Source organism: Hemibagrus wyckioides, linkage group LG03 (assembly GCF_019097595.1).
Source record: "Hemibagrus wyckioides isolate EC202008001 linkage group LG03, SWU_Hwy_1.0, whole genome shotgun sequence".
Classification (NCBI taxonomy): Eukaryota; Metazoa; Chordata; class Actinopteri; order Siluriformes; family Bagridae; genus Hemibagrus; species Hemibagrus wyckioides.
Genome location: NC_080712.1, coordinates 5,708,546 through 5,780,255, shown reverse-complemented (window position 1 = coordinate 5,780,255; position 71,710 = coordinate 5,708,546). Strand labels below are relative to the sequence as shown.

Genomic DNA, 71,710 nt, shown 5'->3' with positions numbered 1-71,710 from the left:
CTCCCTGACTCCTGCCACAATTCCCAATGTGTACTCATCAAACTCACTAGAGATGACGATGTTGAGGCCTACCTCTATATATGTTTGAGAGCGTGGATATATGAGATAGGTGGGACAAAAATGAATGAGCCTGTATACTAGCCCATTTTTTCCCTACGACAGCCTATCTGGCATACTATGCCAAGCGTATGGTCATTGGGCTACAAAGAAGCACCAACTCCTGCAAGATGATGGAGAGCCATGAGCGCGCTCTCGCAACACTGGAGATCGACAATGGGTGAGCAACGAGACACATGACATGAGCCAGACCCATGGTCTCCACATTCACTATGAAGCCCTGTCTGTCCAGCTTTGCCCCACATGTGTACAGTCCCCCAAAAGCACCAACGGTGACCATCAAATTGAATGGACAGATCGATGCCAATGACCGTGAGGTCCCTGCCACACATGTCCAGATCCAGTGTTGGGCCGGGGTGTTGCCGTAACAGGTGGGGATCTTACCAGAGAGAGAGTCCGAGAGACTCCACAAGTCTTGACCAGAGCAACCATCGCTGTTTAGTTCAGTTATTTAGTATATACAAGAAATTTTAGAACATATAGCATAAGAGTAACACATGTTGTTTGTTATTAGAAGTTTTTAATTAATTATATGAAAATTATGAAATGCGGTATGGCCAGCTATAGACAGGCTCTACAGTTTGCTAGGGCTGACTACCTGAGCAAACTGATAGAAAATAAACAAAACAATCCCAGGTTCATATTTAGTACAGTGGCTATACTAACAAAAAATCAGATACCTGAAAAGAGTACTCCATCACAGTTTAGTAGTATGAAATTCTTCACTGAAACAATGTATAGTATCAGGAACAAAATTGTGGATGTTCAACCTTTGACAGCATCTTGTGATTCAGTCCTGCCTAAAACTCCAGTTAGAGCTCCATTGCTTTACAAGTATAGGACAGGAAGAGCTATATAAACTGTAACGTATTTAGCTCAAAATTTAAATATTTAAGTGTAATTATAACTGGTTATAATTAATTATAAATATTCAAATGGGAGTTTTAGAGCTAACTGTTAGAGAATCAATAACACAATTATTTGATTTATTCGTCCACCGAACAGACAGTATAATTATGTATTAATTCCAGGGAAAATTATCTTCCTGGCCATGAAAGAATAACTACTTTATAAAGTACTAGCTGTAATTTAGCATGTAGCAAGAGCAATGTTCAGGGACCCCGAAATTGTGAGCAAAGCACAGAGACAATCACTCATGAATAAAATGCATTTAATGACACAAAAACACACAACACATACTAACTACGACACACATACATAAAAGACAGAATAAGGCCTATAGAGAGGGGATAAGGAGGCAAAGAAAGATAGAGAGTAACAAAGGGAATACGGAGGAAATCAGAACGAGAGAGAGAGAGATAAGGAAAGAGAGAAGAGATCAAATATGGCAAGTTTCAAATAAAGTTTTGATTACAACCGTGTGAGAATCGTCAGGGTAATTAGCAAGAAAAAGCAAGAGATTCCGCTGGAACGAAAAGGGTTTCGGTGGTGCAAACAAAGTTCTTCGACTGAAGCTGCCGACAAAATCTCAGAAGAAAGTGAAAGTCTTGTCCCGAAGAAGGATCGGCGTCAAGTCGGGCGACGATAGAAGAGATCGTGCCAGGGTTGGCACGAGCCGAGCCGAGCCGAACCGAGCTGAGCAGAGCAAAAAGCTGAGCAACGATAGATGGGTGCTTAGGGTTTTTATTGATCCCTTGGTCGCGCCCAGTTTTTAGAGTGACCAATCCAACACCTGAAACTTTTGGAGGGAAAGAGTTTCTTTGTCTCCGCTCGGTCACTCATTTGCATACTTTATGGTGAAGTCGGGGAATGGATAAAGTTTCAGTTAAAGTATAGTAGGCTCATGTCATGTCCTTGAATGACCATATGGCATACACTATGGCTTATAAAAGTAAAAGAGGATCATTTTGATAGTAGACATGAAAAGACAGTATGAGAGGAAAGGAAACTGGGTATAGGCAATTAAAACATATAATCTTATCTTATAAAACATGTTCTGTTTCATGAAAACACAGAACACCAGGTCATGAGTGATAATACAACCATAAAAATATAAAGGCAAAAGGGGAATACATATATACAGGTGTGTTAGGCATGGGTCAGGTAGGGTTTTACTATTGTTTTATTGAAACTTGAATAAAGGAACTCTCCTAATGTGTGTGTGTGTGGGGGTCAGGATGAGCGTTTCCAGACGCTTTGGGTGTGTGTGTGTGTGCGCGTGTGGGTGTGTGTGTATGTGTGTGTCTGTGTGTGTGTGTGTGTGTCTTCAGTCAGAACTTTGGTCATCCCCTGGTCAAGGCATTGATTCGGTTTAGATTAGGGAATTCTTGTTGACTTTTAACGGCAGTAAAACTGCTAGGCGCAGGGTGATTTTCATGTTAGGGTCACAAGTTGATATGGAGTTCCAGGGGTGTGAGGCTGGGCTATCAGTACTGATGGTCTGCAAAACTCCAACATTCATGGAGGCAGGATTCCTCCTTTGTCTCCAGTCTCGTTGGGGTGGGGGGTGGGGGTGGGGTCATTGGTTATCCAGAGCCATCAGAGATCCTGGAGCCTGGCTCCCATGAGTTACAGCATGTCAGTTGAGTCAAAATGAAATAACTATAAGCTAAATAGGTCAGTTGTGAACTGTGTAATGGTTAATTGAGTTTTTGAGAAGGATGCAACTGACCCCATGAGCAAGTGAGCCAACCTGGAGACGCTACAAAACTTTTCATCACGCCTAAATCAACATGAATGATCAATTCAAGTGAATTGAATTGAATTGTTTTCAAGATTCAGATTCAAGATTCAAGAAGCTTTATAGTCATTTCAACCACATATAGCTGATGCATTACATAGTGAAATGAAACAATATTTCTCCAGGACCTGGTGCTACATAAACATACAACAACAACACAGAGCTAGGACAGACGTTTGTCCTAGGTGCAAACAGAGCAACAAGAAGACAAGTACAAGTAAGACAACACAAAAACACAGGACACTTAGCGCCAAAAAAAAAAAAGTGCAGTGAAATGTAAATGAAATGAAATGAAATGAAATGATGTACAACTTTGAGAAACTGTAGAAAAAACCATATAACTAATAACATATATGACTGTAACATATATATAGAGGCCTGATAACATGTATTGTGCAAAAATACAGTAGCAGCGGTTGAGGTAGTGCAAAATAGAAATTAACATAAATATAAATATAGCAGCAGATGAAATAAAGGGTTGAGGCAGTGCAATAAGTAATGAACAATATAAATTATGTGTGTGTCCACACAGGTGAGAGAGAGAGAGAGAGAGTGTGTGTGTGTGTGTGTGTGTGTGTATGTGTGTGAGAGAGACAGAGAGTTTTGTACAGTTTAGTCCTGAGTGTGTGTGTGTGTGTGTGTGAGAGAGAGAGTTTTGTACAGTTTAGTCCTGGGTGTTGAGGAGCCTGATGGCTTGAGGAAAGAAACTGTTACACAGTTTGGTTGTGAGGGCCCAAATGCTCCGGTGCCTCTTTACAGATGGCAGGAGGGTGAAGAGTGTGTGGGAAGGGTGTGTGGGGTCATCCACAATGCTGTTTGCTTTGAGGATGCAGTGTGTAGTATAAATGGCTGTGATAGAGGAGAGAGAGACTCAGATGATCTTATTAGCTGTCCTCACTATCCGCTTAAGGGTCTTGCGATCCAAGACGGTGCAGTTCCCAAACCAGGCAGTGATGCAGCTGCTCAAGATTCTCTGAATGGTCCCTCCATGGTCAGGATTAGGGAGGGAGATTGGCTTTCTTCAGCCTTCATAGAAAGCAGAGATGCTGCAGTGCTTTTTTGCTAATGAAGCATTGAGTGACCAGGTGAAGTTCTCTGCCAGATTAACACCAAGGAATTTGGTACTCTTGACAATCTCCATGGAGGATCCATCAATGTTCAGTGGAAAATGAACTCTGTGCTCTCCTGAAGTCAACAACCAACCCTTTAGTTTTGCCAATGTTCAGAGACAGGTTGTTGGCTCTACACCAGGCTGTTAGATATTGCACCTCCTCTCTGTATGCTGACTCATTGTACTTGCTGATGAGACCCACCATGGTTGTGTCATATTCAAACTTGATGATGTGCAGTGCTAAAAATGTTAGTCAGCAGAGTGAACAACAGTGGGCTGAGCACACAGCACTGAGGGGCTCCAGTGCTCAGTCTGTTGGTGCTGGAGACGCTGTATCCAGACTAATTGCTAAGTCCAGGATCAAATTGCAGAGGGAGGTGTTCGGGCACAAAACAAGGTACCCCAGCACGGCCACCTGCTTGCTTGCTGTGCTTCCGCTTCCTCACACAATGCTTCTGATGTCCCCTCTCCATGCCACCAGCATTAAGTGATGCCAAGGACTGAAGGCCTGGTCTTCACAGCAAGTCGAGGTCACAAACGTCTCCAGCACATTTGTCATGCACAGTACTTCGGAACCCCAACTTCAACCTCCCCTTCATCATCCACACTGATGCTTCAGAAACGGGACTGTACATCAGATGCAAACTAAACCCTGCAGAAAGGAAGTACTCTGTGGTGGAGCGAGAAGCCCTTGCAATCATGTGCAGGTCTGCATGTCACCCTTTTTAACTGACCATGCTCCTTTGTACTTGATGGACAGAGCAAAGAACACCAACGCCCAGGCAACTTGGTGGTTCCTTGCTCTGCAGGACTTCTCGTTCTGGGTGGAATACTGAGCTGGAGCCCTGCACAGAAATGCGGATGCATTGCATCAAGCTGAAAAGTTTGCACTCAGTTTGAAATCAGTTTCCACTGATCCTTAATTTTTGCACTTGGGCACTCAATAAAGTGACCTTAGCACTCCAGAGTACCTAGATTTTATTGTAGTCACGTAACTGACTTTAATGCCAGGGTAGACCAAAAAGAAGAATGGCTGCTGAAATCAGGTGGCCTTGATACTGATGCTGAAAATAGAGTGTATTTTGTTTCACCTTTTGCTTCATTTATGTTCATAGGTTCCACAAATTGACTAGATTGGAATGATTCAATTTAATGTTTCATGTTCCAACAAATGGAAGTTTCGTTTATGGTAAATGTTTATCTCAAAGAACACATTTTCTGATTGTTAGTAAGCACATATTTAGTATGTAGGATGACTAAAAATAACCAAGTACATATCCAGGAGGTTAAATGCAGTTTATGTAACATGAATGGGTGTGGAAGCCCAGTCTTATGGACATACAGGAATCTCACATACAATTCACTGAAGCAGAAAAATTAATTGAGGTTATCATAGTTCCTTTTCCCACACCCAAAACTGTCTCCTTTTGAAAAAATAGTTACATATGCTGCTTTTAACTTAAATGTGTGTAAAGTAATTGTTGTAACGGTTCCTAGGGACATATCCAATGGAAAGTTTTGACTGTGTTATTGATGGAATCTACTCAGAGGAAAATATAAAGCAGAAATATATATTAATTTTGTATGTTTCTACACATCTTGACCCGGCAGCTGAATGCTTCATACTCGGTATCATGAGTCAATTTCCAGGTTTGATTGAATTATTTCATAATTAGACATCTAAAGGGTTCGGATTTTGTTTGTCGCTTTGCTCTTTTTAAGGATTTCATTTTGCAGGACATTTTAGTAGACTTTCAGAGTTCTCTCACTTCATTACTAACACATGTCACCGGCACACACACCGCAGCTGCACCCCAATCCCCGCTCCCAATCACCGGACTTTTAATCGCGCCACCTGCACCCAATCACACGAACATCGAGAGCCCCCCTACTGGCCGTGAGGTGGACCTCCCAGGAGAGTATCGGGATTACGCGGAGGTGTTTAGCAAAGTCGCCGCTACAAAGCTCCCACCACATCGATCCTGGGATTGTGCTGTGGACCTTCTGCCCAACGCTAAGATGCCCAAAGGGCGTATCTATCCCCTGTCTGTCCCGGAGCACAAGGCCATGGAAGAATACATCAAGGAGGCACTCCGCCAGGGGTTCATACACCCTTTGACCTCCCCGGCGGCTTCCAGCTTCTTCTTTGTGGCGAAAAAGGATGGCGGGCTTTGACTGTGTATCGATTACCGGAATCTTAATACCCAAACGGTGAAATTCGCCTACCCCTTGCCACTAGTACCAGCTGCTCTCGAGGAGTTACGTGGAGCTCGCACCAAGCTGGACCTGAGAAGTGCATATAACCTCATCCGCATTCGTCAGGGAGATGAGTGGAAGACGGCGTTCATCACACCTTCTGGGCACTACGAGTACCGGATCATGCCATATGGGCTCGCAAATGCCCCAGCGGTATTCCAAAACTTCATGAACGAAATCTTCCGTGATATGCTCCACTGGTTCGTCATCGTATACATTGATGACATCTTAATCTACTCTTCCAACCGTTCGAAGCACATACACCATGTCCGTCAGGTACTCGACCGCCTCCGCCGTCATCACCTTTTCCTCAAACTTGAAAAGTGCGAGTTCCACCAAACCGTCGTGCAGTTTCTGGGTTACATCATCTCCACTGTGGGTATTAAGATGGACCAGGCTAAAGTAGACGCAGTAATGAACTGGCCGCAGCCAGAGACAGTCAAGGAGCTGCAACGGTTTCTGGGGTTTGCGAATTTCTACCGCCGCTTCATCCACAACTACAGCCAAATCACTGCTCCCCTCACTTCATTATTAGGTGGACAGCCTAAGACACTCACCTGGTCAAAATTAGCGGTCGAAGCCTTCCAACCTAAGCTACATTACGACATCCTGATCCTAGCCAGCCCTTTGTAGTCGAGGTAGATGCCTCTGCGCTAGGAGTAGGAGCGGTGCTATCACAACGAGGAGGTGAGCCCCTGGCACTCCACCCATGCGCCTTCTATTCAAAGAAACTAACCCCGGCGGAGCGTAACTATGACATTGGAAACCATGAGCTGTTAGCAATCAAGTTGGCACTGGAGGAATGGCGGCACTGGCTGGAGGGGGCTGTCCATCCCTTTGAAGTCATCACTGATCACAAAAATCTACAATACCTCAAAGAAGCCAAACGCCTAAACCCACGACAAGCGCGCTGGGCGCTGTTCTTCACGAGGTTCCGATTCACAGTCTCCTACCGTCCCGGTTTTAAAAACACAAAAGCAGATGCCCTATCCAGAATGTATTCACCAGACCCTCAATCCGATGAATCTGAACCGGTACTACCTCCAGATCTGTTCGTCTGCCCCATCCTCTGGGCCGTCAATGAGGAAATCCGTGCCGCCTCCGCGAATGAACCCGCTCCGCCGGGGAGCCCCGTAGGCAAAATCTACGTTCCCGCGCCCCTCCGTCTTAACCTCCTGGACTCTGTACACTCTTCTCTAGGCTCCGGCCATCTGGGCAGACAACACACCCTCTCACTCCTCCAGAACAGGTATTGGTGGCCAAAAATGAGTAAGGATGTAAACCAGTTTGTGAAAGGTTGTTCCGTTTGTGCCATGATTTCCACACCCCGCCGCTTACCGGAAGGGAAACTCATGCCACTCCCTATTCCCCACCGACCATGGTCCCATCTGGGAGTGGACTTCATCACCGACCTGCCCGCATCGGAAGGCTTCACCACCATCCTCATCGTGGTAGACCGATTTTCGAAAGCTTGTAAACTCATACCCCTCAAGGGCCTACCCACTGCCCTGGAAACAGCTAAAGCCCTCTTCCACCAAGTGTTCAGACACTTCGGCATTCCCGAAGATATTGTGTCAGATAGAGGGCCCCAGTTTATCTCCAGGGTATGGAGAGGTTTCTTAGGACAACTGGGTACATCTGTAAGCTTATCCTCTGGTTACCACCCACAATCTAACGGCCAAACAGAACGGAAAATCCAGAAAATTGGGTGCTACCTCCGAGCATACTGCCATGTACGCCAGCATGACTGGAGCCAATACCTGCCCTGGGCTGAGTATGCACAAAACTCACTCCGCCAAGAAACCACCGGACTCACCCCTTTTCAGTGCATACTCGGCTATCAGCCGCCTCTGTTCCTGTGGTCTGGCGAACCCGCTGAAATACCTTCGGTCGACCACTGGTTCCGAGAGAGTGAGAGGGTTTGGGAATCGGCACATGTCCGCCGCGCTATTCGCCAGCAGAAGCACCAAGCAGATGCACGGTGCAAAGAAGCACCGTGCTACCATCCAGGTGACCGAGTATGGCTTTCCACCCGGGACATCTGCCTCAAACTGCCCTGTAGAAAGCTCAGCCCCCGCTATATTGGTCCCTTCAACATCCGTAGGCGCATAAATGATGTGTCCTACGAACTCGTCCTACCTGCGCACTACTGCATCTCACCCACCTTCCATGTGTCTCTTCTGAAACCATACACTAACCCTGTTCTCCCTCCTCCTACAGAGTCCGAGATCTCGTCGCCACCCCAGATCGACGCAGACAACACGGTCTACCAGGTCCGAGAGATAATGGACTCCAGACGACCGTCTACAATATCTGGTCGACTGGGAGGGGTATGGTCCCGAGGAAAGATCATGGGTGGACCGGGATGACATCCTCGATCCGGCACTGCTCGCCGACTTCCATCAGCACCACCCAGACCGACCCGATCCCAGAGGCCGCGGCCACCCTCGGACGTCTGGAGACGCCCGTGGGGGGGGTACTGTCACCGGCACACACACCTCAGCCGCACCCCCGCGCTCCCAATCACTGGACTTTTAATCGCGCCACCTGCACCCAATCACACGGTGCCTACTTAAAGCCCTCACCTGCAGAGCACAGCGGCTAGTATTGAGACTGTTCAAGTGAGAGTACCGAGTTACTGCTCTAGTATTTCAAGTTGGATATTTCCGTTCGTCATATTGCCTTTTTTTCCCCTGCCTTGGTTATTAAAAGCCGTGTTGGATCTGCTCTCTGTCTCCGTGTGTGTTGTAACAACACAAAGGGTGTTTCTGTAGAATTTTCAAAATCTTCTGACTGCCTAATAGTGACAAATAGGTGAGTTCCTCAGATACAAGACTGCCGTGAAAGAAAGAAAGAAAGAAAGAAAGAAAGAAAGAAAGAAAGAAAGAAAGAAAGAAAGAATTTCAACTTGGTAAGAATTCATATTTATTTCAAAAATATGAAACATATTCACAGAGGAGAAAAGCCCTATTGCTGTTCAAACTGTGGAAAATGCTTTAGAGACACGAAAGATTTAAAGGTTCATGAGTGCATTCACACAGGAGTAAAGCCATATCAATGCTCACACTGTGGGAAGAGTTTTACAAATTCAAGTGCTTTAAAAACGCACCAACGCATTCACACAGGAGAAAAACCGTATCAGTGCTCACACTGTGGAAAGTGTTTTAAACAGTTAAATGCTTTAAATATTCACCAGGGCACTCACACAGGAGAGAGGCCATATCAGTGCTCACACTGTAAGAAGAGTTTTACAAATTCAAGTGCTTTAAAAACTCACCAGCGCATTCACACAGGAGAGAAGCCATATCAGTGCTCATACTGTGGAAAGAATTTTACACATTCAAGTGCTTTAAAAACTCACCATCGTGTTCACACAGGCGAGAAGCCGTATCAGTGCTCCCACTGTGGGAAGAGTTTTAGCTTTACAAGTGGTTTGAAAAAGCACCAGCATATTCACAATAGTAAGAAATGTATTGCTGATCACGATGTTGGAAGTGTAAAGACTTCAAATAAGTACTGAATAGAGAATGCTTTAAAATGCATCAGCATATTTATACAAACACATAGTATATACCCATAAAATATGTACATATTTCATTATTCATGTGCTGAATTTTATGTATACTTTTGTGTTCAGTCTGTGAAGGTTGGTTCATTCCAGACTCCAGTCTCTGCCTTCCTGCTCTGCTTCAGCTACTTCTGTCAAATCACCGGCTAGCTCCCAAGGCACAATATGACAGGGCCTTCACAGTTTACCATTGTGTAAGTGATTTCTTCTGGTTGTAAGTATGATTCAACTAAGCTGTGTTTCTTAATTATTTGGCTTGGTTTCATATTTTTCATTTAATGAAAAAAAAAAAAAAACTGACATTGCTGCACACAAGCAAGGGTAAATCTACAGATACATTAATCGTTTGTCAAAATATAGAGGAGTTTGAGTCCCAGCTGTGATGTCACACTCTACAGTAATGGTTAATGGCCCATATGTAATTAGATATTCAGGGTTGATACATTACAGTATTTTTTAAAGCCGTCTAGGCTGAAATTTTTACTTAAGCCCGAAAGGCAGGGATAACTAACATAGGAAGATCTTTTTTTTCCCCCATCAAGTTCCCCATGCAAAACATATAATGGCGGAGAATGCAGGCATTGTCAAGGAAGCTCTCAGAAATGTAATACCAAAAATAGACTTTATTGAGAATCAGCTGAGCCAGCTGGTCCATGGAGCAACTTCTGAACTCGGTCTCAGCAGACGCTTTTGTACTGTTTCAAGATGGTTATGTCATCTTTGCAGAATCATTCACTCCCATTCAAATGTCCCCCACTCATATGTCCTGGGCTGCTCTATAGAACAGTTACACACAGACCATCATGATCAGTGTTGACCTGCTTACAGGGATACATATACATAAGTGGGGGACGTTTGAATGGGAGTGAATGATTCTGCAAAGATGACATAACCATCTTGAAACTGTGTGTAATATTTAGTAGTGAGGAAATGGACTTATTGCAATGGTGGCAACCTATAACGGTATCACACTTGAATTTACTGAGCTCCTGAGAGCAACCCATTCATTCATAAATGTCTGTAAAAGCAGTCTGCATGCCTAGGTGCTTGAGTTTATACACCTGTGGCTATGGAAGTAATTGGAACAGCTGAATCAATTATTCGGAGGGGTATCCCAAAACTATAAATATAGTGTGTATATATATATACTTTTCACAATATACAATAATATATACTAACATTTGTGGCAATCCTCTAGTGTGTCTGTCTTTCCTTACCCCATTACAAATATATCAATTCACTAAATCCTCAGCTATTCACTCTGTGCGGCTTAATCCTAGACTGCATTGTAACATTATAAATAAAATCAAATTAAACAACAGCAAATGTACACACAGGAACCATACCCTGACCAGTCTTATTACAGACAACAGAATAATTAATTTATTTATATCGATTGTTGATATTGAAGGTATTTGAAAACAGAGACATGACATTGTATTGGACTTTATATGATTAAATGATAGTATTTTTATGGTATTCATATGCCATTGCAAAAGGGAAATATTAAACAGTACTTTACTATGAAATACCACCTGAACTAATGAGAAATATCTACAGCTCACTGGTCCTAAATTTTCGTACAGCAGGATAGATTCATTCACCGGTTTTGCTTTGGCAGTTTGGTAGCTTTATTTCTAATGCTTTGGAATCCCCATCGGCTTCCAAGTTGAATGAATTTGTTATGTCTTTTCTTTATCCTTTATCCAAATTATGTCAATTTGTGCTTATAGATTTAAGTTTATATCAAGCCTCCATGTAAAGTTCTATCTGTATGTAAACTCGATTGATGAATGGCTGGATTAAAATGTGTGATGTGAGTGCATACATGGAGGAGTATAATTTGTCCATTGAGTCAGATTTTGGAACAACACAGGAAAGGGGCAGGAAATCTGTGAGTTTGATTGGGATGAATTTCAAACGGGTTTATTGAGTTAATTTGATTTTATCAATTTCGTACATATTCTGTGAACCAGGTGAGCTACTCAGAAGTGGGTTGCAAGTTACTGGCAGCTCGTTAGAAATGTGTTGGGGACCCAACACAAGTAAATTGTAAAATTACAATAATGTTTAATTATGTATTTAAGTCATTAATAAATGCATGAATTCATTTAATTAAGAAATTAAAGAAATTTTACCAAGTTGAAATTATCTTTTTTCTTTTTCAGAATCCCAGCAATTTCACGGCAGACTTGAGTGTGAGCGTTACTTACAAGGTGGGTGCCCATTGCCACCTCATTTAGGTAAGTAATGTACCTTTTTTGTTACAGTGAATCTGTAAAACAAATTTGATTTGAATTTCATTTTTGATCATGCTTGGTAAATAACCCATAATTACTGTTCCTATGGTGGATGAGAATGTTCTATGCAGAATTCCGTTTCCTTATGAGGGAACATGACACTGTGCTATGCGAACACTTCTTTGTGGAAGTTGTGGATGAAGCTCAGTGTAAAATCATACTGATTTATTGGCTTGGGTAGGTCATGTCATGAAGCAAAGCATGCCAGCAAGACCATAAAGGGACCTCTACATCACATTACTCCAGTGTGTTTGTCTTCAGAAAGCTCTCTTTGTAATTATTATTACAATGAGCAATTATTATTATCTTCATTGGATTCTGAGGAGCTCGATGTGGGCTGGCGTTCCAGGCTGGCTCGTCTGTGGTGAGGGAATCACTAATGAGGTCTGAACTCTGCCATGCTACAAATTTAGCCCTCTGTGCCACAAAGCAGATGTCAATGCCATCGGTCATTCCATGGCCATGGAGAGGCATTTTGACTGAGGTAAAAAAAAGGACAAAACCTTTCTTTTAGCCACTCCAATTTCTCCCGTTCTTCCCTTGCTGCAGCAAGAAGCTATCAATCTGTAGCCACAGGCCCCAGTCTCACTTGCTGAGGCAGGAAAGAAGACTAGCGGTGCAGCATGAGCCCACCTTTGTAAAATCTGTTCAGCCAGTTAGTGCTTAGGAACAGCTCCACCAGGTGGGTCAGAAAAGAATCCTAATGCCTGAGGGCTAGGGTTTCTAGGGATTCCCATGTTCACTACTGCCTACCCTTCCACCTCAGGTGGTTCAAGGGTCAGCTATGCCCACCCATGCTCCTGCACCTACATGTCACTGCCTCCTGGGTTAGTCCCTGCCAGTTCACTGTTTCAGGGCACCAGGTAAGGTGAGAACAGCGATAGGCTAACACCAGTCTCTCAGACCACCTTGCTTCTGCCAGGTGTGAATGGCATGGAATGGTGAATTCCAGCTCCATCTGTAGGCGGTGGAATGCATATGGCAATTCTTGGCCAGGAGGAAGTGGCTTTGTTTGCCCACTGTCGACCCATTGTCCCCTGTGGCTTTCTCTTTCACTAGCCCCTTTGGAGGCTGGATGCCACTGTGCAAACGTAGGCAAGGCTCCATTTGTATGCTTTCCCCGATAGCTCTGCACACAGCAACTTAGCCAGGATATGTCATGACAGTCTACCTGTTACTGGTAGCTCCTCATGGGCCCACCTGAGTCTGAGTGTGGACCTAATTTCCCTTCTGGACGGTGCTCCTTGGGAATTCTTCGGAACCTCTTGATCTGGCCCCTGAGAGGGATCAGCTCCTAGACTCCAGTCTCCCTTCTGAGGTTGTGGAGACTCTCAAACTTTTGCTTCTGGTGTAATTGGCATCATCAGGAACTAGTTCATTGCCCTGTTAGCACAGTGCTGTTCCTGCAGACACAACTCTTTGAGGGCATATTATCCCCTACATTGAGCTATATGTTGCAGCTATTGCTGCAAGTCACATGGCAGTTCTCTAATCTCTCACTTTTTTTGTGTGGTGTCAGGTAGCTAAGGCTTTCCTGCAGACTTTGGCTTCTTTAAGCCCTCTTTAAGCCAATGGAGTCAGCCTCTGAGGAACTTCTGTCTCTGGAAATGGCTCTGCTATTAGTTGGTCGTCCAGTCTTTCTGCAATCCTTCTGCCCTCTGCCCCATAAGTCATCAGAGCAGGACAGACTGCACCTGTTGTGCTCAGTTCAGGGCCTTAGCACTTATGCCCATTGCTTGAGAGAATGGTGTGAGTCCTCTCCCTTTTTGTCTCCTTTGGCATCTGCAGCAAAAGCAAATCTTTTCTCCAAACTGCAAGATGGACGTCGGAAGCAGTGCTTGAGGAAGCGGAAGTGCAGAAAGTGGGTGGGTGTCCATGCTAGGCTAAAAACAAACCTTAGACAGCTGGCTCTCGTATCCTGTATTCTGTTTAACATTTGCTTAATGGACAATAAACTGGACTACATCCAACTCCAGCGAACCACATGCTGAGAGATTAGAGACTGCTGCTTTTTTGTTTTCACAGCGACAGAGTGACTCAGCAACAGAATTCCAGATGCCACCATTCAGCTAGCTGGGCTCACCTTGTTTCATGCCTGCAGAAATGCAGCTCTGTGTGGAAAGTGTGTCTGCAGCTCACGGTGGCAGTGTGTCTGTTTACACCAAAACAAAATGGTGCAAGAAGTGCTTTTTTCTAGTTACTGTTCATTGTTAATGGAGTTTCTATTAGATGCTAATAGACTATTAGATGCAGGCCATTATATTTAACTCAGGAATTCACCACTGTTGTCATATTTGAAAATATACATTCCCCCCAGTTCTAATGCCAAGAAAACACTATGTAAACTCTGTGGGGATATTAGCGATCTGCAGAATGCTCAACCTTACTGATTATTATTGCCAGACATTTCAACCATTAAAATCTCAAATCAGTGCTCCCTAAATTCCATCAACAACATGGATTTTGCAATGAGAGTGGCAAAAATGCTGGATCTTGTTTCAGCCTTGGCGCATACTGGGCGGAGCCCCGTCCCACGTTGGTTACTTTTTTTTTTTTTTTTATTCATTCATTCTTCACTGAAATACAGCACAATCAAATACAAACAGTACAACCATTGTACAGTTTCTCCATATATACTCAACCATTTAGCAGTCTTCAAGTATTCCTATACCCTTATCCTTTAAAATCTCTTCCACTTCTCTTGTAAACATTGGCGGTTACTCAGATCACATGTCTGTTGGATCTCTGTAGAATTCTTGCCTGCCATGCGGGAGACCTGGGTTAGATTCCTGGCCAATACACGGCCAAGTTTTGAGGAACAAACTCAACGCAAGTTGACAAATTGGCAAAGAAGAAGTGCAGCACATGAAGATGAACACTGATCACATGGCTGAACAGTCATCGTAGCTCAACCAGACCAAAAAAAGGACAAAAGAGGTCATGTTGAGGGTAGGAGAAACAGTTGCATAAATGGCGGACAGGCGCGTCTGCTTTCTGAGCTATTAGACATGAGTAACCTTAGGTTGGGCAAATTTCTGGCTCTCCAGGAAAAGGTAAACAGGTGACGACAGAAGTAGCTCGAGAAGGAGCGGTAAAAATGCCGGCCACCGCAGCCGGGGGTGCTCCTTAGCCAGATATGTAAGCATTGGTGGTTCAGTGGTACAATTCTCACCTACCACGTGGGCGGCCCCGGTTCGATTCCCGGCCAATGCACAGAAGGTTTTTGAGGAATTGGTTTAGGCAATCAAGCATAGGCTCTGGAGCGTCAACAATTCCGCTCGGACAAGGCTTGGGGATGGGTTCCATGCTGCTGCAGACTGACTGCAAAAATGTTGATTTCCAAAGGGAAAGGGCAGAACACAAGAGCGTACAAACCATGGCAGGAGTCGACGGGATCCTCGACTGCACAAAGGATTTAGGCTTAAGGTTATAACTTTCAAATCTGATGAACAGACTCACCGCAAGTTGATGAATTTGCAAAGAAAAGCACAGCACACAAAGGTGAACTCTGTCTGAATGGCTGAACGGTAATCACAGCTCAACCAAAACAGAAAAAAGTACAAAGGGCTCACGTGGAAGACAGGAAAAACAAATGTAAAAACACGTGGCCTACTTGTGTGGCAACAGTCTTCATCCAAAGAGCATCTAAAGAGCATCACCCTTTCCGCTCAGACAGGGCTTCTGGAGCAGTTCCATGCTGCTCCAAGGAATCTGAGGAGCTCTTTTTCAAAGCTGAGTAACAGACTGGCTGGAAGACCATTCTGTTCCAAAGAGAAAGTGCAGAGCACAAAGGTGTACACACTGTGGTGGGACTCAGTGCCGCTTGACTATGCAAGGGACTTGCGCTTAATGTGCTTTCTTTCAAATTTGATGAACAGACTCACTGCAAGTTGACAAATTTACAAAGAAAAGTGCAGCGAGGAGTCACATGGGTACCTCAAGCAAGATGGAGGCTCGCTAGATAGGCTCCTGCCCACTTGTTAATAATTATATAATTAATGAGGATGTAGTTGACATTTTGAAATATTCCAACATCCAAATTCCAACATCCAAATATTTCAAGGAAGCAAACTGCATGGCAACCAGACAGACCCCACCACTAACGGCAGCTTTGAGATCACCCGAAAAACAGATTGACGATAAAGTGAGCCTGGAAAAAGTTTATGCTGAAGTTACTAAAATGAGCAAGGAATTGAATGGGAGGATGCGAGATTATCTGTATTTCCCGATATGATGAGGGAGCTGGCTGAAAAGAGAAAGATGTTTCTGCCTGCCAAGAAATCGCTCCAACAGCTAAATGTGAGATACACTCTTGCTTTTCCTGCTACCCTGAGATTTACGTGGAGAGGTAGAAACAGTAGTTTTACCAGCAATGAGGAAGCAGAGCGTTTTATTAGCACATTGCGCAACGATGAGACTTGAACAGGTATGCTCTTATAAGACAGTAATGCTTATGGACAGTGAGGAATATATAAAAGTCAACCTTGGGTAGAAATTAAACGCGAGTGGGTTTTGGGCTTTAGATGGTGAGTTGCCCGAGCAGCGTGCAGCTGGACAGTGACATAATCAGCTGCATGAGGGGTGCACCACGGACCAAGAGAAGTTATTTTTTGCTGTTGCTTGTTTTGTTTGCAACTTTTTCTTTTTTTTTGTTTCCATGCTATGGCTTAAAGACCAGAGATTGGTCTGAGTTCCCAGTTTGTGTTTTGAGGGAGCATTTTTTGTTACCTTATTGTGTTTGTTTTGTTTCTTATAAATCTTTCATAAAAAAAGGGTCGGTCATGACAAGGTTTACTATTAAGAGTTCGTTATTATACAGGTCAGATTACTATGTTTATACAGGTCTATATACACAACAATTGCTTTCGTATCCCCCATTTTTTCTTTCTTTCTTGGTATTACATAATGCACTATGGTGGGGAATTATATAACATGCATGTCCTGGAATATAAATGGCTGCAGGAATGCTATTAAAAGAGGCAAAGTTATGACGTACTTAAAACATAATAAAGTAGATCTTGCATTCATCCAGGAAACACACTTTAAAGGGGAAGAGGCGCTAAAATTGAAGTACGGGTGGGTTGGACATGTATTTCACAGCTCCTTTTCTAGTAAGCGGAATGGCATCACTATACTAGTTAACAAGAATCTAAACTTTGTGGTGACTGGAGAGGTCAAAGACGATGAAGGAAGAATGGTGTGTCTACAGACCATGATAAATGGTACCGTAATGGTGCTATGTAACATTTACGCTCCAAATACAGGGGATCCTCATTTTTTCTATGATTTAAATAAGATTTTAGGGGAAACGGATGGCCATATAATACTAGCTGGAGATTTTAACCAAGTGTGGGATGCTTTTATAGATAAAAGTAAATTTAGTGGCCAAACATATCCCAAAGACAGAGCAGCAATTCATATGATGAGTGAAGATAATGGATTAGCAGATATTTGGCGTCTGGTGAATCCACGTGAGAGGGAATACACCTTCTACTCACACTGTCATAAATCCCACTCAAGAATTGATATGTTTCTGATCTCCAAAACTTTGGCAAAACATGTTACCCACTGCAAAATAAATGCTATCGCTTTGTCAGATCATGCAGCCATGATGTTAGGCATTGACATTAATTGTGATGAAGAGAGAAAAGGCAGATGGAGATTAAACACCTCACTGTTGTCCCATGAGGCCTTCAGTTTGTCATAGAAAAAGACTTAAAGTCCTTCTTCAAAATTAATACTGGCAGTACTGAAAAAAGATCAAGTGAATGGGAAGCATCTAAGGCATATGTCAGAGGGAAGATAATAGGTTATGCATCTAAAAGGAAAAGGGAAGATCGGGACAGAATACAGGAATTAGATAACAAAATAAAGAATCTTGAAAAAGAATTATCCCAGTGTTTCTCAAATCAATTACATCAAAAGATTTGTAAACTCAAATTTGAACTGCAGGAAATTTATAACAAAAAGGTGGAATATGCCCTATTTAGATTGGGAACTACTTTCTATGAGGAAGGGGAGAAGACTGGCAAACTGCTGGCGAGACAGCTGAAGCAAAAGCATACATGTAATTTAATAACAGCTATCAAGAAAGGAAACACAATAGTAACATCAACAAAGGAGATAAATAACATAGTACAGAAATTTTACAAAGACTTGTACACTGTTGGTGTTAGCTTTAAGCAGGAAGAACTGCTCAGTTTTTTCTCCAAGTTTAAAATGCCTAAATTATCCCTAGAGAAAATGAATATGTTAGAAGGTCCAATAACAGAACTTGAAGTTAGAAAAGCTGTATCTATTATGTGGAATGAAAAGTCAGCAGGGTTGGATGGGCTCCCAGTTGAGTATTATAAACAGTATATAGATTTACTTGCACCCAAATTAATAGAAGTATATAACTCGGCATATGCTAGTGGATCTCTCCCCTCCTCTTTTGATGACGCTCTAATATTGGTGATCCCTAAGAAAGATAGGGATCCCACCGAACCCTCAAATTATCGACCAATAAGTCTGATTAATGTGGACTGCAAGATCCTTAGTAAAATTCTTGCGTTACAGTTAGAGAAGGTTTTACCCAGTATTATAAACCCTGATCAAGTTGGATTCATGATGAACAGGTCATCAACAGATAACATGAGAAGGTTACTCCATCTAATTTGGCTAAACAGAGATAAAACTGATCCAATCGTTGCCCTTTCACTTGACGCAGAGAAGGCGTTTGATCGGGTTCACTGGGAATTTTTGTTCTCAACTTTGGCTGGTTTTGGGTTTGGGCCTTGTTTCATCAAGTGAATTCGAACATTATACAAGACACCTAGGGCATGTGTGATCACCAACAGCAAAGTTTCTCCATCTTTTGACCTCACCAGGGGGACACGACAGGGGTGCCCCCTGTCACCATTATTGTTCAATATCACACTAGAACCATTGGCCATTGCTATTAGGGCTAACAAAAACATTCCAGGTGCATGGGGAGGTGACAAAGAGCATAAATTGTTTTTATATCCAGATAAGTCCTTACTTCACTTAATGGAATTAGTTCAATCCTATTCTAATGTGTCTGGATATAAAATTAACTGGATGAAGTTGGAAGCTATGCCCATATCCGGAATATGTAATGCAAATATGGTAGCTAGATTTGGCTTTAGGTGGAGCTGAAGAGGGATAAAATATTTGGGTATCACGATAAGCAGGGAATTAGAAGAGACCCCTATGCTAAATCTGGGACCGCTTCTACAAAACATAAGAAATAACTTGGAGAAATGGGGGAAAATTCAGTTAACTTTATGGGGGAAGGTGAATATAATTAAGATGGTGGTTTCACCTCAGCTTAATTACGTGCTTATGATGCTACCACTCTCAATACCACAGTTGATCTTTAATCAATATGACATGATGGATAAACGTTTCCTATGGAGTGGGAAAAGACCCAGGATAAAGTTTAACACACTACGTGTATCTCGGGATAAGGGAGGGTTGGGATTATCAGATCTTCGGCTCTATCAGATATCCTTTGAAATGGCCAAATTGGCCAAGCACTGGAACAATGATACTCAATTTGACTGGGTTACCATTGAGAAAACCTTGTCATGGCCATATAGCTCTATTGAGTATTTGTCTCAATGTCTAGATACAACCACAAACCTTGATGAAGCACTCAAGAGAGGTATGGGCGAAGATTCACAGGATGCATAAATTATCACAATGTAAACAAACATACTCTTCCCTATGGTATAATCCCGCTATTTGTATTGGGAAGTCACCCATATATTGGAAGAAATGGCATATGAATGGCTTGTGTACTGTGTCAGATTTGTTTGAAAAGTGTATTTATGTCTTATAATAATCTTGTACATGAGTATAATTTAAATGGAAAAGATCATTTCTGGAAATATCTTCAAATTAGAAACTGTGTTTCCACAAAAATTCAGCAAACGGACGGAACTCATGTCTTGGACTTCCTAAAACTGCCTCCCCCACAACAAAAAGCCTCCGTATTCTACAGGATGACCAACCAGGTGCTCAGTAGTGACTGCATTAACTTAAAGAAAATATGGGAAAATGATATGGGGATTGTAATAGGGGGTGAAGAGTGGAAAAGTATTTTGTCAAACACAGGTAAATTTGTAAGAGAAGCTAGAGGACAATTTACGCAGTATAAAATCACACAGGTTTTATCTGACACCTCTTAGACTCAACAGAATGGGTTTGACACACAATGATGTCTGTTGGAAATGTCAAAAGGACAGCGGTACTTTTATTCATTGTATCTGGGAGTGTCCACTTATTCAGCCTTTATGGTGCCAAACCTTAAGCATTTTGAGTACATGGCTTGGAACAACAATACCATTGTCACCAAGGTTGTGTTTGTTGGGAGATAAGGAGCAGATGCCAAATATTACAAGGGGAATGTTTGGAGTGATCATGGTGGGGATCTCTGCGATCCCCAGTCATCTTGAGACACTGGAAAACCCCCAAAACCCCAGAGTTTAAAGAATGGCTCAACATAATGACAAAGACAGCTTCGTATGAACGTCTGCTTAACAAACTACATAATAAGAACAGTGCAGGGGTTCCTGTGGACATTCCGATCTGGGAAGACTTTTGGAACTTTGTGACGCTGGCTTTTCACATGACACAATAATTGTGACTTTTCACTTTCTCTGTCCTTAGTTAGTATTTGTCTATTTCCATTAACCGCAGCCACTGTGTATATTCTGACCTAACATACAGTATTTGTATAGAGTTGTGATCTGTGTTTTGTATGATATTGTCATGTACCGAATGAAAACAATAAAAACTTGAATTATAAAAAAAAGAAAAAGTGCAACACACGAAGGTGAACTCTGATCCAATGGCTGAACAGTAATCACAGCTCAAGCGAAACTAAAAAAGGACAAAAGGCTCAGTAGAAGACAGGCCGAACAGGTGTAAAAATGGCGGACAGGCTCGGTTGCATTCTTAAATCTTAGACATGAGCACCGTTTCATTGGGCAAATTTCTGGTGCAGCAGGAAAAGGTAAACAGGTGACGACAGAAGAAGCTTGAGATGGAGCGCTAAAAATGTCGGCCACCGCAGCCGGGGGCGCTCCTGAGCTAGGCATGTAAGCATTGGTGTTTCAGTGGTAGAATTCTCGCCTGCCACGCGGGAGGCCCGGGTTTGATTCCCGGCCAATGCACAGCCAGGTTTTGAGGAATTGGTTTAGGCATTCGCGCATAGGCTCTAGAGCATCAACAATTCCGCTTGGGGATGGGTTCCATGCTGCTCCAAGGAATCTGAGGTGCTCCTTTTCAAAGCTGATTAACAGACTGACTGCAAGACCATTTATTTCCACAGAGAAAGTGCAGAATCTGAAAGCGTACAAACTGCGGCGGGAGCCGGCGGGATGCTCGACTGCGCAAGGGATTCAGGCTTAAGGTGCTCTCTTTCAATATTGATGAACAGACTCAATGCAAGTTGACAAATTGGCAAAGAAGAAGTGCAGCACATGAAGGTGAACTCTGATCACATTGCTGAACAGTCATTGTAGCTCAACCAGACCAAAAAAAGGACAAAAGGGGTCATGTTGAGGGTAGGAGTTGCATAGATGGCAGACAGGCGTGGCTGCTTTCTGAGCTATTAGACATGAGTAATGTTAGGTTGGGCAAATTTCTGGCGCCGCAGGAAAAGGTAAACAGGTGACGACAGAAGTAGCTCGAGAGGGACCAGTAAAAATGCCAGCCACCGCAGCTGCAGGTGCTCCTGAGCCTGGTGGGTAAGCATTGGTGGTTCAGTGGTAGAATTCTCGCCTGCCACGCGGGAGGCCCGGGTTCGATTCCCGGCCAATGCACGCCCAGCCTTTTGAGGCATTGGTCTAGCTATACGAGCAGAGGAGCGTCACCAATCCCTCTTGGGGATAGGTTCCATGCTGCTGCAGACTGACTGCAAAAATGTTGATTTCCATAGGGAAAGCGCAGAACACAAGAGCATACAAACCACGGCGGGAGTCGACAGGATCCTCGACTGCACAAAGGATTCAGGCTTAAGGTTATATCTTTCAAATCTGATGAACAGACTCACCACAAGTTGATGAATTTGCAAAGAAAAAGCACAGCACACAAAGGTGAACTCTGTCTGAACGTCTGAACAGTAATCACAGCTCAACCAAAACAGAAAAAAGTACAAAGGGTTCACGTGGAAGACAGGAAAAACAAACATAAAACACGCGGCCTACTTTTGTGGCAACAGGCTTCACCCGAAGAGCATCTTAAGAGCGTCACCATTTCCGCTCAGACAGGGCTTCTGGAGCAGTTCCACGCTGCTCCAAGGAATCTGAGGAGCTCTTTTTCAAAGCTGAGTAACAGACTGGTTGGAAGACCATACTGTTCCAAAGAGAAAGTGCAGAGCACAAAGGCGTACACACTGTGGTGGGACTCAGTGCCGCTCGACTATGCAAGGGACTTGCGCTTAATGTGCTTTCTTTCAAATTTGATGAACAGACTCACTGCAAGTTGACAAATTTACAAAGAAAAAGTGCAACACACGAAGCTGAACTCTGATCCAATGGCTGAACAGTAATCACAGCTCAAGCGAAACTAAAAAAGGACAAAGGGCTCAGTAGAAGACAGGCCGAACAGGTGTAAAAATGGCGGACAGGCTCGGTTGCATTCTTAAATCTTAGACATGAGCACCGTTTCATTGGGCAAATTTCTGGCGCAGCAGGAAAAGGTAAACAGGTGACGACAGAAGAAGCTTGAGATGGAGCGCTAAAAATGTCGGCCACCGCAGCCGGGGGCGCTCCTGAGCTAGGCATGTAAGCATTGGTGTTTCAGTGGTAGAATTCTCGCCTGCCACGCGGGAGGCCCGGCTTCGATTCCCGGCCAATGCACAGCCAGGTTTTGCGGAATTGGTTTAGGCATTCGAGCATAGGCTCTGGAGCATCAACAATTCCGCTTGGGGATGGGTTCCATGCTGCTCCAAGGAATCTGAGGTGCTCCTTTTCAAAGCTGATTAACAGACTGACTGCAAGACCATTTATTTCCACAGAGAAAGTGCAGAATCTGAAAGCGTACAAACTGCGGCGGGAGCCGGCGGGATGCTCGACTGCGCAAGGGATTCAGGCTTGAGGTTATATCTTTCAAATCTGATGAACAGACTCACCACAAGTTGATGAATTTGCAAAGAAAAAGCACAGCACACAAAGGTGAACTCTGTCTGAACGTCTGAACAGTAATCACAGCTCAACCAAAACAGAAAAAAGTACAAAGGGCTCACGTGGAAGACAGGAAAAACAAACATAAAACACGCAGCCTACTTTTGTGGCAACAGGCTTCACCCGAAGAGCATCTTAAGAGCGTCACCATTTCAGCTCAGACAGGGCTTCTGGAGCAGTTCCATGCTGCTCCAAGGAATCTGAGGAGCTCTTTTTCAAAGCTGAGTAACAGACTGGTTGGAAGACCATACTGTTCCAAAGAGAAAGTGCAGAGCACAAAGGCGTACACACTGTGGTGGGACTCAGTGCCGCTTGACTATGCAAGGGACTTGCGCTTAATGTGCTTTCTTTCAAATTTGATGAACAGACTCACTGCATGTTGACAAATTTACAAAGAAAAAGTGCAACACACGAAGGTGAACTCTGATCCAATGGCTGAACAGTAATCACAGCTCAAGCGAAACTAAAAAAGGACAAAGGGCTCAGTAGAAGACAGGCCGAACAGGTGTAAAAATGGCGGACAGGCTCGGTTGCATTCTTAAATCTTAGACATGAGCACCGTTTCATTGGGCAAATTTCTGGCGCAGCAGGAAAAGGTAAACAGGTGACGACAGAAGAAGCTTGAGATGGAGCGCTAAAAATGTCGGCCACCGCAGCCGGGGGCGCTCCTGAGCTAGGCATGTAAGCATTGGTGTTTCAGTGGTAGAATTCTCGCCTGCCACGCGGGAGGCCCGGGTTCGATTCCCGGCCAATGCACAGCCAGGTTTTGCGGAATTGGTTTAGGCATTCGAGCATAGGCTCTGGAGCATCAACAATTCCGCTTGGGGATGGGTTCCATGCTGCTCCAAGGAATCTGAGGTGCTCCTTTTCAAAGCTGATTAACAGACTGACTGCAAGACCATTTATTTCCACAGAGAAAGTGCAGAATCTGAAAGCGTACAAACTGCGGCGGGAGCCGGCGGGATGCTCGACTGCGCAAGGGATTCAGGCTTAAGGTGCTCTCTTTCAATATTGATGAACAGACTCAATGCAAGTTGACAAATTGGCAAAGAAGAAGCGCAGCACATGAAGGTGAACTCTGATCACATTGCTGAACAGTCATTGTAGCTCAACCAGACCAAAAAAAGGACAAAAGGGGTCATGTTGAGGGTAGGAGTTGCATAGATGGCAGACAGGCGTGGCTGCTTTCTGAGCTATTAGACATGAGTAATGTTAGGTTGGGCAAATTTCTGGCGCCGCAGGAAAAGGTAAACAGGTGACGACAGAAGTAGCTCGAGAGGGACCAGTAAAAATGCCAGCCACCGCAGCTGCAGGTGCTCCTGAGCCTGGTGGGTAAGCATTGGTGGTTCAGTGGTAGAATTCTCGCCTGCCACGCGGGAGGCCCGGGTTCGATTCCCGGCCAATGCACGCCCAGCCTTTTGAGGCATTGGTCTAGCTATACGAGCAGAGGAGCGTCACCAATCCCTCTTGGGGATAGGTTCCATGCTGCTGCAGACTGACTGCAAAAATGTTGATTTCCATAGGGAAAGCGCAGAACACAAGAGCATACAAACCACGGCGGGAGTCGACAGGATCCTCGACTGCACAAAGGATTCAGGCTTAAGGTTATATCTTTCAAATCTGATGAACAGACTCACCACAAGTTGATGAATTTGCAAAGAAAAAGCACAGCACACAAAGGTGAACTCTGTCTGAACGTCTGAACAGTAATCACAGCTCAACCAAAACAGAAAAAAGTACAAAGGGTTCACGTGGAAGACAGGAAAAACAAACATAAAACACGCGGCCTACTTTTGTGGCAACAGGCTTCACCCGAAGAGCATCTTAAGAGCGTCACCATTTCCGCTCAGACAGGGCTTCTGGAGCAGTTCCACGCTGCTCCAAGGAATCTGAGGAGCTCTTTTTCAAAGCTGAGTAACAGACTGGTTGGAAGACCATACTGTTCCAAAGAGAAAGTGCAGAGCACAAAGGCGTACACACTGTGGTGGGACTCAGTGCCACTCGACTATGCAAGGGACTTGCGCTTAATGTGCTTTCTTTCAAATTTGATGAACAGACTCACTGCAAGTTGACAAATTTACAAAGAAAAAGTGCAACACACGAAGCTGAACTCTGATCCAATGGCTGAACAGTAATCACAGCTCAAGCGAAACTAAAAAAGGACAAAGGGCTCAGTAGAAGACAGGCCGAACAGGTGTAAAAATGGCGGACAGGCTCGGTTGCATTCTTAAATCTTAGACATGAGCACCGTTTCATTGGGCAAATTTCTGGCGCAGCAGGAAAAGGTAAACAGGTGACGACAGAAGAAGCTTGAGATGGAGCGCTAAAAATGTCGGCCACCGCAGCCGGGGGCGCTCCTGAGCTAGGCATGTAAGCATTGGTGTTTCAGTGGTAGAATTCTCGCCTGCCACGCGGGAGGCCCGGGTTCGATTCCCGGCCAATGCACAGCCAGGTTTTGTGGAATTGGTTTAGGCATTCGAGCATAGGCTCTGGAGCATCAACAATTCCGCTTGGGGATGGGTTCCATGCTGCTCCAAGGAATCTGAGGTGCTCCTTTTCAAAGCTGATTAACAGACTGACTGCAAGACCATTTATTTCCACAGAGAAAGTGCAGAATCTGAAAGTGTACAAACTGCGGCGGGAGCCGGCGGGATGCTCGACTGCGCAAGGGATTCAGGCTTAAGGTGCTCTCTTTCAATATTGATGAACAGACTCAATGCAAGTTGACAAATTGGCAAAGAAGAAGCGCAGCACATGAAGTTGAACTCTGATCACATGGCTGAACAGTCATTGTAGCTCAACCAGACCAAAAAAAGGACAAAAGGGGTCAAGTTGAGGGTAGGAGTTGCATAGATGGCAGACAGGCGTGGCTGCTTTCTGAGCTATTAGACATGAGTAACATTAGGTAGGGCAAATTTAGGGATAGGGAAAAGGTAAACAGGCGACGACAGAAGTAATTCGAGAGGGAGCAGTAAATATGCCGGCCACCGCAGCCGCAGGTGCTCCTGAGCTTGGTAGTTAAGCATTGGTGGTTCAGTGGTAGAATTCTCGCCTGCCACGCGGGAGGCCCGGGTTCGATTCCCGGCCAATGCACTACCAGCTTTTGAGGCATTGGTCTAGCTATACTAGCAGAGGCGCGTCACCAATCCCGCTTGGGGATAGGTTCCATGCTGCTGCAGACTGACTGCAAAAATGTTGATTTCCAAGGGGAAAGTGCAGAACACAAGAGCATACAAACCATGACATGAGTAACGTTAGGTTGGGCAAATATCTAGCGCCACAGGAAAAGGTAAACAGGTGATGACAGAAGTAGCTTGAGAGGGAGCGGTAAAAATGCCAGACACCGCAGCCGGGGCGCTCCTGAGCCCGGCATGTAATCATTGGTTGGGCAAACGGTGACAGGCGCAGCTGCTTTCTGAGCTATTAGACATGAGTAACATTAGATTGGGCAAATTTCTGGTGCCGCAGGAAAAGGTAAACAGGTGACGACAGTAGTAGCTCGAGAGCGAGCGGTAAAAATGCCGGCCACCACAGCCGGGGGTGCTCCTGTGCCAAGCATGTAAGCATTGTTGGTTCAGTGGTAGAATTCGCTTTCCCGGGTTCGCTTCCCGGCCAATGCACAGTCCGGTTTTGAGGAATTGGTTTAGGCATACGAGCATAGGCTCTGGAGCATCAACAATTCTGCTCGGACAAGGCTTGGGGATGGGTTCCATGCTGCTCCAAGGAATCCGAGGTGCTCATTTTCAAAGCTGATTAACAGACTGACTGCAAGACCATTTACTTCCACAGAGAAAGTGCAGAACCTAAAAGTGTACAACTGCGGCGGGAGTCGGCGGGATGCTCGACTGGGCAAGGGATTCAGGCTTAAGGTGCTCTCTTTCAATATTGATGAACAGACTCACTGCAAGTTGATGAATTTGCAAAGAAAAAGTGCAGCACACAAATCATAGGCTCTGGAGTGTCAAAAATTCCTCTCTGACAATTGTTTCCATGCTGCTCCATGGAATCCGAGGTGCTCATTTTCAAAGCTGATTAACAGACTGACTGCAAGACCATTTACTTCCACAGAGAAAGTGCAGAACCTAAAAGTGTACAACTGCGGCGGGAGTCGGCGGGATGCTCGACTGGGCAAGGGATTCAGGCTTAAGGTGCTCTCTTTCAATATTGATGAACAGACTCACTGCAAGTTGATGAATTTGCAAAGAAAAAGTGCAGCACACAAATCATAGGCTCTGGAGTGGTAAAAAATTCCTCTCTGACAATTGTTTCCATGCTGCTCCATGGAATCCGATGTACTCTTTTTCAAAGCTGCTGAACGGACTCACCGCAAGTTGAGAGGTAAAGAGTTTACAATGCCAGCCACCGCAGCCAGTCTCCCATTCAGCCTGCAGACCGCTCGTCAGACACTTTAAACTAGTTCTGCAACAGGTAAAAACCTGGCCAGCTGGAGCCACCTCTGCTCTTCAGGACTGTTTTGCACATGTAACCAATGGTTACTCTATCAATTCAGAGTAGTACATGGCATCAGTGACCAGCTACATTGGTGAATGCATTGATGATGTGACCAGCCCCAAGACCCTCACCACACACTCCAACCAGAAGCCACTGTGGTGCATGCGCTGCTGAAGACCAGAGACTCTTCCTGTCAGGCCAGAGGATAAGACGGCCTTAAAAATAGCAAGGACCAAACTGTCCAGAGGCATCAGAGATGTGAAGCACGCACACACAAAGAGAATCCACTGCCACTTTCAGGACAGTGGTGCATGTGCCAGACCATATAGGCAATCATGAACTACAAGACAACATCACCTGCCTGTGACAGTGATGCCTCTCTCCCAGATGCACTGAACAACTTCTACGCTCGGTTTGAGGTACAAAACAACATAGCGGCAAGGTAGACCATCCCTACTCCCAACGATCAGGTGGTCTGTCTTTCCACAGCTGACATGAGTTAACCCACGGAAGTCTGCTGGACCAGACAACATTCCTGGCAGAGTGCTCAGGGAATGTGCAGAACAGCTAGTGGATGTCCTCAATGATATCTTCAACATTTCCATGAGCACCACCGTTGTTCCTATGCCAAAGAAGTCTGTGGTTTCCTGCCTCAATACCTACCATCCCATTGCACTTACACACATTGTGATGAAATGCGTCGAGAGGCTTGTCATGAGGAACATTAAGATCCAGCTACCACCCTCACTGGACCTCATGCAGTTTACGTATCATCCAAACCACTCCATGGATGATGCCATCACCACAACCCTTCACATGCCCCTCACCCACCTGGACAATAAGGACATATACATATGAATGTTAAATAAAGACTTCATTTCAGCATTCAATACAATCATCTCTCAGCATGTAATACATAGATAGATAGATAGATAGATAGATAGATAGATAGATAGATAGATAGATAGATAGATAGATAGATAGATAGATAGATAGATCGATCATCTGCTTCTGGGTTTCTACGTAAATTTAAGCCACATGCACGCCAACTTACCAACGTCTTTGTGGTTTTCAGATTTGTTTGTCTTAGTGTTTTGTCTATTTGGTTTGGTTTTTGCTACATTCTTTGACTTGACTTTCGGATTACGATTTGGATTGTTTACTTTCTTTAATAAAACATGCCATGAAAGGAGACCCAGACACAGGATACAGCGAAGCGCTGCTTTTATTACATAAACACAGGACAGAAGACAACTAATGTAACACTAGACATTGTGTGGTATAAAACAAAACAAGAAACAAAACCTAAACCATAACCTGGACATGCCAAAAAAAACCTGACACAAAACCACAGCATACTTAACAATCACAGATAAAGACATGAACACAAGGATCTCCATTCATAGGGATAGACATTAGTGCTAATGGGATACAGGTGACACAACAGGAATGAGAACAATGGACAGGGCATGACAACACACACGAAGAAGCAGGCTTCAGAATTTCACCTGCCATCGCCCTCTCCGGGCCTGGCAGGGATCTGTCCAGCTGTTCCTGACATAACCCCCCCTCTAAGACGAGGCTCCTGAAGCACCTCCAGCAAGCTACCACAGCGCTCCAGGGATCAGCAAAAGATGTAGTTCATATAGAGGGGAGGTACAAGGCATGATGAAGTTCATAAACGCAGTCCACGGCGGTGCCCCAGGTCCTGGGGATATTGCAACATCCGACACGTAAATGAGAAAGGGGGGAAGCGCCCTCCACAGAGCAATGTCCTCGACCAGGATGGAGGCACCACACTGGGGAAACAGGAAGGGGGACCACCTGCTCAAGCTTTTCCAGGGCAGGTGGTCTGTCGGACGTCATCCACCTGGGATCCGGGGTCATGGACTGCAATACCTCATTGTAGGCAGGAACAAGCTGGAAATCCCACTAGGTCTCGAAGAATGTCGGTGATTCTGTCACAGTTTGCGCACCGTGCGGGGCACGAACCCAGACCTCCTGACACAACAGGAATGAGACACACACACACACGAAGAAGCAGGCTTCAGAATTTCACCCTCTCTAGGCCTGGCTGTTCCTGACACTATAGCGGAGAAATTCGTGGAGCTCTGCCAAGGTTCCTGTGTCAGTGCAATATATTTCCCAACAACTGGATATGTACCATGATGAGAACACTAAATGTGCATTTCTCTGTCCCTTCTCACAGGAAAAGCACTGGACTGGGCATCTGCTGTATGGGACAGCGATCCTCAGGTTTGGTTTTTATTTTCATATTTTGTCAGTCTCATAACGAAAGTGTTTCAATATCCAACGGGTGGTAGGGATGTGTCTGTGCAGCTGCTGCAACTATGCCAGGGGAACAATATGGTGGCTGATTATGCAGTAAGATTTCGTACACTAGCTGCTCAATGTGGTTGGAATGACACTTCCTTTCAGGTGATTTTTTATGAGGGTCTACCATGACACAGAGACATTGCTAGCCCAATACATTACCATGGCCATTCGTTTGGACAACCTCATGTATCAGCAACTGATTAGCAGAGCTTCCCAGCCAGTCAGCCACTATGGACTAGATTTCCACCCACCACGGGAAGACAACGGAGGGAGACAAATGGAAATGGCCTTTTACACCACCCTGGGGCACTAAGAGTATTTAATGATGTCAAACGGATTAACCAATGTTTCAGCTGTCTTCCAATCTTTCATCAATAAGATCGTCAAAGACATGCTTAACCACAACCTACATGCTAAATCTACATTGACGATATCCTGATTTACTCTGCTACCATGTAAGAACACATTCTCCATGTACCCTTGGTCCGCTCATGCCTCGCTCATCATCAACTGTATGTCAAAGCAGAAAAGTGTGAGTTCCACAGGGATATCATCACATTTCTCAGCTATGTAATTTCACAAGGTGGAATAGAGATGGATCAAAGCAAGGTCAAGGCAGTGAGGAGTGGCCTCTACTCAAGAACGTTAAGGAACTTCAGCACTTCCTGGGGTTTGCTAATTTCTACGCCATTTCATTGGGAACTACAGTCTGGTAGCTATACCCATCACCTCCCTCCTGCAGGGAAGCCCAAAGAAAATCCATTGTACTGAAGCTTCTAAAGCAGCATTCAACAAACTGAAGGCAAACCTGCTTCACCACAGCACCTATTCTGTAACATCCTGGCCCCAAATTACCCTTCATAGTAGAAGGTAAACAACTACCAGTTGTGGGATCGGGGTGGTGATTTCTCAACGCCACGTTGAACCTGGAAAGTTTCACCCCAGTGCATTCTATTCCAGGACGTTAATGCCCACAGAGCCAAACTATGACATCAGCACCAGAGAATCTTTATCCATAAAGGAATCACTGGAGGAATGGCAACATTAACTGGAGCAGGCCTGGCACCCATTTCATCACAGACCACAAAAATCTTGATTACATAAAGCACGCCAAATGACTCAACCCATGCCAAGCTAGGTGGGTGCTGTTCTTCACTCGATTCATTTTCACGGTGACTTATCTACCGTCGTGATCTGATATACCAACCCACAGGTCCAGAAACCATCTTACTGCCGCCAATTGTGCTTGCTGAGTGGGTGTTATAGATGCCCTTTAATGGTCTTGCAGGCGTGCTTTGCTTTGTTACATGACCAACCCGTTAGAAAGTTAGATAAGGACCTGTTGAGCCACTAAATGGCCAGACACTAAATAAACATTTTTTTCATTTTTTTTTACCAAGGGCTCTAGTTATAGTCAATACAAGCTGAAATGTCTTCTCTATCACTTAATGAGACAACAATTTGGGAAATTGAACTAAGTAAAATAAAAAAATAAACCTTAAAAACGTACAATCTCTGCTTAAGTAACATTCTAATCATATGTACTGAGGTCAACTCAATTACATCTGTATGAGTGTAAAAGTTGTTTCTTTTTGGGAGCTCTGTTTTTGAGGGAGCTGTATGTTTACCTGAAACTGAATCAAAAGCTCTTTGAAAACATGTCTACAGGGACTTGCGCTTAATGTGCTTTCTTTCAAATTTGATGAACAGACTCACTGCAAGTTGACAAATTTACAAAGAAAATGTGCATCACACGAAGGGGAACTCTGATCCAATGGCTGAACAGTAATCACAGCTCAAGCGAAACTAAAAAAGGACAAAGGGCTCAGTAGAAGACAGGCCGAACAGGTGTAAAAATGGCGGACAGGCTCGGTTGCATTCTTAAATCTTAGACATGAGCACCGTTTCATTGGGCAAATTTCTGGCGCAGCAGGAAAAGGTAAACAGGTGACGACAGAAGAAGCTTGAGATGGAGCGCTAAAAATGTCGGCCACCGCAGCCGGGGGCGCTCCTGAGCTAGGCATGTAAGCATTGGTGTTTCAGTGGTAGAATTCTCGCCTGCCACGCGGGAGGCCCGGGTTCGATTCCCGGCCAATGCACAGCCAGGTTTTGCGGAATTGGTTTAGGCATTCGCGCATAGGCTCTGGAGCGCAGCACATGAAGTTGAACTCTGATCACATGGCTGAACAGTCATTGTAGCTCAACCAGACCAAAAAAAGGACAAAAGGGGTCAAGTTGAGGGTAGGAGTTGCATAGATGGCAGACAGGCGTGGCTGCTTTCTGAGCTATTAGACATGAGTAACATTAGGTAGGGCAAATTTCTGGCGCCGCAGGAAAAGGTAAACAGGCGACGACAGAAGTAATTCGAGAGGGAGCAGTAAATATGCCGGCCACCGCAGCCGCAGGTGCTCCGGAGCCTGGTAGTTAAGCATTGGTGGTTCAGTGGTAGAATTCTTGCCTACCACGCGGGAGGCCTGCGTTCGATTCCTGGCCAATGCACAGCCAGGTTTTGCGGAATTGGTTTAGGCATTCGCGCATAGGCTCTGGAGCATCAACAATTCCGCCTGGGGATGGGTTCCATGCTGCTCCAAGGAATCTGAGGTGCTCCTTTTCAAAGCTGATTAACAGACTGACTGCAAGACCATTTATTTCCACAGAGAAAGTGCAGAATCTGAAAGCGTACAAACTGTGGCGGGAGCCGGCGGGATGCTCGACTGCGCAAGGGATTCAGGCTTAAGGTGCTCTCTTTCAATATTGATGAACAGACTCAATGCAAGTTGACAAATTGGCAAAGAAGAAGCGCAGCACATGAAGTTGAACTCTGATCACATTGCTGAACAGTCATTGTAGCTCAACCAGACCAAAAAAAGGACAAAAGGGGTCATGTTGAGGGTAGGAGTTGCATAGATGGCAGACAGGCGTGGCTGCTTTCTGAGCTATTAGACATGAGTAATGTTAGGTTGGGCAAATTTCTGGCGCAGCAGGAAAAGGTAAACAGGTGACGACAGAAGTAGCTCGAGAGGGACCAGTAAAAATGCCAGCCACCGCAGCTGCAGGTGCTCCTGAGCCTGGTGGGTAAGCATTGGTGGTTCAGTGGTAGAATTCTCGCCTGCCACGCGGGAGGCCCGGGTTCGATTCCCGGCCAATGCACGACCAGCCTTTTGAGGCATTGGTCTAGCTATACGAGCAGAGGAGCGTCACCAATCCCGCTTGGGGATAGGTTCCATGCTGCTGCAGACTGACTGCAAAAATGTTGATTTCCATAGGGAAAGCGCAGAACACAAGAGCATACAAACCACGGCGGGAGTCAACAGGATCCTCGACTGCACAAAGGATTCAGGCTTAAGGTTATATCTTTCAAATCTGATGAACAGACTCACCACAAGTTGATGAATTTGCAAAGAAAAAGCACAGCACACAAAGGTGAACTCTGTCTGAACGTCTGAACAGTAATCACAGCTCAACCAAAACAGAAAAAAGTACAAAGGGTTCACGTGGAAGACAGGAAAAACAAACATAAAACACGCGGCCTACTTTTGTGGCAACAGGCTTCACCCGAAGAGCATCTTAAGAGCGTCACCATTTCCGCTCAGACAGGGCTTCTGGAGCAGTTCCACACTGCTCCAAGGAATCTGAGGAGCTCTTTTTCAAAGCTGAGTGACAGACTGGTTGGAAGACCATACTGTTCCAAAGAGAAAGTGCAGAGCACAAAGGCGTACACACTGTGGTGGGACTCAGTGCCGCTCGACTATGCAAGGGACTTGCGCTTAATGTGCTTTCTTTCAAATTTGATGAACAGACTCACTGCAAGTTGACAAATTTACAAAGAAAAAGTGCAACACACGAAGCTGAACTCTGATCCAATGGCTGAACAGTAATCACAGCTCAAGCGAAACTAAAAAAGGACAAAGGGCTCAGTAGAAGACAGGCCGAACAGGTGTAAAAATGGCGGACAGGCTCGGTTGCATTCTTAAATCTTAGACATGAGCACCGTTTCATTGGGCAAATTTCTGGCGCAGCAGGAAAAGGTAAACAGGTGACGACAGAAGAAGCTTGAGATGGAGCGCTAAAAATGTCGGCCACCGCAGCCGGGGGCGCTCCTGAGCTAGGCATGTAAGCATTGGTGTTTCAGTGGTAGAATTCTCGCCTGCCACGCGGGAGGCCCGGGTTCGATTCCCGGCCAATGCACAGCCGGGTTTTGCGGAATTGGTTTAGGCATTCGAGCATAGGCTCTGGAGCATCAACAATTCCACTTGGGGATGGGTTCCATGCTGCTCCAAGGAATCTGAGGTGCTCCTTTTCAAAGCTGATTAACAGACTGACTGCAAGACCATTTATTTCCACAGAGAAAGTGCAGAATCTGAAAGCGTACAAACTGCGGCGGGAGCCGGCGGGATGCTCGACTGCGCAAGGGATTCAGGCTTAAGGTGCTCTCTTTCAATATTGATGAACAGACTCAATGCAAGTTGACAAATTGGCAAAGAAGAAGCGCAGCACATGAAGTTGAACTCTGATCACATGGCTGAACAGTCATTGTAGCTCAACCAGACCAAAAAAAGGACAAAAGGGGTCAAGTTGAGGGTAGGAGTTGCATAGATGGCAGACAGGCGTGGCTGCTTTCTGAGCTATTAGACATGAGTAACATTAGGTAGGGCAAATTTCTGGCGCCGCAGGAAAAGGTAAACAGGCGACGACAGAAGTAATTCGAGAGGGAGCAGTAAATATGCCGGCCACCGCAGCCGCAGGTGCTCCTGAGCCTGGTAGTTAAGCATTGGTGGTTCAGTGGTAGAATTCTCGCCTGCCACGCGGGAGGCTCGGGTTCGATTCCCGGCCAATGCACGACCAGCTTTTGAGGCATTGGTCTAGCTATACTAGCAGAGGCGCGTCACCAATCCCGCTTGGGGATAGGTTCCATGCTGCTGCAGACTGACTGCAAAAATGTTGATTTCCAAGGGGAAAGTGCAGAACACAAGAGCATACAAACCATGACATGAGTAACGTTAGGTTGGGCAAATATCTAGCGCCACAGGAAAAGGTAAACAGGTGATGACAGAAGTAGCTTGAGAGGGAGCGGTAAAAATGCCAGACACCGCAGCCGGGGCGCTCCTGAGCCCGGCATGTAATCATTGGTTGGGCAAACGGTGACAGGCGCAGCTGCTTTCTGAGCTATTAGACATGAGTAACATTAGATTGGGCAAATTTCTGGTGCCGCAGGAAAAGGTAAACAGGTGACGACAGTAGTAGCTCGAGAGCGAGCGGTAAAAATGCCGGCCACCACAGCCGGGGGTGCTCCTGTGCCAAGCATGTAAGCATTGGTGGTTCAGTGGTAGAATTCGCTTTCCCGGGTTCGCTTCCCGGCCAATGCACAGTCCGGTTTTGAGGAATTGGTTTAGGCATACGAGCATAGGCTCTGGAGCATCAACAATTCTGCTCGGACAAGGCTTGGGGATGGGTTCCATGCTGCTCCAAGGAATCCGAGGTGCTCATTTTCAAAGCTGATTAACAGACTGACTGCAAGACCATTTACTTCCACAGAGAAAGTGCAGAACCTAAAAGTGTACAACTGCGGCGGGAGTCGGCGGGATGCTCGACTGGGCAAGGGATTCAGGCTTAAGGTGCTCTCTTTCAATATTGATGAACAGACTCACTGCAAGTTGATGAATTTGCAAAGAAAAAGTGCAGCACACAAATCATAGGCTCTGGAGTGTCAAAAATTCCTCTCTGACAATTGTTTCCATGCTGCTCCATGGAATCCGATGTACTCTTTTTCAAAGCTGCTGAACGGACTCACCGCAAGTTGAGAGGTAAAGAGTTTACAATGCCAGCCACCGCAGCCAGTCTCCCATTCAGCCTGCAGACCGCTCGTCAGACACTTTAAACTAGTTCTGCAACAGGTAAAAACCTGGCCAGCTGGAGCCACCTCTGCTCTTCAGGACTGTTTTGCACATGTAACCAATGGTTACTCTATCAATTCAGAGTAGTACATGGCATCAGTGACCAGCTACATTGGTGAATGCATTGATGATGTGACCAGCCCCAAGACCCTCACCACACACTCCAACCAGAAGCCACTGTGGTGCATGCGCTGCTGAAGACCAGAGACTCTTCCTGTCAGGCCAGAGGATAAGACGGCCTTAAAAATAGCAAGGACCAAACTGTCCAGAGGCATCAGAGATGTGAAGCACGCACACACAAAGAGAATCCACTGCCACTTTCAGGACAGTGGTGCATGTGCCAGACCATATAGGCAATCATGAACTACAAGACAACATCACCTGCCTGTGACAGTGATGCCTCTCTCCCAGATGCACTGAACAACTTCTACGCTCGGTTTGAGGTACAAAACAACATAGCGGCAAGGTAGACCATCCCTACTCCCAACGATCAGGTGGTCTGTCTTTCCACAGCTGACATGAGTTAACCCACGGAAGTCTGCTGGACCAGACAACATTCCTGGCAGAGTGCTCAGGGAATGTGCAGAACAGCTAGTGGATGTCCTCAATGATATCTTCAACATTTCCATGAGCACCACCGTTGTTCCTATGCCAAAGAAGTCTGTGGTTTCCTGCCTCAATACCTACCATCCCATTGCACTTACACACATTGTGATGAAATGCGTCGAGAGGCTTGTCATGAGGAACATTAAGATCCAGCTACCACCCTCACTGGACCTCATGCAGTTTACGTATCATCCAAACCACTCCATGGATGATGCCATCACCACAACCCTTCACATGCCCCTCACCCACCTGGACAATAAGGACATATACATATGAATGTTAAATAAAGACTTCATTTCAGCATTCAATACAATCATCTCTCAGCATGTAATACATAGATAGATAGATAGATAGATAGATAGATAGATAGATAGATAGATAGATAGATAGATAGATAGATAGATAGATAGATAGATAGATAGATAGATAGATAGATAGATAGATAGATCATCTGCTTCCGGGTTTCTACGTAAATTTAAGCCACATGCACGCCAACTTACCAACGTCTTTGTGGTTTTCAGATTTGTTTGTCTTAGTGTTTTGTCTATTTGGTTTGGTTTTTGCTACATTCTTTGACTTGACTTTCGGATTACGATTTGGATTGTTTACTTTCTTTAATAAAACATGCCATGAAAGGAGACCCAGACACAGGATACAGCGAAGCGCTGCTTTTATTACATAAACACAGGACAGAAGACAACTAATGTAACACTAGACATTGTGTGGTATAAAACAAAACAAGAAACAAAACCTAAACCATAACCTGGACATGCCAAAAAAAAACCTGACACAAAACCACAGCATACTTAACAATCACAGATAAAGACATGAACACAAGGATCTCCATTCATAGGGATAGACATTAGTGCTAATGGGATACAGGTGACACAACAGGAATGAGAACAACGGACAGGGCATGACAACACACACGAAGAAGCAGGCTTCAGAATTTCACCTGCCATCGCCCTCTCCGGGCCTGGCAGGGATCTGTCCAGCTGTTCCTGACATAACCCCCCCTCTAAGACGAGGCTCCTGAAGCACCTCCAGCAAGCTACCACAGCGCTCCAGGGATCAGCAAAAGATGTAGTTCATATAGAGGGGAGGTACAAGGCATGATGAAGTTCATAAACGCAGTCCACGGCGGTGCCCCAGGTCCTGGGGATATTGCAACATCCGACACGTAAATGAGAAAGGGGGGAAGCGCCCTCCACAGAGCAATGTCCTCGACCAGGATGGAGGCACCACACTGGGGAAACAGGAAGGGGGACCACCTGCTCAAGCTTTTCCAGGGCAGGTGGTCTGTCGGACGTCATCCACCTGGGATCCGGGGTCATGGACTGCAATACCTCATTGTAGGCAGGAACAAGCTGGAAATCCCACTAGGTCTCGAAGAATGTCGGTGATTCTGTCACAGTTTGCGCACCGTGCGGGGCACGAACCCAGACCTCCTGACACAACAGGAATGAGACACACACACACACGAAGAAGCAGGCTTCAGAATTTCACCCTCTCTAGGCCTGGCTGTTCCTGACACTATAGCGGAGAAATTCGTGGAGCTCTGCCAAGGTTCCTGTGTCAGTGCAATATATTTCCCAACAACTGGATATGTACCATGAAGAGAACACTAATTGTGCATTTCTCTGTCCCTTCTCACAGGAAAAGCACTGGACTGGGCATCTGCTGTATGGGACAGCGATCCTCAGGTTTGGTTTTTATTTTCATATTTTGTCAGTCTCATAACGAAAGTGTTTCAATATCCAACGGGTGGTAGGGATGTGTCTGTGCAGCTGCTGCAACTATGCCAGGGGAACAATATGGTGGCTGATTATGCAGTAAGATTTCGTACACTAGCTGCTCAATGTGGTTGGAATGACACTTCCTTTCAGGTGATTTTTTATGAGGGTCTACCATGACACAGAGACATTGCTAGCCCAATACATTACCATGGCCATTCGTTTGGACAACCTCATGTATCAGCAACTGATTAGCAGAGCTTCCCAGCCAGTCAGCCACTATGGACTAGATTTCCACCCACCACGGGAAGACAACGGAGGGAGACAAATGGAAATGGCCTTTTACACCACCCTGGGGCACTAAGAGTATTTAATGATGTCAAACGGATTAACCAATGTTTCAGCTGTCTTCCAATCTTTCATCAATAAGATCGTCAAAGACATGCTTAACCACAACCTACATGCTAAATCTACATTGACGATATCCTGATTTACTCTGCTACCATGTAAGAACACATTCTCCATGTACCCTTGGTCCGCTCATGCCTCGCTCATCATCAACTGTATGTCAAAGCAGAAAGTGTGAGTTCCACAGGGATATCATCACATTTCTCAGCTATGTAATTTCACAAGGTGGAATAGAGATGGATCAAAGCAAGGTCAAGGCAGTGAGGAGTGGCCTCTACTCAAGAACGTTAAGGAACTTCAGCACTTCCTGGGGTTTGCTAATTTCTACGCCATTTCATTGGGAACTACAGTCTGGTAGCCATACCCATCACCTCCCTCCTGCAGGGAAGCCCAAAGAAAATCCATTGTACTGAAGGTTCTAAAGCAGCATTCAACAAACTGAAGGCAAACCTGCTTCACCACAGCACCTATTCTGTAACATCCTGGCCCCAAATTACCCTTCATAGTAGAAGGTAAACAACTACCAGTTGTGGGATCGGGGTGGTGATTTCTCAACGCCACGTTGAACCTGGAAAGTTTCACCCCAGTGCATTCTATTCCAGGACGTTAATGCCCACAGAGCCAAACTATGACATCAGCACCAGAGAATCTTTATCCATAAAGGAATCACTGGAGGAATGGCAACATTAACTGGAGCAGGCCTGGCACCCATTTCATCACAGACCACAAAAATCTTGATTACATAAAGCACGCCAAATGACTCAACCCATGCCAAGCTAGGTGGGTGCTGTTCTTCACTCGATTCATTTTCACGGTGACTTATCTACCGTCGTGATCTGATATACCAACCCACAGGTCCAGAAACCATCTTACTGCCGCCTATTGTGCTTTCTGAGTGGGTGTTATAGATGCCCTTTAATGGTCTTGCAGGCGTGCTTTGCTTTGTTACATGACCAACCCGTTAGAAAGTTAGATAAGGACCTGTTGAGCCACTAAATGGCCAGACACTAAATAAACTTTTTTTTTTTTTTAACCAAGGGCTCTAGTTATAGTCAATACAAGCTGAAATGTCTTCTCTATCACTTAATGAGACAACAATTTGGGAAATTGAACTAAGTAAATTAAAAAAATAAACCTTAAAAACATACAATCTCTGCTTAAGTAACATTCTAATCATATGTACTGAGGTCAACTCAATTACATCTGTATGAGTGTAAAAGTTGTTTCTTTTTGGGAGCTCTGTTTTTGAGGGAGCTGTATGTTTACCTGAACAATGACATGTTTACCTGAAACTGAATCAAAAGCTCTTTGAAAACATGTCTACAGTGTTTTACTTTAGGGCAAATTTGGTTTATATGTTTGACATCCTAACAGCCTGACATAATTTCCAGAATTTCCTAATCAAGATAATCTGACTTTGGTCACCTTGCAGAGCAACTTTTTATTTAAGATTTAAAAACACTTCCAGGCTATTTAACTGCCCTAGGTTTTTGTGGTATTGAGTATTGCAATGTATTGTTGGGTTATATTGATGATTAGGTCAGGCAAGAGTGCCTCTGTACATTTCTTTCTGATGTAAATGTGATTAAAATAAACATAAAATAAACTTAAAATAAACATGACACTACATAGCAGGTTTGCAGCATGTAGTTTCACTTATTCAAGCCCTCTGGTTCATCCCTGATCTAGGGATTTTGTGAGTGTTCTTAAATATCTTTAGGTTTCCTTTGGGTTCTCCAGTTACCTACAAGGTGTGTGTGTGTTAGCGTGTGTTCTCAGCTTTAAAAAAACCAAGAATATGACTTTAAAAAAAAGAGAGAGAGAAAAGAAAAATCTAACACTTGATTATTTAACATAAAAAACACAGACACAAATGTTTTTGATTGGGACTGCATCTGTAAAACAAAAAGCATTACTTTTTAAAATCTTAATGACACTTAGTAAAAAGTGATGAAAGCTTCAAAGAAATTAATTTACAAGTGATGAATTTAGAAGTACATTTTAGATAGTCACATATAATGTTCTAGTTATGCTAGTTTTGGTTTCAGTTTGTTATCAATGTGGAAGATCAGTTGTATTCTCAGTTGTATTTGGTTGTACTTTAGTCTTACTTTATTTAGACTGTATTTAGGCTTACTTTAGGGTTGTCCTTTTATAATCCTACTTAATTTCATAAAATATGAGATATGAGGAAGCAAATTTTTTAAAATTAATCTTATACATTTAGATATAATAGAATTATTTTGCTCTTTATACCCTGATATGGGAACAATACATCCGGTCACTTTGCATATCTTTAATTGACCCAGTGGTTCTAGATGTTCACCTGCCACACCCCAGACACAGATGATGAGATGCTAATAGCTGGCTAACGACTATGAAATGGCCTCATATGTACTTAAAGGAGACACTGTCATTTTGGTTGAGCTCCTCACTGAGAAGACTGCTGTAATATTACTGGGATTTAAAAAAGATCATTTCAACTTGGTAAGTTTCCTTTCTTTAAATAAATAAGTAATGCATTAGAATTTAAATGAATACAGTATTTGAATTGACAATTCTTTCAATTGTTCAAATATGTGAACAAATTGATGAAATTTGTATTGTGTTTCATTTTAAAACATTACATATTACGTTAAGTTTTAAACATTACATATGTTGGTCATGTGACGAAGCAGAGCATGCCAGCAAGACCATAAAAGGATATCTTTGCCTTCAGTAAGCTAGTGATGGGAACTTCGGATCATTTTAGTGACTTGGATTTTTGAATCTCATTCAGCAAAATAAACTAATCTTTTTTCGAGTCATTTCAGCAGAATTTAAATGTTACGTGACATCTGCTTACGCAAAAGTTGATCACATTTAGAATAAGACGAAATTATAAATCAACCAAGGCCAAATTGTAGGAAAGTCAGCCTCATGACATGACATAACATGACAGCCTCACAGGCTTAAGCTGTGCAGTCTGTACCGGAAACAGAAGTGATTAGTTCATCTCCTAAGTCTTCGGGTCCGAGTCATTTGTTCTTTTTGACAGCAGTGTTGGATACAGAAATTAATTAATAATTCCCAACCTTCCTTACAAACAGATGCATAGTTTTTTTTTTTTAACTCTTGCAGTTACATGATGGGTTTCTGGCATCAAATTGTTGCGTTTGTATTTCTTACAGTTTATAAAATTGTGAATTTCTCTCATGATGGTCTTTTTCCATAACACTGAATGTGGTAATAAAAAGATTCTTGTTTACAGTGGATTCTAATCTAGTGATTAGATTAATTATTAAAATCCATACTGTTATTTGCTTTTATGTTATGCCACTGTGTCCTTTATGACATATATTTTTATACAAATGTTAGACCAATATCTCCAGTCTGCATAAGAAAATCAATTATACCAAAATCAAAACTAGGGTAAAAATCAATAGGTACTTTGTGTTTGTAGGCTTAGTTTAGGTTTTAGGCTTAGGTTTGTAGGCTTATTTTATTAAGTAATATTTGTTTATAGACAGTCAAATGCAGAGAAAGGGCAAATTAATTAATGAATATTTCCCAATATTTTATATTTTCCCATTATTTAATATTGAACAGTAAAACAAGACTGACAGGAATAAGAACAGAACTGTTTCCGGTACAGACTGCATAGCCGAAGCCTATGGGGCTGTCACGTGATGAACGAACGACTCGAAAGATGACCTAATCTAGGTTTCCCGCGCAGAACCGATAGGATGTTGCGCATGCGCGGTCAATACAAAATGAACGAATCGCTCTCTGAGTCGACTCGTTGTTCCCGAGTCATGTGAAGGATTCGTTCAAAACGACACATCACTAGGGCAGGCGCTACGCACGAAGACAGGAAGTATGAGACGGGAGAGGGAAACATTCGCGTGACGGCAGAGAAAATAATAAAGCTGAAATAGATATTAATTTTGCATGTTTCTAGACATCTGGACTGGGCAGGTGAAGGCTTAATACTCAGTGTTATCAGGCAATATCCAGGTTATTTTGTAATATGACGGCTAAACGGTTCGGATTTTGTTTAAAGGCGAATTGTAGTACGGCTGAAAGCGGACTGCATTAAACTCTCGTTGCTTTGCTCTTTCTAAACATTTCGTTTTATAAGACATTTGTTTTCTATGCTTTCAGAGTTCACTCACTTTACGGGAACGTTTGTGAACTTTTGAGTGATCACTAATGCCGAGCTCAGCATCAACTCACATGCTTTTCAAAACTTTACTGACCTACATACGCACTCGTTTGTCCGGTGCGCGCGCGCACACACACACGATCGAAATAGAGTTTTGATTTTTAAATAAGTGATCATATGACTAACATTGGAATAGTACAACTAAATGATTTTATTTTGTTACTAAAATATATAATTATTGTTAACATGTTGAAGTAGCAATCTTCTCTGGCTAACTTTAAGGGGGTGGCACCCCAGCGACCCATATTGACCACTGGCATACACTGAAAAAAATGGTCCGTCTTTGAAATTATAACTATATTTTGCCTTTCAAGTTATACATTTATTTAATGAGGTTAACTTGCAGTGAAACCGGAATGTATTTTTAGAACAAAATTGATAGTTCTCTTTATTTATACTTTAAAAAAGTTGGCATCCAATTTGTTTGATAAATGGACCAAAATGTGGCTAATGTGACATTTAAACTTAATTTTCAAAGATTATTCAGACAACAAATATATCAGTCACAGCTAGTACTATTAATCAACCTCCTCTATTTACATAGCAGAATTTTTACTCTGAATCTTTTACATTTAGAGATACATATTAGATCCCTATGCTCACTCTCTTTAATAGACCTGATGGTTCTAGATCACCAGCCGCACCCCAGACTCAGGTGATGAGGTGGTAATAGTTGGCTAATGGCTGTGAAATGGCCTGTTGTTGGACTTTGCTGTGCAATTACAGCGCTATAAAAAAAGACCACTTCAAAATGGAAAAATAAAAAAAATATATAAATTATTTTTAAAATAAAATTAATGCATTTTGAATTTAGACTCAATACATTACTGTGACTTTGCATTCGACAATTAACTTTAGGATGCATTCCTGGTGAATTCTTTATTTACAATAAATATAAATAACTGTTTAATGTTGAAATAACTTTAAGAAAATGCTGTTTTTTTTAATATTCATGATATGCATGATGTTACTATATTTGCAAGAATGGTCTTGACTGGTCATATTCTTAGTTTGGCAGCATATATTTAGTTATTGGATGGTACTGTTATAAGAAAACATAATTATATATTACATAGTATTGCTAAAAGAAACAAAGTTAGATTAGACATGTCAAGCTAATAAATGGCCAGAAACCATGCAACTCATCAATAACCAGACATAACCTTTCAACTCTTTTCCATAACTTGTTTGGAGCTCTGTTTTTAAAGAAGCTGTATCTATTCAGCATGAGTTTTTGTCTTGTTTATTTATTTATTTGCCTCTTTTAATTTTCTGTTTCTGTGACTGAAGAATAAAGCACTTGTTACTTGATACATGATGCTTGTTTAGCACCTAATAATCTAAGATTGTTGTTTTTTTCTACCATTCTGCTACAGAGTGAAACATCATCATCTGGCTGTCTTCACACTATAACTCACCACAGAGGGATTTGTGCAGAATGGGCAAGGGACGAATTCACTACTGCTCACAGTGTGGGAAGAGTTTTGTCAGCCTGAGTAATCTCAAACAACACATGCGCATTCACACTGGAGAAAAGCCATATTGCTGTTCACAATGTGGAAAGAGGTTTACACATCATAGTAACTTAAAGACACACCAGCATCTTCACACAGGACAGAAGCCATATCATTGCTCAGAGTGTGGGAAGAGTTTTGCACATTCAAATGCTTTAAAAGTTCACCAACGCATTCACACAGGAGAGAAGCCGTATCGCTGCTCACAGTGTGGGAAGAGTTTTGTTTGCAGTTGGTATCTCAAAAAACATGAACGTATTCACAGAGGAGAAAAGCCCTATTGCTGTTCAAACTGTGGAAAGGGCTTTAGAGACACAGATGATTTAAAGGTTCATGAGCGCATTCACACCGGAGAGAAGCCATATCATTGCTCACACTGTGGGAAGAGTTTTACAAATTCAAGTGCTTTAAAAACGCACCAACGCATTCACACAGGAGAAAAGCCGTATCAGTGCTCACACTGTGGAAAGTGTTTTAAACAGTTAAATGCTTTAAATATTCACCTGGGCACTCACACAGGAGAAAGGCCATATCAGTGCTCACACTGTGGAAAGAGTTTTACAAATTCAAGTGCTTTAAAAACTCATGAGCGCATTCACACAGGAGAGAAGCCATATCATTGCTCATACTGTGGGAAGAATTTTACAAATTCAAGTGCTTTAAAAACTCACCAGCGCATTCACACAAGAGAGAAGCCGTATAAGTGCTCATACTGTGGGAAGAGTTTTACTCGATCCAGTGAAGTGAAAAAGCATCAGCTTACTTACAATAGAGCGAAATGTATTGCTGATCACAATGTTGGAAGTGTTGTAAAGATTTAAATAATTACATTACAGAATAAAGAATGTTTTAAAAGGCATCAGCAGTTTATTACAAACACATAGTATATACCCATAGAATATGTACATGTTTCATTATTCATGCGGCTGAATTTTATGTATACTCATGTTCAGTCTGTGAAGGTTGGTTAATTTTAGACTCCAGTCTCGGCCTTCCTGCTCTGTGGCTAACTCTCAAGGCACGATATAACAGGGCCTTAACAGTTTACCACTGTGTAAGTGATTTCTTCTGGCTGTAAATATGATTCAAATAAACTGTCTTACTTAATTATTTTTCGTGGTTTCATATTTTCCATTTAATGAAAATAAAAAATTAACAAACTGACATTGCTGCACACTTGCAAAGGCAAATCTGCAAATACATTAATCATTTGTCAAAATGTTTGAGTCCCAGTTGTGATGTCACACTCTACAGTAATGGTTAATGGCCATGTAATTAGATATTCAGGGTTGATACATTACAGTATTTTTTTTACCTAGCCAACTAGGTTGAAATTTTTAACCTAAGCCCGAAAGGCAGGGATAACTAACATAGGAAGATCTTTGTTTTTCCCCCATCACACAAAGTTCACCATGCAAACCATACAATAGTAGAGAATGCAGGCATTGTCAAGGAAGTTGTCAGAGTCTTTGAATTTTAATACCAAAAATAGACTTTATTGAGAATCAGCTAAGCCACCTGGTCCCTGGAGCACCTGAACTCTCTCTCCTAAGAAAGAAAAAAAAAAACCTGGTTAAGCAACCGTTAGAGGGCCTCATCTCACCTTACCTTTTCACATGAACATATTGAAAACTAGCATTAAGACACATGCCTGATATGGTATTGAAAGATATTTTAACAGGTATCAGGATTGCAAAGGTGCCAATACTTTGATTTAATAGAATTGCTCATGTCATAACTTCGCATGCACAGGTCACATTAGGATCTAAGAGGGCATTGATACATTATGAATGTATTGGCACACTCTTGTCTTATGACAATGCTGTCACCTCATTACTTTTGTTTCAATGCCTCAGACATTTCTTTCCTGTTATTACCAAGATATAAATTCTTTGTATTAACAGTCGTCTTGTTTTTGAGACTATATTTGGCCTAACATTGCCAACATTGAACATTGTCCACCTGCCACACCTCAAACTTAGATGATGTGATGGTAATAGTTGGCTAATGGCCAAAACTAGTCAGTATCCGAAAACTAGTCAGTATCTGGTGTGACCACCATTTGCCCCATGCAGTGCAACACATTTCCTTTGCATAGAGTTGATCAGGTTGTTGATTGTGGCCTGTGGAATGTTGGTCCACTCCTCTTCAATGGCTGTGCGAAGTTGCTGGATATTGGCAGGAACTGGAACACGCTGTCGTATACGCTGATCCAGAGCATCCCAAACATGCTCAATGGGTGACATGTCCGGTGAGTATGCTGGCTATGCAAGAACTGGGATGTTTTCAGCTTCCAGGAATTGTGTACAGATCCCTGCAACATGGGGCTGTGCATTATCATGCTGCAACATGAGGTGATGGTCGTGGATGAATGGCACAACACGGTTGTCACGGTATCTCTGTGCATTCAAAATGCCATCAATAAAATGCACCTGTGTTCGTTGTCCATAACATACCATAACCCCACCGCCACCATGGGCCACTCGATCCACAACGTTGACATCAGCAAACCGCTCACCCACATGACGCCATACACGCTGTCTGCCATCTGCCCTGTACAGTGAAAACCGTGATTCATCCGTGAAGAGAACACCTCTCCAAAGTGCCAGAAGCCATCGAATGTGAGCATTTGCCCACTCAAGTTGGTTACTACGACGAACTGCAGTCAGGTCGAGACCCCGATGAGGATGACAAGCATGCAGATGAGCTTCCCTGAGATGGTTTCTGACAGTTTGTGCAGAAATTCTTTGGTTATGCAAACTGATTGTTGCAGCAGCTGTCCGGGTGGCTGGTCTCAGACGATCTTGGAGGTGAAGATGCTGGATGTGGAGGTCCTGGGCTGGTGTGGTTACACGTGGTCTGCGGTTGTGAGGCCGGTTGGATGTACTGCCAAATTCTCTGAAACACCTTTGGAGACGGCTTATGGTAGAGAAATGAACATTCAATTCACGGGCAACAGCTCTGGTGGACGTTCCTGCAGTCATCACTCCAATTGCACGCTCCCTCAAAACTTGCGACATCTGTGCTGTGTGATAAAACTGCACATTTTAGAGTGGCCTTTTATTGTGTCCAGCCTAAGGCACACCTGTGCAATAATCATGCTATCTAATCAGCATCTTGATATGCCACACCTGTGAGGTGGATGAATTACCTCGGCAAAGGAGAAGTGCTCACTAACACAGATTTAGACAGATTTGTGAACAATATTTGAGAGAAATAGGCCTTTTGTGTACATAGATCTTTAGTGTCTTAGATCTTTGAGTTCAGCTCATGAAAAATGGGGGCAAAAACAAAAGTGTTGCATTTATAATTTTGTCAATTTTGTTCAGTGTATATTTTACTGTTTAAGAACTTTAAGAAACTGTTGTTTTTTTTGGTACTATAATAAGGAAACATAATGTACTTTGCATAGTATCGCTAAACAAAACAAAATGTGGAGCCAGAAGCAGCACATAAATGACCAGACTTGAAACTCTTGTCCATAACTCTTGTTGATACTGATAGTCCAGTAATATAAGATTTTTGTTTTGTATACTGTTCTTCTTTAGACTATACTATAAATCACCACAGAGGGATTTGTGCAGAATAGGCAGGGGCAGAATTCACTACTGGTCACAGTGTGGAATGGTTTTGCCAAGCAGAGTATTCTAAAAAAACAGATGCTTACACTGTGGGAAGAATTTTGCATGTTTTTAAAAAAGACACCAACTCTTTCACACAGAAGATAAGCCACATAATTGCTCACACTGTGGGAAGAATTTTAGACATTAAAATGATTTTAAAAATTCACCAGTGCATTCACACAGGGGTAAAGCCTGAGGTGGTAATAGTTGACTAACTGCTGTGAATGGCTGTTGTTGGACTGTGTCTTTGTCCTCAGGTGTACTTAAAGGAGACACTAACAATTTTTGTTGATGTCCTCACACAGAAGACGACGATGAAATTACTGGGATTTCAACATTTCAACTTGGTAAGTTTTGAATTTAGATAAATACTAATAAATTACTGTGACTTTGCATTCGACAATTAACTTTAACATAGTCCAAACATGCATAACACATTACCCAGTCCATATCAGTATAAATATCCAGCATAATATTTTTCCACATTGAGATCTGATGTGGATTTCAAAGTGTTCCTTTACTTTTTGTGAGGAGTATATACTCCCTGTTAATCTCAGTAAATTTTAAGAAGTTTTTTTTATTTAATCTCTGTCTCTGAGTGGTTATTTGGCAAAATATTTCCTGATATCAGCAGAAGTAGCAGCAGCAGCACAGCTCAGCCTTATTCTCTGAGTGAACCAGAACTTAAATCATCTTAAATATGTGTGACAAAATCATTGTAACAGTTCCTAGGGACATATTTTTTTCTGAAGGACATTTTTTCTACACTTTCAGAGTTCTCTCACTTTGCAGGGACATTCGCAGACCTTCATTACTAACATAAACTGTGTGTGTAGACCTATTTTTAAGAGTTTTCAGAATCTTCCGACGGCCTTATATTGACATATAGTTGAGTTCCTCACACACAAGACTGCCATGAAACTACTCTGATTTAAAGAAAGAAAGAAAGAAAGAAAGAAAGAAAGAAAGAAAGAAAGAAAGAAAGAAAGAAAAGATGATTTCAGTGTGGTAAGATTTCATTCTTGGTTTGTTTTTAATGAAATAAATTCATGAATTTACAAATATTTATATTTGTATTCAAATATTTATATTTTTATATTTATATTTATTATAAATAAATTTATTGAAAATCTGTATTTCTTGTATGCTGATTAACTTTATCTACACTAATAGATAAAAATGCCTGTATAGCTAGAGACTGTATACACTGAATAAAATGGTCTGTCTTTGAAACTATAACTATATTTAGCTTTATTTTATGTAATGCATTTATTTAATAAGATTTATTCCTAGTGAAATTGAAATGTACATTTAGGACTAAATTTATAGCTCACTTTTTTATACCTATAAAAATGGCATGACATTTATTTGATAAATAGACCAAAATGTGGTTAATGTAGTTGGCTGTATTGTCTTGTGTATACAAATATGTGTTGTGTATTAGGGTTACTAGTAATATATATATATTAATAGTATAATGTTTTCTTATAATCCTGTTCCATTTCATAAAATACAAAACAGCATTGTAGCAGAATATTAGTATGCATCTAATACATTTAGAGTCACATATTAGATTCCTAATATTTTGCTCTTCATATGGCTTTTGCATATTTTAATCAACCTGATTGTTCTAGATGTTGCCACACCCCAGACTCAGATGATGAGGTGATAATAGTTGGCTAATGGCTATGATATGGCTGTTGTTGGACTGTGTCTTTGTCCTCAGGTGTACATAAAGGAGACACTGTCATTTTAGTTAAGGTCCTCACACAGAAGACTGCTGTGAAATTACAGGGATTTAAAAAAGATCAATTGAACTTGGTAAGTTTTCTTTCTTTAAAAATATATGTATAAAACAATGTATCTGAATTTAGGTAAATACTCAATACATTACTGTGACTTTGCATTCGATATATTAATATTCGAAATATTAAGCATGATGTTATCTTTTGAATATTTTATTTGCAACAATGGTCTTGATGCTGAGGTTATACGGGTCATATATTAAGTTTGGCAGCATGTATTCAGTTGTTGGATGGTACTGTTATATGAAAACATAATTATATATTGCATAATATTGTTAAAAGAAACAAAGTTAGATTAGACCTGTCAAGTCAGTAAACTGCCAGAAAACATGCAACATATAAATAACCGGACATAACGTTGAACCTCTTCTCCATAACTCTTGTTAGGAGCTCTATTTTTTTTTAGGAGCAGTATGTTTACCTGAATGCTGATAGTATGAAGCTTTTATATTGCACTAATCTCTTCAGCATAAGTTGTAACCCTGTTTATTTACTTCTTTTCATTTTCTGCTACAGAGTGAACAGTGATTATCTGCCTGTCTTCACAGTATAAGTCACCACAGAGGGATTTGTACAGAATGGGCAAGGGAAAAATTCACTACTGCTCACAGTGTGGGAAGGGTTATGCCTGGCCGAGTATTCTCAATCAACATATGTGCATTCACACAGGAGAGAAACCATATTGCTGTTCACAATGTGGAAAGAGTTTTGCAAATCTAAGTCAACTAAATAAACATCACCACATTCACACAGGAGAAAAGCCATATGACTGCTCACAGTGTGGGAAGAGTTTTACACATTCAAACACTTTAAAGGTTCACCAACCCATTCACACAGGAGAGAAGCCATATCACTGCTCACAGTGTGGGAAGAGTTTTGCACATTCAAACGCTTTAAAAGTTCACCAGAGCATTCACACAGGAGAGAAGCCATATCATTGCTCACACTGTGGGAAAAGTTTTACAAATTCAAGTGCTTTAAAATCGCACCAACACACTCACACAGGAGAAAAGCCTTATCAATGCTCAGACTGTCAGAAGAGCTTTACACATTCAAGTTCTTTAAAAACGCACCAACGCATTCACACTAGAGAGAAGCCATATCAGTCATATCATATACTCATTCCACTCTCATCTCATTGTCACTATTTACTCTGGGCAGCCAAAGCCTAGATGTTTACTATTGTAAAAGTTAAATAAACTGTTTTACTTTACATTATCCATTGTAATGTATTCTTTGTAATTTTGCTTGGTTGTATATTTTTTTATTTAATGATACAAGAAGATACAAGAGGATCGTGTATACCTTAATTTTTCCATCCAGACAATAGACACCATTTCCAAAATCCACCTTTGAAAAGATGGTTGAGAGTGAGATTTCCAGTCTGTTAAAATTAGTCCCTTGGCAGTGTTCATACCGAGCATCAGAGTTTTCTGTAAGGCTTTAGGTAGATGCAGCGTGAATTCTGAACAACGAAAGATTGCTAATTCAGCATGGGGACTAATGTCTTTGCCGTATGCTTTGGAAAACCAAGAAAAAATGTCTGACCAATATCCTGCAAGTTTATGACAATGCCAGAAAGTGTGTGACAAGGTACCCTCTGAAATGTTACACCTGTCACATTGAGTTGAAACAGATTGATAAAACTTGTGCAATTTAGATTTGGAATAATGAAGACGGTGTACAACTTTGATGATCAGATGATCAGTAGATGTTTTAACATGACGGATGAAAACAGATGCAAACAGTGAGACCAGCTGTCTGGAGTCAGGGGGAGGCACCAAAACATCAATAAAAGGATGTTGTATTGGTATATTTTTAAAGTTTTTTATTTAATCTCTGACATAATGCATTACTTGTAAATAGCGGAAAATTTTGAAGTTGAAGCAAATCTACCATTCATATAAAAATCTTGCATGGTTGTTAGTCCATTCTTACTCCAGGCCTCATAGCATTTGCCTGACCATGGTGGCTGGAAAGAATGATTAAAACAAATAGGGGTTCTTACAGAAGTCTTGGCTATATTGAGCTCTTAATCTGATTGAGAATTCTGATGTAGTTTCTTGTTATGTAACTTAGGTTAGCAAGGGTGTTAGGTTTACCCATCTTAGAAAACAGCAAGGCCTGTAAGGAAGAGCCACCTATTAATTTAGCCTCCATTTTTACCCTTAAAGGGGAATCAGGGGTATGATCCATTGTGCTGCAGGTGTTCCAATACATTAATGTTCTTGCATTAGACACCCAATAGTACTGTCTCGACACTGAAAGGCTGAGCCCACCTTGAGATTTGGGCTTTTGCAGGTGAATTTTAGATATCATAGATAATAATAAATATATATATATGATATAAATAGATATCATAGATAATCATAGATATATGGCCATATCATAGATATATACATATACAGATACATATATCATAGATAATGGGATAATTTTTCAGCAATCTATATTGTGCTTTAACCTTGATATAAATTCTAAAAAAAATAGTTTATATATTAATTTGGGTTTTTTAGGAACTTATAAGCCTAGGTAAGTGATCTGATTACTAACTATCCTAAATGATGTATGTTTGAGGACACCTGGGCTATAGATACCTGACAGTGGTATGATGTATGACGACAGTGATGGACTGTTATAGATGATTTTTACCCAAGAGATGAATAAATCACCAACACCAAAATGCGGCAAAGACTTGAGCATATACGGCCATTCTATCTGATCAAAAGCCTTCTGAGCAAATAAGGATGTAATAGCTGTTTGATTAGTCTTGCCATGATCTGCATATATTGTATTGAGAAGTCATCTAACATTAAAAAAGGAAAACCTTCCTGGGATGAACTCAGTCTGATCATGGTGAATAATAGATGTGAGGTTTACTTAATCTGTTTGCCAGCACCTTTGTAATAACTTTTCTATCAGCATTTTGAAGAGCAATTGGCCTGTAACTGGCAGGGTCCCTGTCTTCTTTCCCTTCCCTTTTTTCAGTAAGAGACAGACTGGCCTCATACAGAGTTTTAGGTAATGTCTTCTCTTCTGCTGAATGCATTCTGAGTAATAGTGGAGTTAATAAATCTGAAAATGCTTCATAATATTCGCTAGAAAATCCAACAGGCCCTGGGGCCTTCCCAGAGGGAAATGATTTAATGATGGAAAGTAGTTCTTCCTTTGTAAAATCAGAGTCCAGTTCTTCTCTAGCTGAATCGCTGAGCTTTGGATTATCCACAGAGTCAAAAAAGGTATCTTGGTCAAATTATGTGACATTACATTTAGAGGAATAGAGGTCCTTATAGAACTCTCTGAACCTGTTGTTGATGTGCTTAGGGTTGGTAAGCATAACACCTGAATTTGATTTAATTCTATAAATTGACTTAGTTGCTTGAGAGCTTTTAAGTTGTTGTGCTAACAGCTGCTCTGGTTGTCTCCTAATTCAAATTGCTTTTGTTTCAGTTTAAGAAGTGAATTATTAACCTGATGTCCTAAAATGTAGTTATATTTGTATTTAAGCTTCACAATTTCATTAAACTCCAATGGGGAATTTTAAATTTGTTATGCTGATTCAAGCATGGAAAGGATGCTTTCAATTTCTATTAGATGCTTGTCCCTTTCATTTCTAACAGAAGATTCATAGGAAATGATATGACCATGCATTACCACCTTAAGTGTTTCCAAAATGATTGAATCTGAGACCTCACCTGTGTCATTTATTTCAATAAACTCCCTTATTTTTACTGCTATGCTTACATAAAACTTATTGTCAGCTAATAACAAGGGGTTAAAAAACGCCATGAGTAATTTTGTTTGGGAAGGGTAAAGTCAATGGTCATTAGTAAAGGACTATGATCGGAGATAAGCATACAGTGATATTTGGTGTTGTTCACACTTTGAATTAAATTAGAATCCACCTGAAAGTAGTCAGTTCTACTGTGGGACCTATGAACATGAGAATAATAAGAGTATTCTTTATCTGTGGGATGTTGAAGTCTCCAGATGTCAACAAGGTTCCTAGATTTGATAAAGTTATTTAAAATTTGAGGTGATGTAATATTGGGTGGGGGACAAGAGGACAATCTGTAAATAGTGATCCAAAACACAATTAAAGTCCCCCCCCAATTATAATGTTTGTTTTCTTGTCATCAGGAAGTACATTAAACACCTTTTTAAAAAATAATGGGTCATCAAAATTTGGGCCATATGTCTTGGACACACGGGTGAAGAGTCTAAGTACTGTAGTCTCCTCCATTGTTGACGCAGCTATCAGGAGCTGTGGCCATAAGGTCTCTGGTGCCTGTCATGGCGGCAATCCCCAAACCCAGTGGTGGATGCTGGAAGTAAGGGATGCAGTCAAGCTGAAGAAAGAGTCCTATCGAGTCTGGTTGGCTCGTGGGACCCTGGAGGCAGCTGATGAGTACCGGCAGGCCAAGTGAGCTGCAGCCCGGATGGTTGTAGAAGCAAAAACTCGGGTCTGGGAGGAGTTCAATGAGGCCATGGAGAAGGACTGTCAGTCGGCTCAGAAGGGGTAAGCAGCTCTCTGCCAACACTGTTTACGGTGCGGATGGAGAGTTGCTGACCTTGACTGGGGATATTGTCGGAAGGTGGAAGGAATACTTCAAGGATCTCCTCAAGCCTACTGACACGCCTTCCGTAGAGGAAGCAGAGGCTGAGGACTCAGAGGTAGATTCATCCTTTACCCAAGCTGAAGTCACTGAGGTAGTCCAGCAGCTCCTTGGTGGCAAGGTGCCAGGAGTGGATGAGATTCACCTTGAGTACCTTAAGTCTCTGGATGTTGTGGGGCTGTCTTGGCTGACACGTCTCTGCAACATAGCGTGGCAGTCAGGGACAGTGCCTCTGGACTGGGCGACCGGGGTGGTGGTCCCTCTTTTTAAGAAGGGGGATCGGAGGGTGTGTTCCAACTATAGGGGGATCACACTCCTCAGCCTCCCAGGGAAAGTCTATTCCAGGGTACTGGAGAGGAGAGTCCGACCTTTAGTCGAACCTCGGATTCAGGAGGAACAATGCGGTTTTCCTCCATACTCTGTATGACCAGAGCAGGAGCTTGGTTTGCATTGCCAGCTGTAAGTCAGATCTGTTCCCAGTGCACATTGGACTCCAGCAGGGCTGTCCTTTGTCACCGGTTCTGTTCATTATTTTTATGGACAGAATTTTTAGGCGCAGCCAGGTGGTGGAGGGAGTCCGGTTTGGGGACCATAGGGTTTCATCTCTGCTTTTTGCAGATGATGTTGTCCTGTTGGCTCCTTCGAGCCAGGACTTACAGCATGCGGTGGGGCAGTTCGCAGCTGAGTGTGAAGCGGCTGGGATGAGGATCAGCACCTCCAAATCTGTGGCCATGGTTCTCAACTGGAAAAAGGTGGTTTGTTCCCTCCAGGTTGGAGGGGTGTTCCTCCCTCAAGTGGAGGAGTTTAAGTATCTCGGGGTTTTGTTTACAAGTGAGGGAAGCCTGAGATTGACAGACAGATTGGTGCAGCGGCAGCAGCAATGCGGTCTATGTACTGGTCTGTTGTGGTGAAGAAGGAACTGAGCCGAAAGGCAATCTACGTTCCTACTCTTACTTATGGTCATGAGCTTTGGGTCATGACCGAAAGGACAAGATCCCGGATACAGGCGGCCAAAATGAGTTTCCTTCGTAAGGTGGCGGGGTGTTTCCTTAGAGATAGGATAAGGAGCTCTGTCACCTGGGGGGAGCTCGGAGTAGAGCTGCTGCTCCTCTACATCGAAAGGAGCCAGTTGAGGTGGCTTGGGCATCTGTTTTGGATGCCTCCTGGACGTCTCCCAGGGGAGGTGTTCTGGGCATGCCCCACTGGGAAGAGACCCCAGGGAAGACCCAGGACACACTGGAGGGCCTATGTTTCTCGGCTGACCTGGGAATGCCTAGGAATTCCCCTGGACATGCTGGGGGAAGTGGCTAGGGAGAGGGAAGTCTGGGCATCCCTGCTTAGACTGCTGCCCCTGCGACCCGGCTACGGATAAGCAGGAGACAATGATGATGATGATGATGATGATGTTTAAAAACCTTGCCCCTCTTAATAGCATGACCCAATCCCCTGACATTCTAGGAAACCAGAGTGAGATAATAACTGCCCACTCTAACACCTTGTTGAGACCTGTTCATTTAAAAGAGATAGACAAGAAATTACATCCAGTGCATGCCTACAATGATGGTGATAACCTGGCAGCGTTACGCAACTAAAGAGGGAAGGAAAATGAAAATAAATAAAAATACAAATAAAAACTCTGTGACAAAGACAACATATACCAACAATAACAAATCTTTTCATCAAAACAGAAGGAGGTGCTGGGCGATTGCTACAAAACTACAAAACTTAGGAACAGTAACTGCAAAAACTACCTTAAACACCAATAAAACAGACCTCTCCACAAAGATGAATATGAGAAATTATACACATACCAATAAAAAGTAATAATGGTAATAATGGGAGTGTAATATAAATTACAGTCTGAAAGAAAGCAATTATCATATTGATATAAAACAATGTAAAAAAAATGTTGATGCTTCTTTAGTGATGTACACAAATTATGGCTGTAGATTAGAAAACATCAATGTAAAGCCTATACATATTACAAAATTGCACTCAACTGAAGACTCTCTTCTTTATCATAAATTGGACCAGTTCAACAAAGGTATTTACTTGACACAACCAGTTCTTACTTGCCATGAATAAGAAAATTATTTGTCAACGTCTGAACGAGAAAAATTCGCTTCCACAAACCGTATTGCTTCTTTTGGATCTGAAAAGATGGTGGGTTCTCCATTCAGGTGATGGATGTAAAGTTTAGCTGGGTACTGTAGGCTGTGTTTGACACCTGCATCTCAAAGGACTCGTAGCACATCACAAAAAGCACAACGTTGCATCAATACCTCGTTTGTATATTCGTATTATTTGAAAATTCACTTCCCTTTATATTCCAGAGGTTGTTGTCTGCCGAGGCGAAGAATCAGTTCCCTCTGTTGATAATGGTGAATACATGCCATGATAGTGCGTGGATTTGTGCCCGGAGCAGGCTTTGGTTGGAGCGAGTGGTGAGCATGGTCAATAGACACAGGCTTTGGGAAGTGTTCTGCTGAGAACAGTTTGGAAATCAACTTCTCCTTCCGGTATGCCCACAATTTTGATGTTGTTTCTGCGGGAGCGAGCCTCCAAGTAATAAACTTTAGCTTGCAGTTGCTTGTTAGCGTTGGTCAGGTCAGAACACTTATTTTCCAATAGTTGAATCTGCATTTCAATTCAATTCAATTCAATTTATTTTGTATAGCGCCTTTTACAATGAACATTGTCTCAAAGCAGCTTTACAAAAGTAAAGGAAAATGGGAATAGGAAAATGAAAAATAATAATAAAAAAAATAAAAAATAAAAAATAACTAATTAACTAGAAATAAGAATAAATTATTAAATTCTTTAATTAGACTATTTTATCCCTAATGAGCAAGCCTGTGGCAATGGTGGCAAGGAAAAACTCCCTGGGATGGAAAGGAAGAAACCTTGAGAGGAACCAGGCTCAGAAGGGAACCCATCCTCATTTGGGTGACACTAAACAGAAAATAATGTAGCTGTAGCTGATTAATGTCCTTTCTACAACAGCAATCAATGACCCATGAGGAACTATTAGGTCATTGTAGTTTCTAAGGTCATTATAAACACTAGTTCTTTGCTGTCACGGGCTGACAGATGAAATGGCAGATCTGTGATGGTGTGAAAGTCCCCAAGTGGCTCTGTCCATGGCTGTCTCCTCGTCCACACATTTCATGGTCACTGACAGCTTGCTCGTGAGTGACTACCCGAGTCTCCAAGTCAGCTTGTGAGGTCAAAAGATTTGAAATTTCACCTCGAAAGCACTGAGCCATGTTAATGCCGTGAAGAATGGCCTCTGACCCAGTGGTGTAAAGTAACAAAGTAAAATTACTTCATTACAGTACTTAAGTATTTTTTGAGAGTTTTTGTACTTTACTTGAGTTTTTATATTTCTGTCAACTTTTACTTCACTACTCTTTTGAAACAAATTCTATACTTTTACTCCGATGCATTTTCTGTTTGGCATTTCCGTTACTTACTACAAAAAAAACCTGCATCTAAATTTGCGGTAAAGGAAGTTTGTGGTTAGAAAATTCTGTCCACATGACCTATGTGTTAAAAATATCTTTGTCCACATGAAAACGCAAAATGCCCTGTTAAGTGCTGTCAGGAGCATGCCTAGCCAATCAGAAGCCTAGACAAAACTTTATTATTAACAACCATTTAGTTTAACAACAATGGCGCGTCGTGGGAAAGCGAAGCCCTTGACATGCGAAAATTTTATTATAGAATATAGAAGTCCGAACGGGTCTTGGCCAAAACCGCCACCGCTGTGTGTGTTGTCAGAGTTTTGTATGCAGCAGCAGTGAGCTTCGTATTACATTCCGGCCCCTCTGTTCATGAATGTAATGTTAACACAGTCAGTAGTTTACATGAGTCTGCTATTACACAAAATATCTTCATAAACAAAGCTGACGGCAAATCAAGGAGACCGGCACACAGACAATGATGTCAATTCGTCAAAATCTCCGTTTCCCCTGTCCACACAACACCACTGAAAACGGAGTTTTGGAAAATCTTTACTTTAGAAGGAGTTTTCCAAAAGCTCCATTTTCAACGATCTCAAACTGCATTTGCATGTGAACTAAAGTCCAAAATTCTCCCTTCTTAAAAATACCCTGCTACGAGTGGACATGGCCTTAGTTACAAGTGCACATGTATGGAAACACTGATACTGTACAGTTCATTACAATACAGTTCATGCAAGACTTATTTTTTGGTGGTGCATTTATTGAGAAGTTTAAGAAAGAAAGCAATACAGAATAAAAATCATAATTCTCCAAATTATTACAGTCTTGCTTTTTCTTACTCAAGTAGAATTATAATGGTTGACTTTACCTTTTACTTGAATCATTTTCTAATAAAATACCTGTACTTTTACTGAAGTGTGGCTTTCGGGTACTTTATACAACACTGCTCTGACATCTCTTTACGAAGTTCTTTGCACATAGCCAGTGACATCTCCACTGAGTGAGTAGGATCAGAGCATGATAATTTGCTAGCCACAGAAGGAGAGTTGGCATTAGCCTATTTAGTTTTATGGCTAGCGGTAAGTTTAGACTGAATTGCCTTCGGCATGACTGACCTTACGGCTTATTTTTGTCAATCAGAGATTCAGAAAGTAAAACTGGTTGGCTGGCCCAAAAAAATAAAAATTTAATATCTATTTAATATCTGTCTCTGAGTGGTTCTTTGACAATATATTCCCTGATCAGCAGAAGTAGCAACAGCAGCATGGCTCAACCTTCTTCTCAGAGTGAACCCAAAAATTCTAACATTTATCATTTTAAATATGTTCAGAAAAAGAAAACATCACAGTAGTTACATATGTTGCATTTAACTTAAATGTGTGTTAAGTAATAGTTGTAATGGTTTCCAGGGACATATTTTTTCCAAAAGACATTTTTTCTCATTTTTTCAGTTCTCTCACTTCACAGGAATGTTTACAGACGTTCATTACTAACCCAAAGAGTGTGTGTGTAGACCTATTGTTAAGAGTTTTCAAAATCTTCCAGCGGCTTGATATTGACATGAACTCATGACATGATGAACTCATGATGGCGCCGCAGATGGCATCCACGGTGTTTCAGTATGGTCTATTTATTCTTGTTTGTGTTATTTTTCAGTTTTCTGCCACAATTCTGATGGCTTCTATTCCAGGGTTCATGAACATCAGAGCTACTACCCCAGTGGACTTATTTCCGAGTTTTCTGGCTTTTACCATGGATTTACTGGCTATTCTGATCAAGGAGACACGTAACAAAGTGAAGCCCCGCAGAAGAGGGAAGCGCTCAGGTGTGCTCGTGCGTCTCCGCCGGCACGGATTACGTACCACGCTCCTCCTCTCTAATGTGTGCTCACTTTGCAACAAAATGGACGAGCTGACCCTGGAGATGAACAAAAACAAAGACTTTCCCACGTCTTGTGTTTTGTGCTTCATGGAAACATGGCTGTGTGATCTTATACCGGACTCTGCGCTATTTAATCTTTTTAGAGCGGACAGACACATGGAGCTTTCCGGCAAAACGAAAGGTGGTGGAATCTGTTTCTATATTAACAACAGCTGGTGCAACGATGTGAAAGTACTGTCTCAACTCTGTTCCCCGGACATGGGGGGCTTCACCATTAACTGTAAGCCCTTTTACTCGCCCCGTGAGTTCTTCTCATTCATTCTCGTTGGTGTTTACATCCCACTGCAAGGCAATATGCACGAAGTGCAGTGCATGCTGGCTGACAAGATACTACGTGTGGAAAGGACAAACCCGGACACCTTGGTTATTGTCCTAGGAGACTTTAACAAAGGTAATCTCTCCCACGAACTGCCCAAATATAGTTTATTAAGTGCCCGACAAGAGAAGGGAACATACTGGACCATTGCTACACCACCATCAGCTGTGCTTATCATGCTGTTCCCCGTGCTACACTTGGCCATTCCGACCACATCATGGTACATTCCTGCATACAGGCAGAAACTCAAACTCTGCAAACCTGTTGTGAGGACATCAAAGAAGTGGACCAGTGAGGCTGTGGGGGAACTACAGGAGTGTTTGGATTGTACAGACTGGGACATTTTTAGATCTGCCACCAACAGTCTGGATGAGTACACAGACACTGTGATGTCCTACATTAGCTTCTGTGAGGACAGTGTCATTCCATCATGCACCAGGGTGAGTTATAACAATGACAAACCCTGGTTCACAGCTAAACTCAGACAGCTTAGGTCAGAGAAAGAGACCAGACCACATTCAGAAGTGGGGACAAAAGAAAATACAAGGAGGCTAAGTACAGATTTAGCGAGGAGATGAGAAGAGCTAAATCAGAGCATGGTGAAAGAATGAAACAGCATTTCCGAACCAATGACTCTGCCTCTGTCTGGAAAGGGCTTAAGGCAATCACCAACTACAAGCTTAGAGCCCCCCACTCTGTGAACGACCTGCACCTGGCCAACAACCTGAATGAGTATTACTGCCCCTTTCAGAGATAATGGGACAGACCTGACCTCCCCCAATCCTCCCCACACCAGCCATTGATCAGCAGTAGCCCCCCCTCCTACACTTCCATACCTGGATCACCCACACATGAGCGCCACCCCCCACACTCACCCCTGACACCTCTCTCCATCAGCGAGGAAGATGTGAATAGGCTGTTTAAATGTCTGAACTCTCAAAAAACATCTGAAACGTTAAGCTGTCCCAACTGAATGTGCCTGACTCCATGTGCAGTTGGATCATGGACTTACTGACATAAAGATGGCAGTTTGTGAGGCTGGGTAAGCATGTCTCTGACTGCCAGAACAAAAGCACTGGATCCCCCCAAGGCTGTGTCCTTTCTCCTCTGCTATTCTCCCTGTATACCAACAGCTGCACATCTGGTCACCAGTCTGTCAAACTCCTGAAGTTTGCTGATGACACCACCTTCATCGGCCTCATCTCTGATGGGGATGAGTCTGCCTACAGGAGTGAGATGGATCATCTGGTGTCATGGTGCAGCATGAACAACCTGGAGCTCAACTCTCTCAAGACAGTGGAGATGATAGTGGATTTCAGGAAGGACCCAGCCCCCCTCCCCCTGTCATCCTTTATGATTCTCTGGTGACATCTGTCAAGTCCTTCAACTTCCTGGGCACCACCATCAACCAGGAGCTCAAGTGGGAGCAGAACATCAGCTCCCTCACCAAGAAGCCTCAGCAGAGGATGTATTTCCTGCAACAGCTGAAGAGTTTCTCCTCCCTGAGAAGATGCTGGTGAACTTCTACACTGCCATCATCGAATCTATCCTCACATCCTCCATCACAGTCTGGTTTGCTGCAGCTACAGCCAAGCTTCAGCGTGTCATCCACTCTGCTGAGAAGGTGATCGGCTGCAGTCTCCCATCTCTCCAGGAGCTGTACCTCTCCAGGACCCGGAGACATGCAGCCAAGATCGCAGCCGACCTCTCTCATCCAGGAAATGAACTTTTTCAGTCCCTCCCCTCTGGCAAGAGGCTCCGGTCCATCAGGACCTTAGGCCACAAGAACAGTTTCTTCCCCACTGCAGTCAGCCTGCTGAACAATGCCTCACTTACCCCCAGATGACCCCCCCAACCCGGACACTCACTTCCACTTTCTAAATTGCACTACTGTTCATTTAAACTCACACTTTTGTACACAATACTTATCTCATTCTAGATTGTGTACATACCTCACATCTGTATATGTTTGGACATTCACTTTCACTTTTTACATTCTATTGCACTACTTCTCATGCCAGTCATTTTATAGAGTATTTATTTAACTTATTCTAGCTCTTTTCTAAAATTGTGTACATTTGTACAGATATTTCAAATCTGTGTATATGTTTGCACCTGACACCAAGACAAATTCCTAGTACTGTAACGTGCTCTTGGCTGACCCTTTGCTTTACCTGGCAATAAAACTTTTTCTGATTCTGATTCTGATTCTGACACAGAGTTGAGTTCCTCACACACAAAACATGCCATGAAACTACTCAGATTTAAAAAAATTAATTAATTAAATAAATAAATAAATAAATAAATAAATAAATAAATAAATAAGAAAAGAAAGAAAGAAAAGATCATTTCAATGTGGTAAGATTTCATTCTTGTTTGTTTTTAATGAAATATATTCATGAATTTACAAATAGCTTAAATAAATATGTAATCACAATGTGACATGCAATTAAAAATATGTATTTTTTGTATGCTGATTAACTTTATCTACACTAATAGATAAAAATGCCTGTACAGCTAGAGAGTGTATACACTGAATAAAATGGTCTATCTTTGAAACTATAACTATATTTGTCTTAATTTTATGTAATGCATTTATTTAATAAGATTCATTCCCAGTGAAATTGAAATGTACATTTAGAACAAAATTTATAGGTCACTTTTTTATACCTATAAAAATGGCATGACATTTATTTGACAAATGGACTGAAATGTGGTTAATGTGACATTTAAACTTTTTTTAGAAGATTATTGAGACAAGTCTAGCATGTTACACCAATATATCGATCACAACTGGTACTAATTTTACTCAAACACTTCTGTATTTTAACACAATGTTAAGTGCATTTGCACATTTGCCTTTGCTTGTGAATGATATTGCTTGCAGAATATTAGTATGAATCTAATACATTTAGAGTGACATATTAGATTCCTAATATTTTGCTCTTCATATACACTATATTGCCAAAAGTATTCGCTCACCTGCCTTGACTCGCATATGAACTTAAGTGACATCCCATTCCTAATCCATAGGGTTCAATATGACGTCGGTCCACCCTTTGCAGCTATAACAGCTTCAACTCTTCTGGGAAGGCTGTCCACAAGGTTTAGGAGTGTGTTTATGGGAATTTTTGACCATTCTTCCAGAAGCGCATTTGTGAGGTCACACACTGATGTTGGACGAAAAGGCCTGGCTCTCAGTCTCCGCTCTAATTCATCCCAAAGGTGTTCTATCGGGTTGAGGTCAGGACTCTGTGCAGGCCAGTCAAGTTCATCCACACCAGACTCTGTCATCCATGTCTTTATGGACCTTGCTTTGTGCACTGGTGCACAGTCATGTTGGAAGAGGAAGGGGCCAGCTCCAAACTGTTCCCACAAAGTTGGGAGCATGGAATTGTCCAAAATGTCTTGGTATGCTGAAGCATTCAGAGTTCCTTTCACTGGAACTAAGGGGCCAAGCCCAGCTCCTGAAAAACAACCCCACACCATAATCCCCCCTCCACCAAACTTTACACTTGGCACAATGCAGTCAGACAAGTACCGTTCTCCTGGCAACCGCCAAACCCAGACTCGTCCATCAGATTGCCAGATGGAGAAGCGCGATTCGTCACTCCAGAGAACGCATCTCCACTGCTCTAGAGTCCAGTGGCGGCGTGCTTTACACCACTGCATCCGACACTTTGCATTGCACTTGGTGATGTATGGCTTGGATGCAGCTGCTTGGCCATGGAAACCCATTCCATGAAGCTCTCTGCGCACTGTTCTTGAGCTAATCTGAAGGCCACATGAAGTTTGGAGGTCTGTAGCGATTGACTCTGCAGAAAGTTGGCGACCTCTTCGCACTATGCGCCTCAGCATCCGCTGACCCCGCTCCGTCAGTTTACGTGGCCTACCACTTCGTGGCTGAGTTGCTGTCGTTCCCAAACACTTCCACATTCTTATAATACAGCTGACAGTTGACTGTGGAATATTTAGGAGCAAGGAAATTTCACTACTGGATTTGTTGCACAGGTGGCATCCTATTCACTGAGCTCCTGAGAGCGACCCATTCTTTCACAAATGTTTGTAAAAACAGTCTGCATGCCTAGGTGCTTGATTTTATACACCTGTGGCCATGGAAGTGATTGGAACACCTGATTCTGATTATTTGGATGGGTGAGCGAATACTTTTGGCAATATAGTGTAGCTTTTGCATATTTTAAATGACCTGATTGTTCTAGATGTTGCCACACCCCAGACTCAGATGATGAGGTGCTAATAGTTGGCTAATGGCTGTGATATGGCTGTGATATGGCTGTTGTTCAACTGTGTCTTTGTCCTCAGGTGTACATAAAGGACACTGTCATTTTAGTTAAGGTCCTCACACAGAAGACTACTGTGAAACTACTGGGATTTTAAAAAGATCAATTGAACTTGGTAAGTTTTCTTTCTTTAAAAATATATGTATAAAACAATGTAGCATGTTATACCAATATATTGATCACAACTAGTGATGAGGTAATAGTTGGCTAATGGCGGTGAATGGCTGTTGCTGAACTGTGTCTTTGTCCTCAGGTATACTTAAAGGAGAAACTCTCTCATTTTAGTTGAGGTCTTCACACAGAAGACTGCTGTGAAATTACTGGGATTTAAAAAGATCATTTCAACTTGGTAAGTTTTCCTTTTTTAAAAAAAAATGAATAAAATAATGCATTTGAATTTAGATGAATATTAAATACATTACTGTGACTTTGCATTCAACAAATAACTTTAGCATAGTCCAAACATGCATTCCCTGTGAAACTGTATTTCTTTATTTACAATAAATATAAACAACTGTTTAATGTTGAAATAACTTGAATTCTAAAGAAATATTAAGCATGATGTTATCTTCTGAATATTTTATTTGCAACAATGGTCTTGATGCTGAGGTTAGACAGGTCAAGTTTTGCAGCATGTATTCAGTTATTGGATGGTACTGTTATATGAAAACATTGCTAAAAACAAAGTTAGATTAGACCTGTTGAGCCAGTAAATGGCCAGAAAACATGCAACATATAAATAACTGGACATAGCCTTGAAACTCTTGTTGCGAGCTCTTTTTGTGAAGGAGTTGTATGTTTACCAGAATCCTGATAGTATGAAACTTTTATATTGCACTAATCTCAATCATAAGTTTTTGCCCTGTTTATTTACTTGCCTCCTTTAATTTTCTGCTACAGAGTGAAAAGTGATTGTCTGCCTGTCTTCACAATATAAGTCACCACAGAGGGATTTGTGCAGAATGGGCAAGAGAAAAATTCACTACTGCTCACAGTGTGGGAAGGGTTGTGCCTCTCTGAGTATTCTCAAACAACATATGCGTGTTCACACAGGAGAGAAACCATATTGCTGTTCACAATGTGGAAAGAGTTTTGCAAATCTAAGTCAACTAAACAAACATCACCACATTCACACAGGAGAAAAGCCATATGACTGCTCACAGTGTGGGAAGAGTTTTGCACATTCAAACGCTTTAAAGGTTCACCAGATCATTCACACAGGAGAGAAGCCATATCATTGCTCACAGTGTGGAAAGCGTTTTACACATTCAAACGCTTTAAAGGTTCACCAGAGTATTCACACAGGAGAGAAGCCATATCATTGCTCACAGTGTGAGAAGAGTTTTGCTTGCAGTTGGTATCTCAAAAAACATGAGCGTATTCACAGAGGAGAAAAGCCCTATTGCTGTTCAAACTGTGAAAAGAGATTTAGAGACTCAGAGGATTTAAAGGTTCATGAACGCATTCACACCGGAGAGAAGCCATATCATTGCTCACACTGTGGGAAAAGTTTTACAAAATCAAGTGCTTTAAAAACGCACCAACGCATTCACACAGGAGAAAAGCCGTATCACTGCTCAGACTGTCAGAAGAGCTTTACACATTCAAGTGCTTTAAAAACTCACCAGCGCATTCACACTAGAGTGAAGCCATATCAGTGCTCACACTGTGGGAAGAGTTTTACACGTTTGAATGGCTTAAAAATTCACCAACGCCTTCACACAGGGGAGAGGCCGTATCAGTGCTCATATTGTGAGGAGAGTTTTGCACATTCAAACGCTTTAAAGGTTCACCAGAGTATTCACACAGGAGAGAAGCCGTATCATTGCTCACAGTGTGGGAAGAGTTTTGTTTGCAGTTGGTATCTCAAAAAACATGAACGTATACACAGAGGAGAAAAGTCCTATTGATGTTCAAACTGTGGAAAAGGCTTTAGAGACACAGAGGATTTAAAAGTTCATGAACGCATTCACACAGGAGAGAAGCCATATCAGTGCTCAGACTGTCAGAAGAGCTTTAAACATACAAGTGCTTTAAAAACTCACCAGCGCATTCACACTAGAGTGAAGCCATTTCAGTGCTCACACTGTGGGAAGAGTTTTACACGTTTGAGTGGTTTAAAAACTCACCAACGCATTCACACAGGATAAAGGGCATATCAGTGCTCATATTGTGTGAAGAATTTCAAATATGTTAATGATTTGAAAACTCACCAGCGCATTCACACAGGAGACAGATTGTATCAATGCTCACACTGTTGGAAGAGTTTTACCTCTTCAAGTGGTTTGAAAAACCATGAGCTAATTCATAATAGGGAGAAATAAATTGCTGGTCACAATGTGAAAAGTGTTGTACAGATTGAAGTAAGTACATTTAATCAGAACAAAGACATCTGCAGATTTATTTGCTTGTCCAGAAAAGTTTTACTCATGTATAAAGTGTATTTTTGCATTTTAATTTGATAATTTCTTTTTAAAAATTCTGTTATGTTACACCCCTTGATGTGCGGGCATGTATTTGTGTTTTGCATGTATTGTGTTCAGTCTGTGCAGGTTGGTCCATTCCAAACTCCAGTATCAGCCTTCCTGCTCTGCTTCAGCTATTGCTCCATTGGCCAAGTGATGCCACTTCTGTCTCATCAATGAATAACTCATAATATACTCATTCTACTCCACCTTATAGAAAAAATCCTTGCCTTTATTTACTCTGGGCAGCCAAAGCCTAGATGTTTACTATTGTATTGTGTGATTTCTTCTGGCTGTAAATATGATTCAAATAAACTGTTTTACTTTTCAATATCCATTGTAATGTTTTCTTTTGCTTGGTTGTATATGTTTTTATTTAATGATTCAAGAAATATGTTTGTAATTTTGTACACCTTGTATGTAATTTAACCCATTCATTGTTTTTATTTGTCATTTATTTTTCATTGATTGTTTATGTATTCTTCTTATTGATTTATATATTTTAAATATATCTTTTCGCATGCTTTTTCCTGGGCTGACTGTGGCTTTTGGCTGAATATGTGATAACTTTTGTTAATGACCTCATTTTCAATTCAATTCAATTTATTTTGTATAGCGCCTTTTACAATGAACATTGTCTCAAAGCTGCTTTACAAAAGAAGAGAAATGGTTGAAAGGGGAGGGGAAAATGAAAATAAAAATATAAAAAAATAGCTAAATACCTAGAAATAAGAATAAATTATTAAATTAAATTATTAAACTGTTTTATTTTATCCCTAATGAGCAAGCCTGTGGCAACGGTGGCAAGGAAAAACTCCCTGGGATGATATGAGGAAGAAACCTTGAGAGGAATCAGGCTCAGAAGGGAACCCATCCTCATTTGGGTGACACTAAGCAGTAAATAATGTAACTGTAACTGATTAATGTCCTATCTACAACAGCAATCAATGGCCCATGAGGAACTATTAGGTCAGTGTAGTTTCAGAGGTCATTATAGACACTAGTTCTTTGCTGTCAGAAGCTGACAGATGAAATGACAGATCTGTGATGGTGTGAAAGTCCCCAAGTGGCTCTGTCCATGGCTGTCTCCTCGTCCACACAGATCCATCCACAGCATCGGTGGGCACCACCAAGCAACAAGACTCCGACCAGGGGTAGGGCAGTGGTCACAATGGAAACTGGCAAACACTGTGACTCAGGAGTGGGGTGTATAGCTCGACAGAGAAAGACAGAGAGAGAAGGAGAAAGATATTAAGTATGATTCTGATCATGTGACGTTTAAGATAGTGTAGATTATGTGTAAAGTGCAGGCAGGGACTCTGGCAAGACTAGCTATGACAGCATAACTAAAAGGGAGAGCCAGAAGGTGACAGACATGAATGCTTCCCGGGACATAAAGCATCCATCCACTTCACAGTCAGCAAACCTGAGCGACTTGAGAGGGTGGTAAGGCAAAAGCATCCAAATATCCCAGTACACCAAACACTCTATGCCCATGAACCTTCCAGATGTGCTCCTTTACCTAAGAAAACTATATATTAAAAGCTTGACTAAACAAATGTGTTTTTCACATTCAGACTGTGTCTGAATCCCGAACACTGTTCCATAACTGTGGGGCTTTGAAAGAAAAAGCTCTGCCCCCTGCTGTAGCCTTTGCTACTTGAGGTACTTCCAAATAATTATGTATGCATAAAGGGTGCAGGTGTAGTGTGGCTAAAATAGGAGTGTATGTAGTGTGGCTAAAATAGGAGTGATGTGTTCATATCTTCTGGTTCTAGTTAGGACTCTAGCTGCTGCATTCTGGACTAACTGGAGCTTGTTTATGCTCCTACTGGAACATCCAGACAGTAAGGTAATACAATAATCCAACCTAGAGGTAACAAAAGCATGAACTAGTTTCTCTGTATCAAGAAGTGACATCATATTTCTTATCTTGGCAATATTTCTGAGATGAAAGAAGGCTACCCTTGTGATATTATCTACATGAGCTTCAAACGAAAGACCAGAGTCAGTAATCACACCAAGATCTTTTACTGCTGGACAAGATGAAACAGAAAGACCATCCACCGTTACTTTGTAATCAGAAAGCTTATTTCTAGCTGCATGTGGTCCTAGTACTAGCACCTCTGTCTTGTCCGAGTTAAGCAGGAGGAAGTTAGTGGCCATCCAATGTCTAATGTCCTTTACACATTCTTCTATCTTAATAAGCTGGTGTCTCTCAGCTGACTCCGCTGAAACATATAGCTGTGTGTCATCGGTGTAACAGTGGAAGCTAATATCATGTTTACGAATAATTAGACCAAGGGGTAGCATGTATAGGGAGAAAAGGAGTGGGCCTAAAACAGAACCTTGTGGAACACCAAACATAACCTTGGTATGCATAGAGAAGTCACCATCTAGATCTACAAACTGATAATGGTCAGTCAAATAAGACCTGAGCCAGGAGAGGACTGTTCCTTTAACACCAACAATATGTTCTAGCCTATCAAGTAGAACAGTGTGGTCAATGGTGTCAAAAGCTGCACTAAGATCCAGTAGCACCAGTAAGGAGACACAACCCTGATCAGAAGCCAGTAACAGGTCATTTACCACTTTAACCAGTGCTGTCACTGTGCTATGATGAGGTCTAAATCCTGGCTGATACATTTCATAAATGTTATTTCTATGCAGGTATGAACATAACTATAGGTATATATAACTATTGGTCTATAGTTAGACAGCTGACAGGGGTCGAGGTCCGTTTTTTTTAATCAAGGGTTTGATAACTGCTAGCTTAAAAGATTTAGGCACATAGCCAGTGCTAAGGGAAGAATTTATGATTTTTAGAAGGGGTTTGGTAGCTACTGGTAATATCTGTTTAAGGAAGGACATGGGTAAAGCATCTAGAATGCAGGTTGAAAGTTTTGAAGAAGAAATTAGTGAAATTAGATCAGGCTCTTGAAGTGGAGTGAAGCATTCAAAGCTCTGATCAGAAATACTTATATTATCTAAAGAATTATCTATCAAATAATTTGGTTTTAAATTGATAGTCTGAATTTTCTGCCTGATAAAAAAAAATTCATGAAGTCATTGCTGCTACATATAGATGGTGTGCACTTTTCTACAGTGGTTTTACTCCTAGTTAGTTTTGCTACAGTACTAAATAAAAATTTAGGATTGTTTTTGTTATCTTCGATTAGGGCAGAGTGATACACTGATCTAGCAGCACTAAGAGAATTTTTGTATCTCAGAAGGCTTTCCTTCCACGCATTTTATGACCACAGTATCCTTTGTTTAGTCCTAAAAAATTTTTCCTGTTCTATTCTGTTCTAATTTAGATAATCCTTTTCGTACACAAGTTGCCAAACCACCAGAAAACATGTCAACCACCACAGCTGTTTCTGGTGATGTCTTTTGTTTATCAGTAGAAAACACTGAATATTACACATTTATTCAGCATATATACTCCCTGTTAATCTTAGTTTTGAGATGTTTTGCTATTTAATCTGTGTCTCTGAGTGGTTCTTTGGCAATATATTCCCTGATATCAGCAGAAGTAGCAGCAGCAGCATGGCTCAGTCTTCTTCTCAGTGTGAACCCAAAAATTCGAACATTTATCTTTTTAAATATATTCAGAAAAAAATATTATAATGGTTGTAACGGTTCCTAGGGACATATCCAATGGAAAGTTTTGAGTGTGTTATTGATGGACTCTTTTCGGCCAATCAGAATCTTGCAATAAAGGCAGGTGATGCACACGGAGACAGGAAGGTGGAGATGAGAGAAGAAAATTTCTGTGTGACGGCAGAGGAAAATATAAAGCAGAAATATATTTTATTGGTTTGTTTCTACACATCTGGACTGGGCAGTTGAAGGCTTCATACTCGGTATGAGTCAAATTCCAGGTTTGCTTGAATTATTTCATAATTAGACAGTTAAAGGGTTTTGATTTTGTTTAAAGATGAATTGTAATACAGCTGAAAGAGGACTGCATTAAACTCTTGTTGCTTTGCTCTTTCTAAGGGTTTCATTTCGTAGGACATTTTTCTACACTTCCAGAGTTCACTTAATTTTCAGGAACTTTTGCAGACCTTCATTACTAATACAAAGGGGGTGTGTGTGTGTAACTCCGTTGTTGAGTTTGTCAAACTTTTCCAGCGGCATGTAGTTGACTCACACACAAGACTGCCATGAAACTACTTGGATTAAATAAAAGAAAAGAAAGAAAGAAAGAAAGAATTTACTAGTAGCTTTAATAAATACTTAATCATTAATGTGACTTTGCAATTGACAATCTGAATTGAATGAATTGTATGAACATAACTATAGGTATATATAACTATTGGTCTATAGTTAGACAGCTGACAGGGGTCGAGGTCCGTTTTTTTTAATCAAGGGTTTGATAACTGCTAGCTTAAAAGATTTAGGCACATAGCCAGTGCTAAGGGAAGAATTTATGATTTTTAGAAGGGGTTTGGTAGCTACTGGTAATATCTGTTTAAGGAAGGACATGGGTAAAGCATCTAGAATGCAGGTTGAAAGTTTTGAAGAAGAAATTAGTGAAATTAGATCAGGCTCTTGAAGTGGAGTGAAGCATTCAAAGCTCTGATCAGAAATACTTATATTATCTAAAGAATTATCTATCAAATAATTTGGTTTTAAATTGATAGTCTGAATTTTCTGCCTGATAAAAAAAAATTCATGAAGTCATTGCTGCTACATATAGATGGTGTGCACTTTTCTACAGTGGTTTTACTCCTAGTTAGTTTTGCTACAGTACTAAATAAAAATTTAGGATTGTTTTTGT

At 42.2% G+C, this 71,710-nt stretch overlaps 2 protein-coding genes, 12 non-coding genes and 1 pseudogene across 14 annotated transcripts; all 15 read left to right on the top strand.

Moving 5' to 3' along the window:
* Positions 1 to 13,620, top strand: part of LOC131347313 (zinc finger protein 420-like) — a 16,066-nt pseudogene extending 2,446 nt beyond the window's left edge.
* Positions 13,621 to 21,161: 7,541 nt separating this feature from the next.
* Positions 21,162 to 21,232, top strand: trnag-gcc (transfer RNA glycine (anticodon GCC)). The gene has a single exon. It is a non-coding gene; the product is annotated as a tRNA-Gly (tRNA).
* Positions 21,233 to 21,812: 580 nt separating this feature from the next.
* Positions 21,813 to 21,883, top strand: trnag-gcc (transfer RNA glycine (anticodon GCC)). The gene has a single exon. It is a non-coding gene; the product is annotated as a tRNA-Gly (tRNA).
* A 967-nt stretch (positions 21,884 to 22,850) lies between these two features.
* On the top strand, positions 22,851 to 22,921 carry trnag-gcc (transfer RNA glycine (anticodon GCC)). Its single transcript has one exon. It is a non-coding gene; the product is annotated as a tRNA-Gly (tRNA).
* Positions 22,922 to 23,930: 1,009 nt separating this feature from the next.
* On the top strand, positions 23,931 to 24,001 carry trnag-gcc (transfer RNA glycine (anticodon GCC)). The gene has a single exon. It is a non-coding gene; the product is annotated as a tRNA-Gly (tRNA).
* Positions 24,002 to 24,581: 580 nt separating this feature from the next.
* Positions 24,582 to 24,652, top strand: trnag-gcc (transfer RNA glycine (anticodon GCC)). Its single transcript has one exon. It is a non-coding gene; the product is annotated as a tRNA-Gly (tRNA).
* Positions 24,653 to 25,619: 967 nt separating this feature from the next.
* trnag-gcc (transfer RNA glycine (anticodon GCC)) lies at positions 25,620 to 25,690 on the top strand. The gene has a single exon. It is a non-coding gene; the product is annotated as a tRNA-Gly (tRNA).
* A 577-nt stretch (positions 25,691 to 26,267) lies between these two features.
* On the top strand, positions 26,268 to 26,338 carry trnag-gcc (transfer RNA glycine (anticodon GCC)). The gene has a single exon. It is a non-coding gene; the product is annotated as a tRNA-Gly (tRNA).
* A 5,724-nt stretch (positions 26,339 to 32,062) lies between these two features.
* trnag-gcc (transfer RNA glycine (anticodon GCC)) lies at positions 32,063 to 32,133 on the top strand. Its single transcript has one exon. It is a non-coding gene; the product is annotated as a tRNA-Gly (tRNA).
* Positions 32,134 to 32,462: 329 nt separating this feature from the next.
* On the top strand, positions 32,463 to 32,533 carry trnag-acc (transfer RNA glycine (anticodon ACC)). Its single transcript has one exon. It is a non-coding gene; the product is annotated as a tRNA-Gly (tRNA).
* A 580-nt stretch (positions 32,534 to 33,113) lies between these two features.
* On the top strand, positions 33,114 to 33,184 carry trnag-gcc (transfer RNA glycine (anticodon GCC)). The gene has a single exon. It is a non-coding gene; the product is annotated as a tRNA-Gly (tRNA).
* A 967-nt stretch (positions 33,185 to 34,151) lies between these two features.
* Positions 34,152 to 34,222, top strand: trnag-gcc (transfer RNA glycine (anticodon GCC)). The gene has a single exon. It is a non-coding gene; the product is annotated as a tRNA-Gly (tRNA).
* A 580-nt stretch (positions 34,223 to 34,802) lies between these two features.
* trnag-gcc (transfer RNA glycine (anticodon GCC)) lies at positions 34,803 to 34,873 on the top strand. Its single transcript has one exon. It is a non-coding gene; the product is annotated as a tRNA-Gly (tRNA).
* Positions 34,874 to 42,488: 7,615 nt separating this feature from the next.
* LOC131351419 (zinc finger protein 239-like) lies at positions 42,489 to 45,498 on the top strand. The gene is made up of 2 exons (XM_058386864.1): positions 42,489 to 42,632; positions 44,256 to 45,498. Exon 2 carries the CDS (start codon positions 44,318 to 44,320, stop codon positions 45,212 to 45,214), a length of 897 nt encoding a protein of 298 aa, XP_058242847.1. The 5' UTR covers positions 42,489 to 42,632; positions 44,256 to 44,317; the 3' UTR covers positions 45,215 to 45,498.
* Positions 45,499 to 50,356: 4,858 nt separating this feature from the next.
* Positions 50,357 to 66,369, top strand: LOC131351411 (zinc finger protein 135-like). Its single transcript, XM_058386852.1, has 3 exons — positions 50,357 to 50,793; positions 63,939 to 63,948; positions 65,481 to 66,369. The coding sequence occupies exons 1-3, from the start codon at positions 50,400 to 50,402 to the stop codon at positions 66,367 to 66,369; spliced, it is 1,293 nt and encodes a 430-aa protein (XP_058242835.1). The 5' UTR covers positions 50,357 to 50,399.
* Positions 66,370 to 71,710: the final 5,341 nt, after the last annotated feature.

Excerpts from the sequence above, each read along its gene's own strand:
- LOC131351419 (XM_058386864.1), top strand. The coding sequence starts at position 44,318 with ATGGGCAAGGGACGAATTCACTACTGCTCACAGTGTGGGAAGAGTTTT.
- LOC131351411 (XM_058386852.1), top strand. The coding sequence starts at position 50,400 with ATGGGCAAGGGAAAAATTCACTACTGCTCACAGTGTGGGAAGGGTTAT.